The 72,089-nt window shown below is 32.6% G+C and overlaps 3 protein-coding genes and 1 long non-coding RNA gene across 4 annotated transcripts; 3 read left to right on the forward strand and 1 right to left on the reverse strand.

Moving 5' to 3' along the window:
* The first annotated feature begins 6,254 nt into the window (after positions 1 to 6,254).
* LOC120092504 (endoglucanase 8) lies at positions 6,255 to 11,521 on the forward strand. The gene is made up of 7 exons (XM_039050600.1): positions 6,255 to 6,516; positions 6,598 to 7,005; positions 7,126 to 7,218; positions 7,296 to 7,457; positions 9,688 to 9,799; positions 9,907 to 10,070; positions 11,009 to 11,521. Exons 1-7 carry the CDS (start codon positions 6,304 to 6,306, stop codon positions 11,330 to 11,332), a joined length of 1,476 nt encoding a protein of 491 aa, XP_038906528.1. The 5' UTR covers positions 6,255 to 6,303; the 3' UTR covers positions 11,333 to 11,521.
* Positions 11,522 to 17,311: 5,790 nt separating this feature from the next.
* Positions 17,312 to 20,029, forward strand: LOC120092680 (dynein light chain LC6, flagellar outer arm). Its single transcript, XM_039050831.1, has 2 exons — positions 17,312 to 17,971; positions 19,589 to 20,029. The coding sequence occupies exons 1-2, from the start codon at positions 17,741 to 17,743 to the stop codon at positions 19,760 to 19,762; spliced, it is 405 nt and encodes a 134-aa protein (XP_038906759.1). The 5' UTR covers positions 17,312 to 17,740; the 3' UTR covers positions 19,763 to 20,029.
* A 9,926-nt stretch (positions 20,030 to 29,955) lies between these two features.
* Positions 29,956 to 31,397, reverse strand: LOC120092535. Its single transcript, XR_005486071.1, has 3 exons — positions 31,024 to 31,397; positions 30,765 to 30,882; positions 29,956 to 30,132 (listed from the first exon to the last, which is right to left on the reverse strand). It is a non-coding gene; the product is annotated as an uncharacterized LOC120092535 (long non-coding RNA).
* Positions 31,398 to 35,853: 4,456 nt separating this feature from the next.
* LOC120092447 (F-box protein SKIP28) lies at positions 35,854 to 38,015 on the forward strand. Its single transcript, XM_039050535.1, has 2 exons — positions 35,854 to 36,479; positions 37,267 to 38,015. The coding sequence occupies exons 1-2, from the start codon at positions 36,027 to 36,029 to the stop codon at positions 37,855 to 37,857; spliced, it is 1,044 nt and encodes a 347-aa protein (XP_038906463.1). The 5' UTR covers positions 35,854 to 36,026; the 3' UTR covers positions 37,858 to 38,015.
* The last annotated feature ends 34,074 nt before the right edge of the window (positions 38,016 to 72,089 follow it).

A 72,089-nucleotide genomic window follows, 5' to 3' on the forward strand; every position in this document is an offset into this window, starting at 1 on the left:
ATTTCAACGAAATTTTGTCTTTTAATTTTGAGGGGATTAGAATGAAAATTTCTTAGAAAATTTGTGAGAATTGGATTCTAGACGAAGAATTATTCTCTATCTAATCTCTTTAGAAGAAAATGAATTAGATTGTGTTTTCAGAAAATTTTCAATGAAATAATGATTCTCCATTGTGAATCTCTATTTACATGGTTTATTCCGCAGGAAAACAAAAATCTTAAACATCTCAAATTAAATAAAATAAAATGTTACATGTGTGCTTGCCTTAAAAAGATAACAATAAAAATAAATGGAGCGAGGAATAAGGAACGTCTCCATCTCCCATTTCGCTTGCAGGAAATTTTTTCTCCACTCCTCTCTTATTCCTCTGTCTCAATGGAGATTTCCTTTTCCGTGAAAGAAATTAACATCTCTAAATCTAATATACTCCTCTAGAGAGAAAAAAAATTATCTTCTACCATTTATACTATAATCAACCATTTACCTTGTTCTCAACTCTGGTTTTATACCTTTTCTAATCACTCTAATTACTTAAAAAAATACATTGGACAAAAAAAAATAATAACTACCACAATTTTAAGTTCGGATGTACCTTTTCTTTTCTTTTTATTTTTTCTAGTAACATTTTTTTATTCTAATTATTTATTTCATAATAATATGTAATAACTAGTCAAAAAAAAAAAAACATCAACTAACAAATATTGATATTAATATAATTACCTTTAATAATAATGAATTCTAATTGGATAATATGTTTGATACCAGTAAATAATTACAAATTAAAATAAAACTGCATAAACTAAAACAAAAATTAAACTATATTCGTGTTAGTAAAATATAAATCAATTTTATGTGTATACACTATGCAATAAAAACATTTTCTTTCAACATATTAAATAATGAATAATTACTAACCAAACTTTAATAGCAAGTTGGATGTTTATAAAAGAAAATTACATATAACAAAAAAAAAAAAATAATTACAAAAAAAAAAAAAAAAAAAAGTCTTATAAAATAACAAGTAATGTAAATGAGTTGTAAAAGTGGTAAAATAATCAACATGTCGATTAAGGCATCATTAACAAATGACAGAGAAATGACCAAAATTTTAAAGTTACAATTAATGAGTTAAAGTGACAGAGGAGATACAACACAGGTCTGTGGTATAGATTATTGAACCGTTGAGGTATAGATTCTTAAATTAATAGTGGATTCCAATTCTACCTACTAACTTTATGCATTTATTTTTTAGTAAACAACAAGAAAAATATAAATTTGTTTTGTTTTCATTTATTGATTTTCATTCTCTTGAAATAAACGTGACCTTAATCATTTTATTTCTAACCAAAACGTAGGAAGAGTTATATTAAAAACCATAACATTAGCATGACATTAACTCCAAAGAAGAAAAAAACAGATGCTTTAAAAAAAAAAATTGATACTTATTATATGATTTTAGATATGTACAGTAGGGTAGAAGGAGCATGATTAGTACAAGAACGACAAAAATCTATGTGATGGGAAACGCTCTTTGTTCTGAAACAAACACCAATTTTTTCCACTTCTTCAAGAAAAGGAAAAAGCAAAAAGATGAATTAGAAAAAAAAAAACTAAGTTATAAAAAATAAGTCTATATATAATTAAAAAAAAAAACTTCGACTTTGTCATTTGTTTCAAAGTAATATTGCTCCTAAATTGTTATAAATATTTCAAAGATGCTTTTGGATTAGATATTATTTATCATTTTGATAAAAAAAATTGAGATGTAGTAAGTAATCTAGAACGAAAATTTGAATCACATCGTTTTAGGTTATCCATACAGTTATATGTCTTGAATTTTGTTCGAAATTCTAAAAAATTTATGTTCCAATTGTAGCTTTGAAACTCTGAAAGTTTATGTGAAATATTTGTTGGGTGAAAATTTAACTTTCAAAACAAGAAGGAACCAACCTTTTGGTTGGAGAATCTCACATTGAAAAATTTGGTATTGGAAGTTTCCCTTATGTATTCTAATCTTGAGTTTGACCAATGTGAGTTCGGTGGCCATCTGACCGATCGGTCGGGTGTGGCGAGGCACGTGTGTGTGATTATTAATTTTTAATAAAAATATTGTTCTTTTTATTTATTTATTTTATTTTTTTCTTTTAACGGAAGAAAAAAAAGGAAAAGGTCCTCCCCGTTCGCGCTTCGTCCGCACGCAAGGCCAAGTCTGGCCTTCAGCAGTTCAAAAAACGCAACTCATTTTCACTTCATTCCTTTTTTCCTCTCCTAACTCTTCCATTTTAGTTTTCCGAGCAGTAGGTTTAGAAAGGGTATGTGTTCCGATCGGTAACGGTACATTTCTGATCCGGTTTCTTTCGGTTGTTTTATCCTGGGGACGACGTGACAATTTTCAGACCTGCATGCACACTTGGGCAGAGCCGCAAAACATCTTAAAAGAGAGCGAGCTCTGTGACTCAGCCTATAACGAATTTATGTTTTACAGGTTTTACTCTTTGTTTGACCGTCATGTCTTGACCGTTTATTGTTGTCGTTCTGAGGGTCCTACCGTTTCCAACAGAAATATTAAAATTTGAAAGTATATGGGTATTCTTGAGACAAAATGAAAAAATCAAAGCTATTTACCCTAATTTAACCTAACAAATATGCTTGAACTTTATCATTGTTTTTTTATTTTTTTTAAGTACTCCTTTTTTTTTTAAATGTAACATTACCTTTAACATTTTTGTACAAATGTTTTACAACTGCGATAGTGGTCGGTGACATCAACAAAAAGTTTGTTTCCATTGACATTTTAGAATTAGGTCGTTCAACATTAACACTTAAAAAATGGATCATTCATACAAAAACTTTAAGAAGTATTCCATGCCTTAAAAAAATGGTGGGTTTTTTTTTCCTCCTTCATTTACCTTTTATTTTGAAAATAGTTACGAGATTAAAACTAGTTGACATTAATTTACCAGAATCAATATTATAATTAGTCATATAACTAGAATTTGGGATCTTTTTAAATATAAAAAATATTTAAAAATATTTACATTTTTATAGCAATGAATGTGATTATTTATCTTACTAATTTGCTGTTAATTAATAATCAATATCTTAAATATATTTAATTAGTTAGTTAATATTTTTTAAATCAAGCTAGTACAATGATTGTTTTTAATTATCACGAATAATTACTTTTGATTATTTATAATACGTTAATTATTAATTGTGATTAATTTTTATTACACAAAACGGTAGGAAATATTTTCAAATATAGCAATTACAATAGAAAGCTTTTCCAATGGGTTAAGAAAACTTTATACTATTTGCTATGTTTATAAATAAGTTGATCATTCTACTATATATAAAAATGACTCATTAACATGTCGTAATTATAAATTTTTTTAGTATTTCTTATTAATATATTTTTTATTAACATATCATAATTTTTCTTTCATTTTTCCTTTTTTATATAATATATTGTTTATTAAAATATATATTTTTAAGTTAATTAATTAAACTTAAATTAAATTTATAATTATGGATACTAAACTTAGTTAATTAAAAACAATAAAGTATTAGATTATAATTTGTTCAAGGTTGCCTTAGACAAAGCTCTAAGCCCCAAGAAAATCAGAGGCAACATGAAGAACACATGTCTCAAAGTAGAAAAATCAGAGTCTCAGGTTCTAGACTAACTAGTCGAGTCAATAAATATATACTAATTAAGAAATAATCGAGTTGCGCTCGGGCTGACGTCTTACAACCTCGAGCACCATATACTACCCCGACATAGTTAGAGTTACACGTAACAACGTGCGACTATCAGAGGAAGGAGATTATAAATAGTCTCATCCTACGATTTTGTAGGAAGAGAGTAGGTAATCTCGAAGAGTTGTAACATTACTTTTTGTGTTCTTAGTTGAACTATACACTCTATGTACTTATTTGAGAATGATCGACTCAACACCACATCAATGTGAGGATCTTTCAAGGAGGTTGAGTCGGAGTTTGATTCTCTAAATGTGTCTTTTATGTGAGTAGCACTTTATGCCATGCCAATAACTACAACGTGTCCTCCATCAATTCGTCGGTGCTTCACCTCCCTGTCAATTTACCTTTTCCCTTCACCCGTGCCTACAACACAACAACGCCCTATGTCCATTCACATTCTCCCATCTCACCGCCTCCTCACGCTTATCCTCTTTTTTTTTTTGAAACTATAAACTATTATAAAACTAATTTATAATTGCAATAACCCAACAACAATGTTTTTCTTATAATAATTTCCTTCTCCCACTTTTTATTTTCACATATTATTTACTCCCAAATGTAACAGTGGAATACAATTAAACCCTACATTTTATAACATTTGGCCATCTATCTTGCTGGCTTCGACCTTCACAAATATATACACACATATAAACTTGTAAGTTAAAGCTACAATTATATGCTTTTCATTTAAATTAATTTTATTAAGAATTTTGAAATATCTTTCATTTTGGCCGAGAAATTGAAAGATTTTTGGTTTAAGTGTTGAAATAGTTTTTAATTTACCTTCAACTATTAACTTAAATTTTTAGGTCAATCGATGATTTAAATTGATATTTAAATAGAAGATCTTCTATACTCTTGAGATGTTATTTTCTCGAAAAATTGTCATAAATAACCTCCTTAAGTTTTCATATTTTAAAACTAGTACTTTTTAAAAAAAAACTCTGTTAGTAATAGTTTTTTCGGTACATCTTGCCTGAGATCCACCACCAAGATTTATATAAAAATTTAACTTTTCTAACTTAACAATTGTTTTAGGCTTTCTAAGGTGAAATCCTTTAATGGAGAGATTCTATTGAGTTTTCTAAATATTACGCAATCTTTCTAAATTTTATATCAAATATTACCTACAAAAAACAAGTAAGGTCTGGGAGATATAAAGAATCACGGTCTATCTTGGGCAAAATTAACACATAAGTTCTATATATATGGGCTTTCTCCGTGAAATCTCAGACAAATTAATCTTGAGATTCTTTATATTTTTCCAAATCTTAATTTTTTATTTGCAAAATCTAATCTAAAAATCACAGTGCACTTGAGATCCATCTAAAAAATCATAATTGGTAAATTTATTTATAAATTTGGGAATTCATATAATGTGGAATCAAAAATTAAGGTAGAGATTTGAAAAATGATGTACAAATTTGATATAAAATTCAGTAAAAATAATCGAATTTGGAGAAAATTTGGAAAAAAAAATTGGTATAAAATTTGAAAAGATTATATAATATTTGGAAAATGAGTAATCTCGGTGTTAATACTGTCCTAGAGTTCACCCAGAAGACCCAAAACAATCTATATGTTAGAAAAAGTTTAACTTTTCTTAACTAAATCTCAGTGCTCGATCTTGTCCGAGATAGACCGAGAAAAACTAGTTTAACAAGTTTTCAAAAAATGTGCTAGTTTTGGAAAGTGAAAACTTGATAATGTTAAGTTAATCAACTTAAAATTCTGTGTCAATATGTTATTTAATAAGGTTATGTATATATAAGTGAAGACATTATGGAGATAAACAATATCATGTTATTAAAAAAATATGTGCTAGAAACTTTAAACAAAAAATATAGGAAAAATTGCAAAAACCACCACTGAAGTATGGTAATAATCACAATTACATCCCTAAACTTTTAATTATAAAAATTGAACTCTTAAACTTAAAATTGGAATCTCAAACTTATAATAATTATGGAAATTAGATTTCTAAATGATAAAAATTGAACCCTCAAATCATAAATCTAATTTTAACATTTATATAGATTTCATAGCTCAATTTTTACCCTTAAAATTTGGATGGTATAATTGTAATTATAATTGTAATTACCGCCCGTGGGGAGATTTTTCAATTTGCCCAAAAATATATAATAAACTAATATTATTATATTTTGTGTATCTTTATACTTGTGAAAGAAAATTGGTGCATTGTGAAGAGGAGGGGAGTCTGATTGGTTAGAATTTCAAGGATGGTTTTTCTTTTTTTTGCATTTTCAATACATTGAAAATAAATATGATTATACAACCGAACAGAAAAATTATATGTAGGGAAAAGGCGGGTAACCCGACCCGAATGCAGGTCAAACCCGGTCAAGAATGTCTTGCATTGGGACCCGAACATGATCCTATCATACCAACCCACGTGGCATTCTCCCTTTGGGCAATGCCTCTGGAATCCAATGACGCCTTTGTTTTTCCATATAAAAAGAAGCATCAACCAATGTGCTCTGCATGTGCTGAGGTTACTCTACTCCCAAATACACACAAAAAATGGCCTCCTCCATTTCTCCATTCTTTCCGGCCGCCATCCTCCTCCTCTTCCTCCTCCTCCTCTCCCCTCCGGCCACCGCTCAACACGACTACCACGACGCCCTTCACAAATGCATCCTCTTCTTCGAAGGCCAGCGCTCCGGCAGACTTCCCCCCGACCAACGCCTCAGATGGCGCCGCGACTCCGCCATTCACGATGGCGCCACCGTCGGAGTACGTTTTTTTTCTTTCTCTCCCTTCTCTCTCTAGTCTCCCACATTCTGGCATTCTGATTTGTTTCTGATTTTATTGCAGAGAGATTTGAGCGGCGGGTACTACGACGCCGGAGACAACATAAAGTTCGGGTTTCCGATGGCGTTCACGACGACGTTGCTTTCGTGGAGCATTATCGATTTCGGCCGGAATATGGGACCGGAGCTTGGGAATGCACTGAAAGCGGTGAAATGGGGGACGGACTATCTATTGAAAGCCACGGCGGTTCCCGGCGTGGTGTTCGTCCAAGTCGGCGATCCATACTCCGATCACAACTGCTGGGAAAGACCCGAGGATATGGACACACTTCGTACTGTTTATAAAATCGATGGGTCCCACCCAGGGTCTGACGTGGCTGGCGAAACCGCCGCTGCTTTAGCCGCTGCTTCCATTGTCTTCAGATCACGTGACCCTTCTTATTCCAGATTGCTCCTCAATCGAGCCGTTTCGGTACGTCGCTTTCACACCCAATCCCAACCCGTTCTTTCTAACCCATTTAGATTAAAATAAAAATAAAAGTAACCGTGGGCAGTAAAAAAGTGAATTAATTAAGTGTGTTTTTTGCTTTAGGTGTTTGAGTTTGCTGACAGACACAGAGGAGCATACAGTGGGAGTTTGAGAAGAGCGGTGTGTCCATTTTACTGCGATGTCAACGGTTATCAGGTAAGTTTACTTACTGTCCAATGAGGACCGTGTGATTAAAGGGAAATTGGGTGATTGAATGTGGGACGTTGGATCAGGATGAGTTGCTTTGGGGAGCGGCGTGGTTGCACAAAGCGTCGAGAAGGCGCGAGTACAGAGAATACATTTTTAGGAACGAGGTGGTTCTTCGAGCTGGGGATACTATCAACGAGTTTGGTTGGGATAACAAGCACGCGGGAATTAACGTCCTCATTTCCAAGGTTTGTTTTTACATTTTTACCCCTGTCATCATTTTCACGTAATTCCCGCCGTTTATTATTATTCTTTTTCTTTTTCTTTTTTTGAGGAAAGTGTAATTCTGCTTTTAATTTCCTGGTTTATTTTCAACTCTAATATTCTTGAGCGTTACGTAATTCCATATTCTATGTTGTCGTTTTCTCCTTTCCCTGTGTCGTATTCCTTGTTCGCTCCGTCGTTTCACCCTATTCTGTTTGGTATGATTCTTTGTGCTGACGTGGCTGATCTCAACCGCCACGTGGCTTTCAGGGGTTTGATCATTTTCCATCCTACTGCCTCAACTTTTTTGAGGGAGGAAAAATAATTCCACATCCCAATACTCCAAAACCACCAATGATATATTTAGCCACAACACCAATAATTAAAATTACAAAACACTTAACTGCTTCTTGGGCCATATTTACTTATGTGTAACCATTCAATTCTCTAATCATAATCATAGACAATGTGAGTGAGAATAGGCGCAATTCTAAACTACATCCAAATATTATCATCTAATAACTAATAAGAAACACTGTTGTTACGTAACTTTTCTAAATATACCGTTTGTTTTTCTCCTCTCTCATCAAAGTAGGTTGTGTCAACGTTTTTTTCCCATGCAAATTTTAAATGATTTCAAATTATTAAACGAATATTAGGAGGTAAAATACATGGTTTAAAGTTTCTCTACTTTGTGGATCCATATAGAAATCACAAGTGCCTTGCAAGTGATAATTTAGATTATTATCTTGGTAAACTTTTGGTTTTTTGTTTTGTTATCTACTTTTTACCGATGTTTTAAAAATCTAGCGGTTTTGAAAACTAAAGAAATGCCGTTCTTAAAAACCTATTTTTATTCTTTGAATTTTTCTAAGTATTCAATTTTCTTGCTTAATATCCAAATGGTTTTAAGAAATTTAGAGAAAATAGACTTAATTTTTTAAAATTTAAAATTAAATGGTTATCAAATAGAATTTTATTGAATTTGAATTATGGTGATGTTTGGACATAATAATGTCCATAAAGTTTGAAAATTTTATAATTTAATTTATAGTTGAGTTATTTTTGAAGATTAGAATGGATGAGTTGGTCCATATCAACATTTGCTAATTATTTATATCTACATATAATAGAGGGATGGATAATTATGGTTAGAATATGGGGATGAGGGGTGGGATGTGCATGTGGGAGCATGAAGGGAAGGGGTTGTCTGTTTGGAAGAAAAAGGAATGTTAGTTGGGTGAATAGCAAGAAGTATAATGCAATCAAAGAAGGAATTATTCCAAGTACACACAATAACAACAAAAGGAAAATAAATAATTGTAGGCTTTTATTATTGGATAAAGTTTTTTATTGTATAGTTCTTTTTCTCTTTTATTAATAATTGCATCTGATGATGATAATGATAAGGGCATGGAATTTAAGGGCTTTGAAATGTGGAGGGGAACCATTTTATCCTCTGCCCCATCCCTATTAGGGATAACCCATTAAAAAAAAGTCAGAAAGTTGGGTCTGAAAAGTCATCAATGCCATTGCTTCAATCTTGACTGTCTGAAATTTAGTCTTATAAGGGATAGGGTAAGATTGTCTTTTCACTTTCAAGTGGTGGGGTCCTTAGATCAGTGGATGACTGGTGGATTCATGTGGCTAAAGTCTGTGAAGTTATAGTTTCCTTCACATGTGGTTTCCTTAGCTTCCATTATTTATTTTTTTCACTTTTTCTCTCAGCTAAAACTCACTTTTCTTTTGATTGTGACCAGTGCTGTTAAACCCGATCAGTCCACGGTTTGGATTGTATTATCAATTCATTCAGAATGGATTGGTTTTAAATATATAAAAACTTTATTCTGAGTATATAACTAATTTTATTATTATTTGGATAATTTATTCTTCCATTGAAAATAATTTTTCAACATTTTTAAAAGAAAATTTTCATAATATAAACTGAAATTGAATTGTTGATCTTAATTCAATATATGAATACTATTAAATAAAGTTCTTATATATTGACATTTCACTTATTTTTTAGTACAAATTTAATTAATTGACTCAAGTAATCCGAACCAACTCAATTCGAACAATTGAGTTGGATCTAAAAGGTGCTTCAACCCAATCCAATTCAACTCACGAAGGCTCTAATTGTGACTTTTTCTTTGGAAAAATTAAAAAAAAAATTCTTGTTTTTATTAAAATTTATTTGGGAAATTATTGCAGGAAGTGTTGATGGGTAGAGCAGAATATTTCTCATCTTTTAGGCAAAATGCTGATGAGTTTATTTGCTCAATTTTGCCTGGAATTTCTCATCCTCAAGTTCAATATTCTCCTGGTATTTAAATTTTTCTTTCTGTTGTTGATTTCTTTTTTTAAAATTTAGTTACCATATATTTATATATACATATATATTTAATGTTGGTTTTGTATTGGATTGAAAAGGTGGGTTGATATTCAAAGCTGGAGGAAGTAACATGCAACATGTTACCTCACTGTCTTTCCTACTACTGACTTATTCCAATTACCTTAGTCACGCCAATAGGAATGTGCCATGTGGAGGTTTTTCAGCATCCCCATCCATGCTCCGACAACTCGCCAAACGTCAGGTATATCAAATTTCCAATATCATATAAGTAATATTCATGCATACTATTCAATCACTATATATATATATATATATATTAAAAATATTTATTACGTGTCAACTTGTGATTGAACATTTAGGTAGACTTTACACCTAACTATTTTTTTTTGGTAATATTTGATTCATTTCCTATCATTTACTTATATTTAGTCATAATTTTTGCAAATAGTTTTGTTTCCTTAAAATAATAAAGACAAAACGGTTCTAGGTTTTTTTTCCCCCTTTCTGTTTTAATCAAATTTATATTCCTTTTTAACTCTATCTACCAAATCTTTGATCATGAGAAGTATGATTCACTACCAAGACCATAAGCATCTTTCTTAAACATAATTCATGTTTTTTTTATTGATTACTAAATTATTCCATTTGTTTTTAGAAAAAAGTAGATGTTAAAAAAGAAGAAACTTTAGTCATGGCCCAAATAATCATAATGATCCTTCCTTTCTTGAAATAGGAACTATAGACCACACCCATTATCACTCAGACAGACAGCTCGTTATGGGGTCGGATAATTAATTTTCTAATCTCTCAAGTTCTTTAATAAGTAATTACACTTTACACTTAATTATTAAAAAAATGGCAGAATTTTTCTGACCAATAATCAACTTGTAGGGACCAAAATCTAGGTCCGATGAATTAAAAAAAGAAATCAACGGCTAGAGTTTGTCTCGTCTGAGGTTTAGCTGTGTTTGTTTTGTCTGCGAATAGCAATTGCCAAAACAGTATTTTTATACGTTAGATGCATACAAAATTAACGGCTATGATTTCGTAGGCCCCACACAAAGTTAAATCTCCCGTTACCCCACAGTTACCTTTTTTCCTCCCAGTACTTTTGACCAATCGGGAACATAAAAGTTACCTTTTCCGATTTCTGATTCTTTTTCCCCTGGGTCCCACCAGGTGGATTATATTCTGGGCGACAATCCGCTGCGGATGTCATACATGGTTGGATACGGTGCACGCTACCCGTTGAGGATCCATCACCGAGCCAGTTCATTGCCGTCGGTTCAAGCCCACCCGGCTCGGATTGGTTGCAAAGCCGGTTCGCGATACTTCCTGAGTCCGAACCCGAACCCGAATGTGTTGGTCGGAGCCGTAGTGGGTGGGCCCAATGTGACGGATGCGTTTCCGGATTCGAGGCCGTTCTTTCAAGAGTCCGAGCCCACTACGTATATTAATGCGCCTTTAGTGGGCCTGCTTGCGTACTTTTCGGCCCATCGTTGAATTTATGGAGGAGGGAAAAAAACAGGGAAAAAGAAAAAGAAAAAGAAAAAAGAAAAAAAGAAAAGTTAGTTGTACGGAAGAATTGTAGTGGTGCGCGAAGGTCACCCTGCCGTTATTATATGCCTTTTCGATTATGCGATTAAAGAAAACGCTCTGATTATTATAATATTTTATTCGGTTATATTTATATTTATAAACTCGTTATATTTTCTTATTATGATTTGTGTTCTCTTCTAATTTAGTATTAATCTCTTTTTTCACGATCTTTTAAAAGGTTTAATTTGGTTTCTATATAAGCTTCATTAAAGTATTGTAGTTCGACTTGTTATAGTATAATATCTATATTTTAAAATAGATGTTTAAATTTTTATTCCTAAATTTTGTCTGACTTGTGTTTATGATAGCTAACTTCAAGAATATCATCCTATTCCTCTTAGATATTGGATAATAGATTCAAGCATTTCAACAATTTTGTTTAAAAGTTATTATTGGTCCTGATTTAATCTTTCAAGTGTTTAATTTTGAACATAAATTATTTTGATAAAAAAAATTGAAGTATTTGACAAAAACTCAAAAATGTTTTTGAAACGTTCCCAATGTGCATTTTAAACCGTATTTACATATAAATAAAAGTTAAAATAAAAATGACTCTTAATTAAGCATTGCAAATTGTTTTCAAATCTTAATAAAGACATTATTTCACACTTGTCTCAATCAAGAAGATAAACAAGCCACTGGGAAAAGTTCCTCGTTCAGAAATAGACATTAGTCTCGTTCATAACTCATCAAGTGACAATCCGCCACTCTATTCTAGACACCTTATACTTTCAAAATAAATGCACAATTTACGATTGTCTCTGATTCTTTGTGGCATAGAGGACATAAAATGCCAGAAATTAAATAAAAACGTATCAAATTTCGAATATAATTATATTTTGTTAACATAAATTGTGAGATTAACCAAAAAAAAATTCTTGAAGCTAAAGAACTAAACTAAATTAAACAAAAATAAACTAATTATCATCTAAAAGAAATCAAATAATTAGATTGAAACTAAGTTCAAGAAGTAAAGAACTAAATTGGTAAATTTATAATTTTATTTTACTTCATTTCTTTCTTAGTTTTGTTAATCTCTCGACATTTTTATTACGATTGTCAAGCATGAATAATATTCAACAATTAAGGTATCTCTACTTTATTTGATGTTTTAAATTTAAAATTTTGTCAATATGTGATGTAATATTTAAAAAAAAATTATTGTAATTTATAATATGCTCTTATCTCTAATAACTAGTAACAAAAATCTAATATAACAATATGAAAAAGTTAGATATTAAATCTTTACACAATCATTCAGATTGTTTTTAAAAAGCTAATTTTAACATCAACTTTTTACTAAGATTAGCATCGCTCATGTGCAAGGATAACATGTACAAATTGAGATAAATATCAACCTTTTACTTTCCTCTTTAAATCTATATATAGGTCCATTCAACTTAAATAACTTACACTCTCCGTAAAGAATTCAAATAACCAAGCATGTGGCCCATGAGATCGGGACTCCAAGTGAGCTGAGAAAACTATAAGTGGGTGTTTGATCCATCAACTTAGAGTTAGGTAGAGTGAGTTTATTAGTTATATTAAATTTAATTTCATCTATTAGCTTAAGTTTTGGGTCAATTGATGGAAATACTTTTACTTCCTACCCGATCAGCATACTTCACAACATAATGGTAAATTAATCTATTCTGCTGACTTCAACTATCACAATTGAAATGTGCACATTTATTAATGAACTCACACCTCCCTCTCTTTCTTGTACAACAGAAAAAGATATTAAACCAAATCCATGACTAAAGAAAGGAAGCTCATCCATTGCCCCTTAGCTTTAAGATAACTCTCTTCAAGAACAACATCTATTCAAAATGATAGTCAAAAGCTTCCTATAACTACTAAAGTGCCTATTTACAGTCTTACAAGGAAATCAAACAATTAATTCTAAAATACTAATTAAAGAATAATTAATCTAAATTAACAACTCAACTAAATATTAACTAAAGTATATTAATTATATCATAATTCTCATCTTTCATCCCAACTTTTTATTATAACAATAAATTAGTTATTTATAGTCTTACCAGAAAATCAAACAATTAACTAATTAATTCTAAAGTACTTAGCTAACCTAAATTAACAACTAAAGTAAATATTAATTAAAATATACTAATTATGATTCTCTTCTTTACTTTCCCTCTCATCCTAATTTCATTTTTGGCTCCACTCCATGTTTCTCTTCATTCCACCCACCAAAAGTAATAAGTAGATTGATAACATAATAAAAATAATTATAAGATTTGTTTTATATATAAAAAAAAGGGTAAAATATACTTTGTGGTCCCTAAAATTTGAGATACGTATTTATTTAATCTTGAAATTTTAAAATGGACACTTTTAATCCAAAAAAATTTTAAATAGTCCTCGAGATTAGTTGACCGCTAGTTTATGAACCGAAATGTGACAAAACATTATTTGTTAATTAAATTATGATTATGTGGTATAAAAAATTTGATTCAATTTGAACATATCACATTTTCGTTAAGAATTTTTTATTTAAATTATAATCCGCATATGGATAAATTTTGAATTTGGGAATAATCATTTTTTTATATCCCAAATCAAATACAATAACATTAGAATTCTATTCCAAATCAAAACCAAAATTCAGATAGAATTTAACTTTTATTATCTTGAATTAAATTTATATTTCAAACTTAATCCCAAATATTATAGGGATAAAATTATAAAATTCAAATTTAAGCCATCTAGTTAATCCCAAATCAACCAAATTTGGTATATTCATAATTCAATCCCAAATCAAATTTGAATAAAATTACAGTTAAACATTACAGCAACAAATAAGATATGAAAATTTGAAAAAAAAAAAATTTAGGTCCTGATTATTGAGATTAAAAAAATTATGATAGGTTTGGAATATTCCAAGTGTTTAATTTAAAAGTAAGTCATTTTGAAACAAATTAGAATATTTAATTTAAAATATATTTTCAATAATTTTTATAAAAAATATTTAAATAAAAACGAGAATTTTAAAAAACATTTTTTTTCTCTAAATCAGTCCAAATAGAGCGTAAGCATTTATACTAAAAATTGAATGTTAAACAACTCTATAGTCTAAGCACATATTATTTAATTTCGCACACTAATGTATATTCTCCCAACCTAAATAACTTTTAAGTTTAATAGTTCCGCACCTGAAATGCCCTAAAGTGAGTTTGTGAAATTCGATGGTCCCATACTATTTGCCGTAATTGTCGGTTGGTTGACCAAAAGGCTTGGAGCCATTGTCTCCACTTTGACCAACAGCCTCACTTTGCTTTGAATCCAAAACAACCAAGGAAAAAGAAAACAAAAAACACTTCTCTGAAAGTGAAAATGTACTACGAGGTAAATTAAACAGTAGAAATTCAATCATATCATATCTTATTTTCTTCTTAATCGCTTTAAATATATAAGTATTAATTTAATTTTCGTGTATTTCAATAATTAGAGTAGATTATTCTCCAAAGAGATCAATTCTATAAGATATTATTGTTTTGATCAAATTTAACTCATCGCATATATTTACGCAATTGAAAGGTTAAGATATCGAAATTATCATTAAGGGGATGTTTGGCACATCGACTTCATAAGTTTGCTTTAGATATCTAAACTTCACCAACTTTAACCGTATTCACGATTGAAATTTGTATATTTATCGAGTAACTTCATATTTCCCTCTTTCTCTCTCCCTCCCTACCTCCCTCTAATGTTTCCTAACTCCCAACTAAATAACTTTGAACTTTAAATACAGATTTTCTAACTCTACACGTATTAATTATAGACTTCAAAACTCAACTCAATACTCTAAACAATTCCAACATATTAAGATAGTTACAATTTTGTATAGAGATCGAGATGACGTCTTATTTAGTTTAACCAACTATTATGCCATCAAACCAATAAATCATCAAGCTATTGTTTAGAGGGTAAATGATTAATAAATCATGAAATGAATGTTAATAAGTCGTAGAACTCACAATGAGTTTAAGAACTCTTTGAACAAATGATACTTTGCTTTACCTAACTCCTCCCAAAAACAATCGATACATGTTTTTCAGTTTTGAGTCATATTTTTCTTATGATAATAGTTCATTAAATAAACGATTAGGATCATGTTTGGTACTTGGTAAGCCATCTAAATTATATTATATATTTTTTGGATTTAGAACTAATATGCAGCGAAAATTTTGAATCCAACATTTTTATGTTTTCAATTTCACTTGATTTTAAATTTGCGAATTTAAAATGAATCATATTAAGAATTACTAAAAAAAATATATATACCATTTCATATTACAAACTCAGTTATTCATTTTTTATAAACTAAAATATGTTTAATATGATATTAAAAAATAATGATTATACAAATTTTATAGCATAAACATATCCATAAATTATTTATTTAAAAAATATATTCATAAATTAATTAAAGATCAACTTAAAAATTTAGTACTTGAACTTCACGTTTTTTTTTCTATTTAGTTTCTACAATCTTAAAAGCATCTAATTATAACTTTATGAACTTCGTGTGTACAGTAAAATTTTAAATTCTTAATTTGTATTTAATAAACCTTTAAACTTTCAAGTTTATGGGTAATAGATCCCAAATGTTTATACAAAATGTTAATGTAATTAGATTTCAATTTTCCATTTAAAATTCTACCCCTAATAATCTAATTTATGTTATACTTTTTAATTGAAATTTCAATTAATGGGTTTTCTAACAAAATCAAAGACTGAAGTAGAGTAAGTTTCTTAAAAGCCAATCTTAAACTATGAAAAGATTAGAGTTAGTTTCAAATCTACACTTCAGAGAAAATTGAAGTTCACAAAATAGGTTAAAAAACATTTTTGTCTCTAAACTTTTATAAAAGTAATAATTTAGTCTATAAATTTTGAGTTGTAACGATTTAGTTCATATATTTTAAATTTTATAATAATTAAGTCATTTGACTAAGTATGTACTAATTTAGTCGATGTACTTTTAAATTTGTAACAATTTAGTCTCTAATATAAAAAAATTATCAGAATTAGATGTCAATTTTTTTTTTTTTTAAAAATTTTATGAAGTAAACTTTGTATTGTTTAAAAATATTAAGTCTCCAAATAATTTATCAGTTTATTTAGTGTAAGAAATCTCATTAAATCTTAACTAGGGATGAAATTGTTACAAAATTGTAAGTACATTGACTAAATTGTTACAAAATAAAGTTTAGAGACTAAATTATTATTTTTATGAAACTTCAAGGACTAAAAGTATTTTTTAATTTAAAAAATTTAAAAATCAATAAATAAATGAAAAAAGAAAAAAGTTGGGTTTGGGTCGGTATCTAATAGGGGTGTTCGTGGGTTGTGTTGAAGGACTTTTTAGACTCAACCTAATTGTTTGGGTTATAAATTTCTTCGATCCAAATAATTCTCATTAAAAATGAACCAAACTCAACCCAACCATGAAACGTTTGGGTTGGATTGGTTCGAGTTACTTGGATTATTTATTTAAATTTTGTTTTAAAAGTAAGTAAAATGTTAATGCGTAAAAAATTGATTTTTATTATTTTCATATATTAAATTAAGATTGACAACTCAATTTCAATTTTATAAAGTAATTTTTTTTTTTCTAAAATGTTAAAAAAACTATTTTTAGGAATTGTTGGAGAATAGATTATCTAAAAAAACTAATAAAAATAAATAAAATTAAAAATAAATATATGTATATCTAATTTTATGATAAATAAAAAAAAAATCACAATAAGTTCATCTTGGTTTAGATTTTTTTTTTTTTAAATAATCTATAAACCAACTTAATTTATAAAATTTTTATTTATTTAAATTCAATCGGAATAATTCAAACACAAAGTCGGGTGAGTGGTTTTATAGAACAGGCTAGTCCCTAGGTATCTAAGCACAAATTGGCAATCAAGAAGTGGGAATTTCATTGGATTTCGTCTTTGACCGATGCCGTGGTTCAAAGACAGAATCCCACAAACACCAACCGAATAAAATTCAAAATTTATCACTTTTGTCTCGCAATTCCAACCCTCCCCTGCTGTTGCCTTCCTCTCCTCGCGCCATTGTTTATCTTTTGCTTCCCCTTCCCCTTGTCTTCTTCTTTCTTTTGCCAGACATTTTGTCAAAATCTTTACGGGCATCGTGTTTTATTTCTTCCGATTCTGACCCTCTGAAGAAGAAGAAGTCAAGAAGCAGAAGAAGAAGAAGAAAAAGAAGGTGGGCTTGTTCTTCTGCAGATCTTTTCCCCCAATTTGATGAGATTCTAGTGTTGGTGGGTGGGTCATGGATGGAGCGGAAATGGAGCTTGAGCGACGGAGCAAGTTTCTGAGTGGACTTATTTTGAAGAAGAAAGCGGGGGAGCAGCAAGAGCAGCGCGATCGTCTCAATGTTCGCGTCAGAGCCTCCGATATGCCGTTTCCTCTGCAGAATCGCGCTTTTAGTTGTGCTCGTGAACTGCTTGATTCGATGCCTGGGAAACTCGATAGCAAACGTCTTGCTCTTGCACTTAAAAAGGTTAGAAGAAGAAAAAAACAAATCTAAACATGAACTAACTTTTTGGTTATGAAATACATTCTCGTGGTTGCGATTTTCTGTGAACCGCTGCTTCGTTACCCAGTTTTTGTTTTGGATTTTGAGTCAGTGAAAGTTTTTTGGTATGGTTATTGGCCTGCTTTGAATATTGTCTGGAATGTGTTTGATGAAATTCCTCTTTGGTTTGAACCGAATTTGTTTTTGGGAATTTAGGTAGAAAATTTATGGGTTGTGTATTTCGCTGCCCTTGTTTCTCTTTTGGGTCTTCACAACCTTCCATTTCTGAATCAAGAAAGTATTCTGCAGTTGAAGGGGTCTCTGAATTAACTAACTAGCTCTGTAATCTGTTCATGTTTTTTCTGATTTGAGCACTTCCAAACTTTAGGCTTTTCAGTTATAATCGTCGTTAGCAAATTAAATGTTCTTTATTGCTCTAGGGTCCTCCCTAGACTTGTACTTCGGTAGAGAGGGGATGCCATGGAAAAAGTTGTGGACATGGCAATTCCATTGGGAATTTGCTGCCCACCATTAATTCCATCATAGCCGATAGCCATCCACTACTGACACTTGCCAGTTGCCTTCTCATTTTTCTATGGTTCTCCAGAAAACTTGTCGGAAAAAGGAGATTGGAGTCATTGTCAAATTTATAGTTAAACACTAGATTTAGGAGGAGGCTACTTTATTCTTCTATTATTGAGCTGAATTTTCCACAGAATTTGCCAGTTTCTACTTCATATGTATTTATGTCTCTGTGCCATGTATTTTTATTTAGTCCTTCAAAGTATCAGCTTTTACCTATAATAGTGGTCCTCCTTTCTCTATCATCTCTTCCTAGCTAGGAAAGAAGAGCCATTCGAAAATCTGTTATAATTTTTTTTGGTATGAACCTCTTTTTTTCACTTGTAATGATAGGCAAAGATTATATTTGAAATCTTTTTTTTTGTGAAATATCCAAAGCTCTCACACCATTTTTATCGAAAACATACCAAATGAAAGCATAATCATTATAGTGGTTTGGCTAGAGCCTATATTCATGACAACAAAATAATTGCATATTCTTATGCTTGGGACAAAATCTACTCATTGTCGAAGTTGAGACCTTTTTTACTTGAGCTAAGCATTTTCCTCTAAATTAGAGCATATCTGAAAGATTCATTGTTGTCTTAAATAGAAAGTAACAAACCAACCTAGCATAGTACAAAAAAGAAACTCCATGAATAACTCCAAAAATCAAGTGGTTGCTCCTAGTATGATAGGAGCCAATACAAAGTCACAGTGTTGTAATATAAAAGTTAAAGTTCTTAAAAGATAAACCAAGTAATTTGAGCAACTTGGCTCTCCCATTCTTGAGATCATTCAAGACTAAACCAACTGAATCAATTTCTAACTTCTCCCCTCCTCACCCTTTTAATTTATAACCAAAATACCCTAACAACTACTTATCTAATTACTAATATGTAGCTAATATGTAGCTAATATACTCTTAATATCATTCCTATCATAGTATTGGCGGAGATGTGTATATGTAATCACTTGAGAATGTTCTCTAATCGAATGTAGTTAAGTTTGATGGTAATGAGTTTGTAATGGTTTTTTCAGGAATTTGATTCCTCCTATGGTCCGGCTTGGCATTGCATCGTGGGAACTAGCTTTGGGTCCTATGTAACACATTCTCTGGGTGGGTTCTTGTATTTTTCAATAGATAAAGTTTACATCCTTCTCTTCAAAACGGCAGTGGAGCCTCTATCTCGTGGAACATCGTTGAAAGATTGAGTACTATTCTAAACGAGGATCGAACAGCATCAGATTTAAGTCATGAGCAAGAACAAACCAGGTTCAGCCATACTATTCTTTTTGGTTGTATCATTGACTTACCTTGTTAAAGTGATGTGAGTTGTGTATTAATTTTACTGGTTGATTATGAAATTTTTGTTGTGTGCAGTCCAACAGCAAGGATTTGTTGTGATGTTATAAGATTTTCTATTCATGCTTTATTTTGGTTTTCGGGAGTAAATAAAAAGTTGAACCGTAATGTGTCGATTTTTGTTTTTTTTAGAATCAAACATCTGACTTATTGATAGTACAAATATTATGCTAGTTGAGTTATGCTCATTTTGATAAATTCTGAAGTAATCCATCAAAGAGTTTGACTAAAAATAAATAACTCAAAGAATTTACCTAGACTACTTTGAATCAAAGTCTAAGGGGATGTTTGAGAATGATTCCAAAATGGTTAAAATTACTTTTTTTTTTTTTTTTTTTTTTTTTTTTTTTCATTTTTAAAACACTCTGAAACTACTTTTAATCATGCAAAATCAATTTTAATAAGAGGAAAATTGATTTTAAAAGTGTATATTTAAAAATCACTCTTAAAACATGTATTAAGACTACGCTTGTCACCCAATCCACATCCACGTGTTGTGTAGCCATCAAAAAATTGAAAATATTACACTTTAGTCTTTAAAGTTTGGGTTTGGTTGAATTTTGCTTTACGAGTTTTCAAACTTGACATCTAAGAACCCGTTTGATAATGTTTCCGTTTCTTTTTTTTTTTTGTTTTGTGTTTTGTGTTTCTTGTTTCTTGTTTTCTCCTTTTTGGGAACAAGAAACTTTTTGAGAACAAAAATCAGGAATATGTTTGATCACTATTTCTTTTTCTTGAAAAAAAGAAACAAGAACAAAAACTTGTTTGATAACTATTTCTTGTTTTTCGTTTATCGTATTTTTTTTTCCATATTTTATAGTTTAAATACAATCTAATTATATAACATAAAAAAATATATAACATGCATTAAAATATAAAAAATAATTATCAAATATTTAAACCATCGAATACACATAGGTCCCGATGTAAAATTAATATTGACAATACAATTGTTTCTATCATTGATATGTTGCTAAAATTTGATTTACAATATTATTTCTCACCTAAGTCATTTATTTTAAATTTTAAATGATGTAGACTAAAATCTAACTCAATTATATTATTATGTAAATGTCGTGGTTGTAAAAATATTAAAATGAATCTAAATTAATATCTCAGTAAACAAAAATTATATTATTGTAAAATTATAATTGGTTTCGTATGTAAGAAAAATAAAAAATATATAAAAATGCATATTGCAAAATTTAAAATTTAAAATTCAAAAAATATTTATATATACATATTGAAAAGGAGAATTATTTTAAACAACAAAATTTTTACAAATAATAGCAAAATATCACAGTCTATCGACAATGAAATTTTGCTATATTTGTAAATATTTTGGTTCATTTTCCTATATTTGAAAACAACCCTATTGAAAATTTGCAATTTGAAAATCAAAATAATATATAAATCTAAATATTTGAAAATTCAAAATTCAAAATTCAAAATTGAATTTGTTATATTTGTAAATATTTTGGTTCATTTTCCTATATTTGAAAACAACCTTATTGAAAATTTGAAATTTGAAACTCAAAATAATATGTAAATCTAAATATTTGAAAATTCAAAATTAAACTTGTTATCTTTGTAAATATTTTGGTTCATTTTCCTATATCCGAAAACAATCTTATTAAAAAATCAAAATAATATATAAATCTAAATATTTGAAAATTGAAAATTGAAAATTAAATTTGTTAAATTTGTATATATTTTAGTACATTTTACTATATTTGTAAATAACCCTATTGAAAATTTGAAATTTAAAAATCTAAATAATGTATAAATCTAAATATTTGAAAATATCAAAATTCAAAATTAAATTAACATATAGATATAAAAAAATAATAAAGAAAATAATTATAAATATAAATAAAAGAAAGAAATAATTATAAAGGAATATAAAAAATATCGAGAAAAAGAAAATAAAAGAAAGAAATAAGAAAATAAATATAAATAAAAGAAATATAAAAAATATAGAGAAAAAGGAAACATGTCAATTTCTTAAATATTTTAGACCAATGTTTAGGATCGTTTCTTAAATTTTAAGAATAAGAAATATGGATGGCTATCAAACAGGTAAATTTCTTAAAAAATGAGAAATAAAAACAGAAAATGAGAGCATTATCAAACGGGTCCTAAGTATTTTAGTCTTAAGAAAACGGTTTATTGATCCCTATTTTAGTTTTTCGTAATTCAAAAGGCTTTCACACTACATATTATAGCTATGTTTGTACAAGAAGAGGCAAAAAGATTTAGTCTAAATATATTAATAATGTTACAACAATAAGTCATGAAGATAATTGGAAAATTGTACAAAATGACTCAAACCAAAGACTTTTCTATGATTGACCTCTTTTTAAATACTTATTTGTTATGGACCCTTTTGGCATATAAAATCCCACTTTTACCCTCAATATTAAATGTCCTCTTCATTTGTATTACTTATGTCTCTTTTACTTTCTCTTCCAACGACAACAAAATGAAAATTCAAAGTCATTTAAAACTAAAGATGCTTTAACATTTTGCTTACTTTATAAGCATGGTTAAAAATCGTATGAAAATGAGTGGTCATATTTAAAATAGAGTTGTATTGACAAAGATATGACAAAAAATAAATTATTGTTTTCGTAGAAAAAAGTGTGTGATCACTGACATTAGCATACACGATCACTTACATTATGCAAGCGATCTCTGACATCAGCGTACGCGATCGCTTACATCAACCTACATGATCTCTCAATTTTTGTTTTCCAATTTTGTTTGTCATATTTTTGTCGATACAACTCCGTTTTTGCTAAATGATCACTCGTTTTCATATGTTTTTTTCATGTTCTTTCGAACCATGCATGCAAACTGCATAAAAACTTAAAAAATCTTTGACTTTATTACTCCAAAAGTAAATTTTATCTAAGTTTGGATGTTATAGTATCATTTATATTCATTATTATTTAGTATTTTACTCAATTTACAAGTATAATCAGAAAGAACAGGAAAAAACATATGAAAACAAGTGGTTGTTTAGCTAAAACGGAGTTGTATCGACAAATATATAACAAAAACAAAATTATCGTGCATGCAGAAAAGGTGGGCGATCACTAATGTCATGGTTGGCGATCGCATACATCATGGTGCGCGATCACTGATTTCATGGTGGGCGATCGCTTACTTCATGGATCACGATCGCTTTGCAATTTTGTTTGTGTTATATCTTCGTCGATACAATTCCGCTTTAGCTAAATGATCAATTGTTTTCATATGTTTTTTCGTGTTCTTTTTTATTATGTTTGGAAATTGAGCAAAATGCTAAATAATAATGAATATAATGACGCTTTTAACATTTAAACTTAGAGATAAAATTTACTTTTGGAGTAATAAAGTCAAAGATTTTAAGTTTTCATTCACTTTACATACTCGGAGTGGGAGTGGGAGTGAGAGTGGTAATACTGCTACTAATACACCATTTGTCCCAGCCTCGGAGACCATGATTGATTGTGATCAAACTGAAAAGGTGGGTGAAGACTTTGTCTATGATACAATTGATCTTGATTTTGAAGGCGATGAGACTGCACATTTCGAACAGGGGTCAGAGATTGATATTTATTTGTTAGAAGTAAATGTTAAGAATGAAGGTGATTTTGACATACTTCAATGGTGGAAGAGGAACAGTCATCAGTTTGATGTTCTTAATCGCATGGCTAGAGATATTTTGACAATTCTAGTATCTATTGTAGCGTCTGAGTCGGCTTTTAGTACAGGAAGACGTGTTGTTGATTCATCAGGTTGTTCATTGGCTCCAAAAACAGTGGAGGCTCTCATTTGTACTCAAAATTGGCTAAATTCTGGTCCCATAGATCTTGAAGTTCAGCATGACATGGAAGAAGCTTCATTATTTGAAGAAGGTATTTATTCATCATTTGTATTTTGTAGTTGTAACTTATTAGATTAAAATCTTAATGAGGTTGTCTTTCTCTTCTTAATCTTAATTCTATAGGATTCAGAGCGGTTATGGACAATGAAAAAGACATTCAAGACCTTCCAGATTTTGCAAGGTTGTCCGTTAACGATTAAGCATTTATCATTTGATTTTATTGTAATTGAGTTGTATTTAACAATTGACTTTATGTTTTATTGTAATTGGGTTGTATTTGACAATTAACTTTATGTTTTATTGTAATTGGGTTGTATTTGACAATTGACTTTATGTTGTAATTTCTAGTTTGATTGTATTGTATGTGAGTGTGATTATGTGTCATGTGACATTTCTATTTGTGACGTACACTCTCGACTCTCATATTAGTTTTGTTTTCAATTATATATGTAATATGTATTAAAGGTTCTTTAAGCAATTAAGCGAAGCGAGCAGTAACACAATCCCAAACAATGTACATGTTAATCAAATCATATCAACAATATCTTATTTTTAATACCTCTAGGCTAGTTCTATTCCATAAGTATTAAAATAATAAAATGTGAAATAGTATCTTGAATTTTGACTCACAATCACAAATTAAAAGAGAAAACTAAACATGATTGATAAGGAAGTTAATAAATAGTTGGTTTTTTTAATTATTAAAAATTTCTATTTATAACAACTTCTACCTAATAGCCAAACAAATTTATAATGATTTATAATTTATAATTGCAATTTTTCTTAGAATTTTAATAAATAAATATAATTTCTTTTAAAGGAAGAAAAAAGGTAAAAACAAAAAACAAAAAAATAAAAAAACAAAAAAGCATACCTCTAACCCAACAAAACCAATCGACCGACCGGTCAGCTAGTCGTGTTTTCGTTCATTTGTCGGGCGGGACTGGTTTGAAAACATATGAAAACGAGTGGCCATTTAGCAAAAATAAAGTTGTATCAACGAAGATATGACCAATCAAAATTGCAAAACAAAAACTGAGCGATCACGTATACTGATGTAAGGAATCGCATACGTTGATGCCAGCTATCACTTATGCTGATGTAACTGATCGTATATGCTGATGTCAGCGATCACATATATTGATGTCAACGATCGTGTATGCTAATGTCAGCAATCACATATTTTTTCTGCGTAAACGATAATTTTGTTTTTGTCGATACAACTCCATTTTAATTAAATGACCACTCGTTTTCATATGATTTTTCATGTTTTTTCCAACCATACTTATAAAGTAAGAAAAATGTGAAAGCATCTTTAGTTTAAAGTGACTTTGAATTTTCATTTTATTGTCGTTGGAAGAGAAAGCAAAAGAGACGTAGATAACACAAGTGAAGAAGACATTTAATATTGAGGATAAAAGTGCTATTTCACATGCTAAAAGGGTCAATAACAAACAAGTTTTTAGAAATAGGTCAATCATAAAAAAGTTTTTGCTTTTTGGGTTATTTTGTTTAATTTTCCAAGATAATTGAGTAAATATGATATGAAAGAGGTCGAGTAGTTTGAAATATGGCACATAATTGTGATAGGTACTTTGTTCAAATTGCACCTCTTGGTAGTTTGTGATGTCAAAACTTGTCAAATGTGCTCATCAAGGGAATGTCTCTTACGGTAGATATTTTTGGAAATTTAAAATGTTGCCATTTTTTTTGTAGCGTTGTGCAGAAATTGGACAAAATTAGCGACCTGGACCGAACTGGCTGACTCAGTCCAGTTTTCTTAAAAATTCTATACCCACAGTTCAATAGTGAAGAGAACCGACTAGTCCAGTTCGGTCATTAGTTTACAAGTCTAAAAAACCCCTAAAACCGACCCGAACCGACCTTATATATATATATATATATATAGATACATACATACATATAACCTTTCTAATTTAATAAGCCTAGCGCACCCTTTAATTTTCTTTCAATTTAACAATAATAAAAAATTGTGGAATTCTAAATCTAAAGTTAAGTTAGGGTCTATTTGATAGGCAATCTGAAAACAAAAATTTGAAACAAGAGATTCAATGAAAACAAAGTTATATTTCATATTTTCAAATATGTGTTTGGTAGAGATTCAAAAATTAAATTCTAATTTAAATAATTTTTCAAAATGTGATTGAAAATATATTCAATAATTCATTAAATACTAGGTTGAATATAAACCATTACTAATTAATTTCTAAACTTGATTTATGTTAAAAATTTTGTATAATTATTATTTTGTAAAATCACATAATATATATAATATATTACATATTTTATATTTAACAAAACTAATTGAGTTTATAACATGAAATAGTATAATTGTCATTATTTATCATTTTTAATATAATTCTGCATTTTAAAATTTTGAATTCAAAATCTCGATACATTGAAAACATTAAAAAAATTGTTTTCGGAATTTGTACATTTGGATCACATAATCCAAAAAAAGTTTTCAGAAATGAAATCTAGACTGCCAACCAAACACGTATTTGAATCTGAGTTGCCTAATAGACGCATAGAGATCCAAACCCTTAGCCGCACGAATCATGCCTTCAACATTCATCTTCTTCACGAATAATGCATTGAACCTTAATCTTCTTCATGAATCACGGTTTCAACCCTCAGCACGCACGCCGTCTGTTGGCTTCACCTTCAACCCTCATTCGTGAAGATTACAGAGATTTCACCTCCTCTGACTCAACGAGTTTTACACGAGAGCATACCAGATCAACGACTGCCATTTCACACTTCACCTTCTCCGACTCCACTGCACCACACCAGACCAAATCGCCACCGGCCACCATACTTTGAGTTTTTCACCAACCATCCACCTCGTGAAGGTAGTTTGACTGTTTTATCATTTTTGAAAATCGACAAGTATTTTATTTTTTTTTTAAAAAAAAAAATTATCATAAAATTCGGTTTTAACCGAATCGAACCTACAAGAACCAAAATATACTGGTCTGATTTGAAAACCGAAACCGAGCGTAACCAGTTTTCAATTATTTATATTTCTTGTAAACTGACCCATTTGGTTCAATCCTTAATTTTATCCAAAATCAGACCGAATCGAACCTATAGATCATGCACACCCCTACTTTTTTGTTATCCATTTAGACTTTCTCAGTTGTTGTGGATAATGTAATTAAAGAGTTACCAACTTCTCTAAAGATTTTTGGCCCCTGATTCTTTGAACGTCCTTTTGGCCGATTTAAAGTAAGATTATAAAAACATGTGTTTCTTATAATGACGCATTTTAAACTTATGATATACAATAAAATATTTATTAATTTTCTACTTGCAACTTGTTTTAAGTTAGTAAATTCAAAATTTTAACTTATTGGTATCATGTATTTTAACTAGCCAAGTTAGATTCAATTGACTTCCTATTATCTATTTCTTTTCATTGAATTAATATTTGATAAGAATGTATGTCTTACTCAAACTTGGCACTTGAAAATTAAATTATAAATATTATATCACTTGAGTTTTTGGAAAAAGAATCACATTTCATGAATTAGAAATTAAAATGATCATTTTTGATAAAAGAGTAACCAAAGTAGAGACAATGGTAGGATTTAAATCAAAATTTTAAGTTCAAAATATTAAAAAGAAATATGTGCAACTTAAATTTAGGGAAAAATTTCACAAAATAATCCATATCTCAAAAACTTTTTTATGAATGACTTATTCCTAAAAATCTATCTATGACTGATCTTTTACTCATGTGAAAATGCCAAATGAGAAAGAAGGTAACATTTTCCCAAGATGATTTTAATTTGATAACCGAGTTGTGGCCGACCAAGAGAATAGTAGAAAGAGAAACAAGCGGTGAAAGACTGCAACAACTCATTCTTGGACCGAAGAACCTAAATGATAAGGATAGTTCTTACAAAGATGTGGAGAATGCGCTCGAGAAGTTCACTTTTACAAATGATGAAGATGCTGTCAAGGTTGCATTGGCATTATTCATCGAAACGGTGATGATTGGAAAAGACAAGAAATCCCAATTTGATGTGAGAACATTTGGGATTGTCGATGTCCTTGAAGTCTTTAGACATTATGATTGGTCATCCGTCTTTTTCAAACGTACATCGAATAACATAAATGAAGAAACTCGTTTTACAAAAATCCTTGAGCGGAAGTAGATCGTCCAAATTTTATTTTAATTGAAAAATTAAAGTTACAGTAGACATACAAGATATGCATTAACAATAAATTATAGCATGCTTTTTATAAAGAAAAAAAGGGTTCAAGAGATACTACCTTTGAAGAACTTTTCTTCTTGTATATCCCTCGAATAGTCATGAACCTCGAACTCAGTAAAAACTTGAAGACCTTCTTCAAGAACTTCTCGAACCAAAAAGGAGACATTACCATAGGGAGCCTTTGGTATTCTCAGGGTGATAACCTAGGAGTTGTGAGCTCTGACTACTTTAGTTAGGAGGGTTTGTTTGAGTTTGGAGGAGGAAGAAGATTGAAGCACACACAGAACACTTTTGCAAAATCTCAATCTTACAACCAATGCCTTCAATAGTTCAAGTGGTTGTGAAGAAAAAAAAAACTAATTTTCTTTTATTCAACTTGCCACAAAATCAATAACCACCCATTATGGTAGTTAGAGAGAAAATAGGAATTTATTATTCAGAATAATAAATCAAATAAATAAATATGATTACTAACTTATCATACCATATTTATATTAAACTATATGTTATATCAAATATAACACATAACCTATAGTTAATATTGTATCATATACAATATAAACTATAGTTTTTTTTCTCTATTTTATGACATTTAATATAAATCATATTTATATTAAATTTAATAACCATGAATCACATTCAAAGAAAATATATTTGAATCTCAGTTAAATATTTATTTTCTCCAATTAAACTATAACGTATCAAATACATTATAACAATTATATCATATATAGTTGAATTAATTTAATTATATCATATATAGTTGAATGAATTTAATTATATCCCTCTTATTAATTTGAACAATTAAATATACCCAAAAACTTATTCTCGACTAAATCCTTTTGAGCTACCAAAGAGACCTTATGGACTTGTAGCTTGAAGCTCCAACGGTACATGAATAATTAATTAAACTCTTTAATTACATTATCCACCATCCGTTAACTGTCAGACACTTCACTAAAGACCGACAACGGCACTCTTCGCACTACAGATATATTTCTGTGTCCATTGGATATAATCAATCAATAGCACAATGACCCTGCAAAAATTGCTCGTAAGTACAACTAGGCCAAATTACCGTTTTGCCTCTGTAGTTACATCTAAGTCCTTAAGTACCATTGATCCCTCTAATGAACAATGGATCATAATCCTATTATGACTAAACCCCTATCGGGCCAAGAGAGGGTGTGGTGCCACATTGTTCAAGACCCGGAATCAGCTCTTAAGGGAGCAATTCATCTACTTATCCCTGCATCGGGGAAGGAGTGAATTCCATTTGTGTAGCTAAGTTCTCAATTCCCCAATTAGACGAATCTCCAAAATGGTAGGCTTGTTAAGTCAGCAATCTGGCCACTCTCATTCATACAAATTAAAGGACCACTCTTATCGATAGGAGTTTATAACTCATTCAGGATTAAGATCATGTTACCTATGGTCATTCTAGTGAAATGAAAGTCTCTACTATGAATGGTGTTATATAATGAGACTAAACATTTCGTAGTCCGGTCTTATACAAACTCCTTTGTATAGAATATCCGCGCTCGCATGTCTAATACATGAATGATTAGGATCAGATCATTTGTAGCACTTTACAACAATTCTAATACCTACAAAGCGGGCCATACTCGTAGTGTCACAAGGATAAGGTACCCAACCTTATCTATAAACTACAAACCATTTAGGTTATCATTTAAATATGATACACATGTATGTCTCCACTACATGTTTAAGTTACAGCGATAACCTTGGATGTTAGTTTATTGGTGTAACATCCCGACCCCCTAGGACTCAAGCTAGGCCGTTACATATGCATATATGAAACTTAAAAAAAAATCTTTTTATGGTAAAATAAATGCTAAATAAATAAGTTGAACTCAAAAGACCTTCATTAAATTCAGATATTAAAAACAGACGATAAGGTACCCAAAATCATAAATGATAATAAATAGGTCTAAAAACATATCTTAATAGTAAGTTTTAAACATCAAATTGAAAGTTGAAAAGCATGGAAAGAAATCTAAATATCATGTGCAAAAGCATAAAACTGGTCCTGAGTGGCTCGTTTAAGGATTTCTCTTGTCATTCGCCAGTGCGTCCTTGCCTTTACCTGAAACATAAACATGAGAAATGGTGAGTATAAAATACTCAGTAAGTAACCCCACTTCTGGAGTCCAGCTAGACATCTATGTCCTCTAGATTCCTATCTCTGGTAGAACATAAAAATTGATCTAGTCCTCATGGGACACATACATACATGCAAAACTGGTTTCTTTCCTACTGTAGTTAAGTATGCCCACTACCTCTGGTGAATCCCGAAGAAAATACAATATCTGGTGAATCCCGAAGGAAACACAATATCTGGTGAATCCCGAAGGAAACACAATGCCTAGTGGGCATCTAACTAATCAATAAAAACACTATCACAGTCTCAATATCACAATTATTATAATATGGTTTTATAACATACATATACACCTCAATATCATGGCTATACAACATGCATATATTCCTCTATATCCTCATATCAAATACACCCTCAGTGAATCAAGTACCACCTCTTACTAGCATGCAAGTCTCTACGTGCACAAATAAATCTTTCAAATTCTCATACAAGAACATATATCGATCATACTATACTATCTATCTATCATATTATCGTTCTGTCATAATATTCATCTATCATGCTGGCATATATCTAGTGTCTGGCCTGTGGGCAGTTTCAGTAGTAAGATTACTTACTTTGATATTATGTTGAACAAAAAAGCAATTGAATCTTTGTGAAATTCTTGAATCCTTAATCGAGCCAAATATTTGAGCAACTAACCCCTTCTAATCTCCACAATCTTTGAATTAAATCCTAGTACATAAACCAAAATAAAATTTAACCTTTAAGTTCACACCTAAATGTTTAACCACGCCAAAATCAGCAACAAAACTTATAACTTAATTCATATAAATTACATTCGAACTGAACAAGTCACAAAGCTTTAAATCTTACCAAAATTCTTGCCGAAATCACCTTAACTCTGCTTGACAACACGCTAACGACCTTTTAAACTCCTTCAAACTTTCAAATTCAACCTCCAAAATCACGATTGAAATGATAATTAAACACGTTATTTATTGGGTATTTAAGATCCTCAACAAAACCATGAAAATCATTTAGATCTTATCCCAAAACTACGTATCTCACGATGACGTTCGACAGAGGACAACGACTGGAACAGAGGAGGACCAACGACGAGCAGATCCGATGACGTGAAGGCTGGAGCGGCGCGGTTGCAACTTGACGGAGCAAGGATGTGGACATCGGCGATGCAGCAACCGAAGTTCGTCTAAACTAGAGAGAAAGTGAGAAAGTGGGGGTTTGAAAATTCCATATTTCTTTTCTTTTTAATTCTCCACCACACAAAATAATATATATATATTATTTCCTTTCCTTTTCTTAAATTTCAAAACCCATATATATTCTTTCCTTTTCTTTTCTTGAATTTCAAAAATCTTATTTATATATATATATATATATACTTTCCTTTTCTTAATAAATATATCATATCAAACTCAAATCTTTCCCCCCTTCTCCAATTAATTAAATAAACCTAAAAATAAATTCATCAACTTTAAATCACTTCTTTCCAAAAATTCTAAATCCCAAAATTAAATCACTTCTTTTCAAAAATTCTAAATTCCAAAATTAAATTCTAGCTTTCCAAATTAACTTAAATCCAAATTTACAAATCTTTTTAAGTACTTGATTTAATTACTTCCAAATAAACCAATTATTTTTTCCTAATTCTTTATTTAAATTTTGGATCCAAGTTCCAAAATTAAAGAGGGTAAAATCTTAAAACCACAATTTTCTCCTTTCCCTATCAAATTTCACAAAAACTCAAAATTTCTTATACAAATAATTCAATTATCCCTTCCAATTAATTTAAAACTCATACTCAAAGAATCCACATTAACCAATAAAACTTCTTCAACTATAACAATTTGTTTCCAAATTCTAAAGATTAGGAAACTAAAACTCAACAATTTGAGATAATTAACTTAAATTTTCCTTAAAAAATCGGGATGTTACAATTGGTTTGTGGTTAATGCAACTAAAATATCACATATTTTATAGACAAAGTGAATAAAAATATCATATATTATTAATCACATAAAAGTTTGTTCATACAATGTTTATAAACTATAGAACCCTATGAGATTTAGAGCATCAACCCCAACAATAAAGATTATCATGCGTGGGAAGAAAGAGGCACATGGGACAAAGAAAGTAGAAAATGCTTATCATGCCTCATATTACTATATAAAGAGATTTGCACTTGCATTCTAGGTATGTACTTCCATTTCCATTTCACTTTAATCTGTGTGCTATGTATGTGTAACAAAGCTCCCATATTATAGGTTCGAGCTTACGAAATTTTATCCATGTTAAGTAAGTTCATAGCCATCAAAGTCAGTAAGGCTGCAATTCCTAGAATTCTTAGATGGACTTGTTCTCGTGCTCCATCTTAGAGAAATTTCTCTAAGAATTCAGGAATTTTTAGAGAAATTTCGTCCTAGAAATTTGCCTTAAACTTGATCATGCGAGCATGTGTGAATATTTATTTTCATTTGCTCCTCAGCTTCTTATGTGGCTTCCTTTATTTCATGGTATTCCGTGCTATACTTGATGGTTATCTTCAACTGGTGGCCAGATCAATACCTTTGATGTTGATTTTCATCGGATATGAAAAATGACATAGAAAATTCAAGAACGTGCCATGGAAAGTGAAGAGATCGAAGATAACTCTCCAACAGGGCAAGTCTCTTAACTGTGACATTTGTTTGTGTTAAGTTTGTAGAATACATTGTAATGGGTACAGATAGGGGTAGCTTAGATCAGAACAATATAGAATTGTTTAGGAAACAATACGTTGCCCAGTTGTGGGCTAATCAACATATATGGTATCTATACTTGGATTTCTTGTATTGAATTTGCACTACATATATATGTTTAACTGAATAATATTAAAAAAATACAATGAAGAAAAAAAAATACACGATTGCATAGAAATAACTAAACGATTGTTCATATAATACTAAAAGATTGGTTATAAATAACTAAATGATCACATATATATAATTAAATGATTGTCGACATGTAACTAAATGATTGTTCATAAAAGAGTATATGATCGCACAGAAATAAGTACGCCATCGCATACGATCGCCCATAAATTACATATCATTGAGCCTAGATGGGTCAGTGCCAGACAACTTTTTCACTATTTTCTGTTGAGGGAGGTAACATATGGGAACCCAGATGTTATATCATTCAACATACTGGAAAATAAGGTAACATTCTCCCAAGACGATTTTAATTTGATAATTGAGTTGTGGCCAACCAAGAAAATAGTAGAAAGAGAAACAAGCACTGAGAGACTGTGACAACTCATTCTTAGACCGAAGAACCCAAATGATAAGGAGTAATTCTTGCAAGGGCGTGGAGAATGTGTTCGAGAAGTTCACTTTTACAAAAGGTGAAGATGTCATCAAGGTTGCATTGACATTATTTATCGAAACGGTGATGATTGGAAAAGACAAGAAAACCTAGTTTGATGTGAGGACATTTGGGATTGTTGATGACCCTGAAGTCTTTAGACATTATGACTGGTCATCCGCCTTTTTCAAACGTACATTGAATAGAAAAAAATACTATTAGCGTGGGAAGAAGGAGGCACATGAGACAAAGAAAGCAAAAAATGTGCACCATGCTTCACATTACTGTATAAAGGGATTTGCACTTGCATTTCAGGTATGTACTTTCGTTTCTATTTCACTTTAATCTGTGTGTTATGTATGTGTAACAAAGCTCCTATATTATAGGTTTGGGCTTACGAAAATTTATCCACGTCAAGTAAGTTCATAGCCACCAAAGTCAGCAAGGCTGTACTTCCTAGAATTCTTAGATGGACTTGTTCTCGTGTTCCATCTTAGAGAAATTTGCCTTAAGCTTGATCATGCGAGCATGTGTGAATATTTGTTTTTCATCTGCTCCTTAGCTTTCCATGTGGCTTCCTTTATTCCATGATATACTTGATGGTTATCTCCAGTTGGTGGCCAGATTAATACCTTCGATGTTGATTTCCGTCAGATGTGACAAGTGACATAGAAAATTCAAGTACGGGCCATGGGAAGTAAAGAGATCGAAGACAACTCTCTCCAACAGGGAAAGTCTCTTGACTGTGGCATTTTTTGTGCTAAGTTTGTAGAATACATTATAATGTGTTCGGATAGGGGTAGCTTGGATCAGAACAATATGGAATTGTTTAAGAAAAAATACTTTGCCCTATGGGCTAATCAGTATCTGGTAATCTATACTTAAATTTCTTGAATTAAATTTGGATTGTATATATATGTTGAACTGAATAATATTAAAAAAGTACAATGAAGAAAAAAAAATAAATGATCGCACAAAAATAACTAAACAATCGTTCAGATAATACTAAACGATCAGTTATAAATAACTAAATGATTGCTTATATATAAATAAACGATCATCAACATGTAACTAAACGATCATTCATAGAAAAGTAAACGATCACACAGAAATAAGAACACAATCACATATACACAAGTAAACGATCGCCTATAAATTACATATCATCGAGCCTAGATGGGCCAGTGTTAGATGTTATTAATGTTTGTCTGCATGTTTTCTTGTGATGCCCTCTCTGACCATATCGTATACTCCTATGGATTTGTCGTGGTTCCTCTCCAATAGAAGGTATCCTAATGGTTTGACGTCGACTCACACTTGGTACCTTTTGTGATGGTATAAGTTCGAAGTCTTTAAAATCGGATCTTCGACTCCATTCTTGTTTATGTCCAACAGGGAAGATCGGTTCTGCAATCAGATTAGCAAATTTTAAGCAATACCCCATTAAATTTTAAGAAATCACCTAGTAATTGATAAGTGATCATCTAACTATTTATAAGTTTTCGATTAGAATTGTATACGTGATCGCGTATATACTACTAAACGATTGTTCAATATTATATACACAATCGTATATACTACTACACGATGTTCAATATTATATACACAATCGTATATACTACTACACGATCGTGAAGTAGTATATAAAAGGTCGTTTATATAATACTAAACAATCATTTAAATATTATATAAACAATCGTTCATATAATACTAAACGATCGTTTATATAATACTAAAAGAGCGTTTATATTGTAATGAACAATCGCCTATATATTGTTATTCGACTGTTCATTCAATACTAAATGATCTAGGGGACAAGAAATACTGTAGAATATCACTTACGTTCTTTCCATTTTTGGATCTGACGAACGAATCTTGCTCTATACCCAAAGACACAATGAAATGAACAAAGATGAAAGCGATTGACAATGAGGATGTTGCACTGAAACTCTAAGTGAACAATGAGAGAACTTCGTGGTGAGTTCCACTGAAAATGAATAATTGAGAGTGACATTCCATTCTTGATATCAATGTTATTGGTAGAATATTAGTTGGAAATAAATGCATTGATAGAATGTTAGTGTTGCATCGAATACATATTGAATGAAAAGCTGAGCTGAAGAAATCGTTAAAGGAAGAAGAAATGTGGTGTGATTTGAAGAGTTTTTTAAATTGGGATAAAATTGGTATTTCACATGGACAAAAGGACAATCACAGATAAGTTTTTAAGTTGTCATTCATAGAAAAGTACAATCACACATAAGTTTTTAAGATGTGTTCATAGAAAAGTTTTTGAGATTTGAGTTATTTTGTAAAATTTTTCTAAAAGCCCATAAGTTTTTAGGTAGAGGTTATTCATACAAAAGTTTTTGAGATTTCGGTTATTTTGTGAAATTTTCCATAATTCAAACAAAAATCCACAGTTGATAATACTCTTAGAAAGAAATCCACCGTTGATAATTGATTCTCTCTCAACTCTCATTTTCATTACCGCAACTCATCGACGTTCTCAGATGACCGGACCAGAATCATCCGAAGCTAAGGAATTGGGTATTTCCCTCACATCGGCGGCAGAGAAGGAAGACGAAGACATTACTGCCATGTCTGAGAATCAGGAACCACAAAATCCGGCGGCTGCGGCCGGCAGTTCGTTTCCCGGCGTGCGAATCGAAGCAGGGCCACCGCACGAGGCGTTATTTCTTGTACTGAGTTATCTTCCTCTATTTGAGCTTCTTTCCATGAGCTCAGTCTGTGTATCGCTGAGAGACGCAGTGGAACATGATGTGTTGCCGTGGCTTCACATCGTCGTTGATCGGCGCTTGAGCTCCCGGCTATCCGATTACCGTCTGGGGAGAATCGCCCGGAAGGCCGGTGGTCGCCTTAGAACTTTGGCTTTGATCAATTGTTTTAAGATTTCAGATTCTGGATTTCACGAAGTTGTTGAGAAGAATCCTCTTCTCACCAAGGTATTCACATCTTCGTATAAATGCTTGTGTTGGTGATTGGTTTAATCTTATCAACAATTTCTTCATTTTTAGTCATAATATTCATTTGAACTGTCTAAATTATCTGTTGAGAATGTCGTCATCTTGGCTTGTTTTTTATTTTTTGAAATGTATACTTCATTTTAGAAAAACGATCGGTAATGGTTGGAATTTAATAAAGGACTTTGAGCAAATGAGTTGGATCATGTTGGTCTAGTAGTGGATAGGAGTCATGGGTTGTAGGGTAAGTTGAGATGTCTCAGTAGCCAAACACACAAAAATTGAAAATTATAGATAAATAGAAAATCAGTTATCCAACCATCTTAGTTTTAAAATTATCCCATCAAATGTGTTAAGAAATCGAAAATCATAGATAAATAGAGAAAACGTAAACAAGAGAGAATCAACATAGAATTTACGTAGTTCACTAACAATATCTTATTATGTCCACGAACAGAGGAATAAAACAGTTTATTATTAAAAAGTAAATATCAGATTATAGGATTTTATCTAAATTCTAAGGTCGAAAATCGTAAATAACCTAAATATGAATATAACTTAGATGGAGTGTTGCCCTCGAACCCTGCCAATTAGGATGCATTGTCCCTGAATTTTAACTTGCTGACTGGTAAACGAGACCCTTGTATTTAGTCGTTTAGAGTATCATATAACAGTTTCAAGTCATTCTAACTAGATGATTGTCTGCTTTAAAAAAAACAATCCTTTTACTTTCAAAACCGAACATGTCAGTTTTTCCTTCTTGATTCAGCTTTATGTACCTGGATGCACGAGTTTGACTCCAGGGGGAGTGGTTAGAGCAGTGAAGACTCTATCTCAACATTCCCACAATTTGAAGAGCCTAATGATTGGTGGCATTTACAACATAGAGAATGAACACCTTGAAGTCCTCAAATGCCATCTTCTTGAAAATCGATCGCTGCAGCAGCAGGAGGAGCGACAACAACATCACCTGTATCGTGAGCACATTGACAGGTCGAAGTTATTGAGCAACGAATTCCAGCCAGTGATTGATGTACAAATCTGCCCAAAATGCTCTGAGATAAGGAGTGTTTACGATTGCTCGAGGGAGAGATGCAAGATAAAGCAAGAGAAGCAATTGCTGGCAGATTGCCGGGGTTGCATTTCTTGCATTCCAAGGTGTGAAGAATGCGGTGGATGCGTCGATGATGATGAAATAGAAGAGGCTGTATGTGCAGGTATCTTGTGTTCAAGTTGCTGGCTTCAACTTCCCAAATGCAACCATTGTAATAGGCCATATTGCACACGACACTGTCAAAATGTAAGTAGCTCTACTACTGGATTTGTTTGTGAAATTTGTCTTGAAACTCAATATGGTTGAGTTGACATCTGAACTTGGATTGAAACTAGAAGCCCTTGTTTGCACTTTTGTATCTTGCAAACCAACGTTGCAAGGCAGGGATGCAACAAGATATGCTTTGTTTGAATAGAGAAAATGTACATCTTGCTGAATGAAAGGAAAATTGTTAACATATCAAAGTTTTTAAGTTTTGCCTCTTACATTATTTTGCAACAACAGTCTGATGGTGAATGAATTGATTGTTTCAAGCTGTGTACAAACTTCTTCATAAACTTGACCAAGATGCTCAGATCATCTGCAGAATCATTATCTCAGATTAACCATGACTATGATATGATAGATTCAATTCTGGAACTTGGGCTACTACATGGACTTTTTTTCTATATATGCAAAAGATGGTGTAAAAATGGCATTATGGCATGCCCTGTGTTTGGTTTTGTTTGAGAGTTGAGTTTAGGAAGTTTGTATTAAACTAACCTAAGTTTATGCAATGTGTAGTAGTTTAATCTTTACTATTTAGAGTAAATGTTAAAAACCACTCTTGAATCATAGTCGTTGTTTGTAATTATAATCTCAGACTTTTAGTTGTAAATATTGAACTCTCAAATTTTTAACAAATCAGTAAACTTTTAAAGGTAAAAATTTAAATCCTTAACTTGCGTATAATCATGAAAAGTGGTCCTCAAGCTTTTAATTTGAAAAACCAAGTCCTTAGCTTACATAATTTTAAAAATCTAACCTCCTTTCTGGATAAAAGTTGAAGGGAGAAGAAAGGAAAGTGGAAGTCAGTGTGAAGCTTAAAACAAAGAAGAAATGAGTGAATAATTCATTACTAAACTAAACTACAAAGAAGAAAAAAGAGTTAACTTAGTTTTAAAGGAAGAAGATGATAATGGAGAAGATTTCATACTAACTACCATAGAAAACGAAATCGAGTATTAGAGTTTCCAATAAAAGCAATAATTAGGTGCAACTTCATGCTCTTTCTCCTTTACACATAAAGAATTTTTTTTTAAAAAAATCATTAAAAAAAGTGTCACATGACACATTTCTATTGAGTGCTAGCTGAGTTGCATGAAAGATGGGTGTAGTCCGACTCCATTAAGTTTTTTCCTTCCAATAATGGTGAACCCAATAAGAAACATATTGAGAATCCTAAATTGACAAAAATTTGAGACCTTGCACTCTACAATACCTTGTTTGCTTGAGAAAACTTTGTTTCATATTTTTCTCCCTTTCTTGCTCATTTTCCCCCTATCTAAATTCAAGCTTATTCCTAGGAATTAGTACTTATGCAAAATGCTTTTCATGTTAAATATAACTAAATTATATCCAATCGAGTAAGTGAAAGGGGAACAAAGTTATTTGGTACTTGGGCCACATCAATAGAAATAAGAAAACGTGGCATCATTATGTATCGTGTTTGTCACATTTTGCAATAAGAATATGTGGGTTCCACTGAAAAATTGTAATCATATCATGAAATCCTATTACACTAAGGCATTGTTTTTAGAAAAATCATAACTTCGTTAATATAAAGTATTTGTGTGCATTTTTTTTTTTTTTTGCTCATTCCTTTTCTAGAACAATATATTTATGCCACTGATCTTAGGGAGATCTCATTTATAATAAATTCTTGATTACTAATGTTCAATTTTGCTGGAAATCAAAACTTTTTTTAGTTTCCATCAAATAATGCTTGATTATGGTTTTGTTTAAAGATTTTGTAGCTTTGTTTCTTAATATTATTTTAGATAATTGAGAGTTTTTTATCCATAAAAAAATTCGGATCTTTAAGGATATAGGCTTGAATTTTGAATCCATTGATATACTATATTATCTTTTAAAACAACCTTTTAAGTTTGAGATTTTTAGACGAAAAATCCTTTTTACATCATAAATTTCATAAATAACCTAAAATTTGAATTATTTCATCCGGAGTTATTATTAGCTATAATTTTGGACCAAATTAATCTTTTCATTTTAATTTTAGAAATTTTGTAATTTTGATTTGTTTTCTTATTCACATAATTTTGATTTTTGACTTTATAGAACAATATTTATGAACTTTTGTTTGCATTCATTTAAACCAAATTTTTTCATGATAACATTTTAGAAGATTTTATTTTATTTCTCAATTTATCTTACAAATTTTCATTCTTTTTTACAGATTTTAGATTTTGTCTTCATATTTTGAACTCCCAATTTTGGTGGATTGAATGGAAGATATATTTACAAATTTTCATATCCATCTTTTTTTATTTTTAAAGGGTTTATTTCAAATATATACTATTTCACTCCAAATATATATGAAATTTATTTTAAACGTATTTAATAAGATCATCATATAAAATGAGCAATCTCATTTCTATTAAGATATAGATATTTTTACGTAAATTATTCGAAATTAAGAGGATGAACGAGTAGGCGATGAGCTTGAGGGCGGATTGGAAGGAGGCGGCAAGCTTTTCCGATCGGCGATGGGAGAGCTTGGTGAGATTAAGGAGAAAATGCTTGATTATTGTTATTATTTATTTATTTATTTATTTTTCATTTTTTTTAAAATTGAAATATGATTTTTTTTTCTTGCCAAAATATACGCATGTTGAAAAAAAAGTGTTCATATTTAGTATATTTTTGTATTTAATTGGGTTGGAAGGTCAATGTGCTACGATGTTTGTGAAAATAAATAGAGAATGGATAAAACAACAAGATTTGATGTTTCATTTGTATTTGGTGAAAGGTCTGCCACACACGTGATATCCTTTTTCAAAGAATATTAATTACAATGTAATTCTTGTATCGGGAATATATCTAGATCACCAAAAATATTGTAAATGGACAAGTATCGATTATCAAATTTGCAGTTAAACAAATTCGTTAGAAAAAAAGTGGTGATTTTTACACTCCATTTGTATTTTGAATTGACAGTTCTTTTTATCATATTAGATTTGTTTAGCCACTTTTCAAACTAATTCAAAATTAATCAAATAGTTGATTTTCTCTCTCAATTTAAATTTTAATTTATCATAGATTTTTAGATTTTAACTGATTTTATTAACTTTATTTATTTAAAATTGCAATCGCATTTTATAACGTGACATTATTATTATATTAGTATATCAATAAGACAATATATTATTATTATTTTGGATTCTATAGAATGTTTTATATACATTTTGTTTTATGAGTATCTCAATAGAAGTCTATGAAATTGACACACGAGTAATTAGTCATTTTGCTATCTTGTTGTTCAATTTTGCTATTAGTAATGACTCTACAACGAGTTAGACTTCTTTTCAGTGGTAGATAGAATGAAGATTCACACTATCAAGATTTTCGAGTTCTTGAAGTTTTTGTTTCATCAAACTCGTCCTTCTAACAATTTTTTGAATACATTCTAAGTGAGCTTTTTCTTTCTGGTAATCTGTCTATTTCTCGATTGACAGTATATGAAGATAATTTCAATAATTCAAATCTTACTCGTGTTGTTGAGTATAAGAATGTTTTATGGCAAATGTTAGTTTTATCGGATCCCCCCCGTGTGTTTTATGCTTAGTGATTCACCACGTATCTTTTAGTGCTTGTGGAAATACAATCTATTTGGATAATGAGTTATCGACAACAAATCATTCTCCTCAACAGTCTTTTTTACAATATTGAAATAATTGATTTTCAAGATTTTAAAGAAAGATCACTTTCTTCAAATTCTAGTATTTCCATTAAATAGGTTCACTTTTTAGGTTCACTTTTTAGGAGCAAGTCTGTATTAAAAAAAGAAATTTATTTGCTTGCTCTTAGTAACATTTTTTAACTTACTACAACTAGATCAAACCATATGTCATTTGATATTCTTTGTAAGGATTCGTCTTGTAGTTGGTATCTATATGCATCCGTTGTAGGAAAAGTGGGGTCTGGATGGTTTGGAAGTTCACAAATATCCATCATTATGTTGTTGATATTGTTAAAGATGATCATAGATAAGCAACATCCTTGATTATTATTGAATGTACGAAGTCCTTTTTAGGATGAATGACAAGGTGCCATGTCGTCCTTGTGATGTTGTAGCTTACGAAAAGGCATCATGGTATAAATGTAAGTTATGACAAGACTTGGAGTAGCCCTGAGATCGCTCTCAATTCTATTACGAGTATTTCCAAATCCTCATATGCTCTGTTGTCATCATCTCAACTGCACTGATTGAAAAAAATTATGGTGCTTGTTTTCTCCAATGTTTTAGTTTAATTGATTAGAATACAGTATATTTTCCAGAATATTCACCTTGAATGTTTATTCCTTGCAGGAACAAATATAGCACAAGAATCTGACAATGAAGGTAGATTGAAGTATTATTTCATGGTGCTTGTTGCTTTTATAGATGCATGGAATTATTATTTTCTATTATGTCAGTTGATGGTGTCACTATGAAGAACAAATTTATGGGAACATTATTATCTGCTTGCACTCTTAATGGAAATCCTCAAATTGTACTTCTTGCATTTGCAATTGTTGATTCAAAGAACGATGGATCATGATTTTGGTTTTTCCGTAATCTTAAAGCTGCTTTTGGAGAGCCTAATAATCTTGCGATTGTGTCTGGTATTCATAAGAGTATAAGGAAGGTATTGGTTTTGTCTAGGGTTCAACTGAACATAGGTTATGTGCATTTCATTTGTATAAGAACCTTAAAAAGAACCATAAATCAAGTCCAGTTGATAATGCTTTCCATATGTGTGCAAGAGCATGTACAACTTTAGAGTTTGAGTATTTCATGAGACAGTTGGATGATCTTGCTCCATCCATTAGATATGAGTTAGAAGATGTTGGCAAATCGAAATGGGCTAAGACATTATATGGAAGGAAAAGATATCCATTGATGACAAAAAAACATATATGAAAGTATGAATTCATTGTTGAAAGAAGCACGAGAATTACCCGTTATTAGTATCCTTGAATCGATTCGTAGTTCGGTTCAAAAATTGTTTTATGAATGTTGCAGTCCTTGGAGTTTCAAGCGTTCAGAACTTTCCACATATGCAGAGAACATGATCCGATTAACCTTAAGGGAGAGTCTGTCAATAAATGCAAGTTATTTTTTGTTTAATTAATATATGTCTCATTAGTAATAGACAAATTTTAAAGGTATAAACATTGTTATCTTTTTGCAAGTATACCCTATTAACCAACATGAATTTTAATTTCATGATGGCACCAACCAATTTTCGGTCAACATTTTGAATCGTACTTGCGCATGTCGACGGTGGGACCTAGACATGATCTCGTGCTCTCATGCATGCATTGCGTTGTCTACAAGGCATACACACATGTTTTCTACTGTAGTTCAAATTTAGTCATGTTATATAGGAAGGAAACACGTCTTATTGGTAATGTATATAGTTTATAAATGTGCATGGAGTTGGTGATGATCCCGCTCTTCCTCCTAATGTCAAACGTCCTGCTAGTAGGCATAAGAAAAAAGGATTACGTCTTGTTTAGAAAATAAAGTTATAGTTCATTGTAGTAGGTGTGGTGGGATGAGTCATAATTGTAGGTCTTGTAAGGAACCCATACGACATTGAGTCCCCATATTAGTTGTTTTTTGGAACGGTTAATATTGTCGTCGTCCTATATTTTCATATTTTGTTTTCATTTAAACTATTATAGTTTATTTTTTCAATGAAAGATTTCTTCAATTTTCTTATTGTTTGTTTTTAATCAAAGGATACATTATTAAAATCCTGCATTTTGTCATCTAGCATACCATTGCTTGTAATTTGACTCAATGTATATATCTTCAATTAACAATAGTGTCCCTAAAATTTAAATTTTAAGATGAGTATCGTGGTTTGCTAGTTCAATTGTGACTATCATTTGATAATTATAGTTTGCTTGTGGTTATTAAACTGTATGTATAATTAATTAGTTAGAAAAATGGAAGACTTGCTAAAATTCAAACTCATTGTATATTTAATATTCAGTTGCTACACATTAGAAGTACGATGTGTTTGTTGTTAATATACCTTATATGTAGATATGTTATTGGAAGAATGAGTTATATGTTAAATTAGAAATATAGTGTATTTTAAATGCTTAGATATAGTTTTGTCATTTGTTCATTGGTTAAACCATTTAATAATCTGTCATTGTACTAGGTGTTGGCATTGGTGCCCTTCATCTTGTAGGTCTCGTTATTTGTAATTATTTATACACGAATTATTTATGTAATAAAATAAGATGTTATTTTATTCGACATTTAGTTTGCATTAACTCAATCCAATAAACTAATATACATGGTTATTTTATGTAACTTAAACATGAATATGATTGGACATACTAGTGGATCATGTTTAAGTAATGATCTAAATGATCAGTAGTATATGGATAAGGTTGGATATTTTTTCCTTGTAACACTACGGATACGAACCACTTTGTAATTGTTACAATAGTTGTAAAGTGTTATAAACTATTTGATCTTAATTGTTCATGTGAAGACATATGAGTAAGGGTATCCTATACAAAGAGCTGTTTGGGTCGTTGAGTTGAGATAGGATGTCTGGAGTTCATGTTTATGGAGTTCATATATTTGTGTTTAGGGTGTAGAGTTATTTGGTCTGAGTTCATATGTCTATATTTGAGGTGCAAAGTTGAGTTCATATGTCTTGGGTATTTGATGCAATTTTTTTAACTCTAAATAATCCGCTTTTACAATTATCATTTTTGTTTTGAAACATTTTTATTTGATAATTCTACTCATCTTTATATGAATAAAATTTGGATTGCAATTTTTTTCTTTTAATTTTTAAAGCTTTTCGTTCTTTTTCTTTTGTAATGAACGACATTAACCTACAACATTTCTTGTAGAATATGGTTAAATAAAATGAAAAACCAAAGAGAAATCAAAACTTTCGGTTCCTAATTTTCTCCATGAATTTTATCATCATCTTCTTCTTTTTCTTCTTCTTCCTTTGTTGCTCTGTATTTTTACTCTATCAGGATTTTTTTTAATTGATTCTCCTTATCATCTTAGTAGTCAATGGAATGTCACCATATTTCTTTAATCATTTCACTTTAAGTTCCTCCAAATTTAGAGGATCATAAAGAACAAACTTTCATTTTTCACTAATTCTTGCTAGAAAATGTTCAAAGCAAAAAATCTCAATTTTATGGTTCTTTTTGTTATATGTTACATACTTTTCAACTACACACATACTTTTCCAAATATTTTTAGCACTCATTTAATATATGAATTCAATTAAATAAAAATACATTTTATAAATTTCTACATATGTAGACAAAATACTATTAATATATAATCAATAATCCTACAATATACTTCAACAGTCACTAGTCTTCTAATAGTCGGAAGTGGTTGTTGAAGTTTATTATAGAAGATGATTTTCATTGGAGTTTGTAGTCGTAGGTGGTTTTCGGAACTTGAAGTTGATCACATGAATGTGGTATTGGAGTTGGTCGTCAGATATGGTTTTCGGAGCCCACATTTGGTTGCGTGAAGGTGCGTCAAAGTGGAGAATCAAAGATGATTTTTGTCGTAGTTTATAGATGAATGTAGTTGTTAGAGCTTGCAGTTGGTTGCATGAAAGTGCTATTGGAGTTAATTGCCAGAGTTTGTCATCAGAGGTGGTTGTTGAAGCCTGGAGTTGGTTGTCGGAGCTGCTTGCTCGAAAGTGGTCATCAAAATTGATCATCAAAGGTAATTTTCGTTGGAGTTTGTAGTCGAAGGTGGTTGTCAAAGCCTACGAAGGTGGTTGTCGGAGTTGATCATCAAAGTTGTTGGCGAAGGTGGTTGCTGGAGCCTAAAATTGGTCATCATAGTTGGGTCACCGGAGTTCGTCATTGAGGTGGTTGTTGGAGCCAAAATTGGTTGTTGGAGTAGGCATGCGAAGGTGGTCATTAAAGTCAATCATCGAAGGTGGTCAAAGTTCGAAGTTGGTCGCTGGAGTTGTCATCGGAGGTGGTTGTCGAAGCTTGGAGTTGGTTCTCAAAGTTTGACAATGATACTCGGCGACAGTGGTCAATGAATGAAGTCATCGAAAATATTGGAAGAAGGGAGAGTTGGGATGAGTTAGAGTGAGTTTTAAAATATACTAACTCAACTCCACCAATATTTAAAGTTGGTAGGTCAAACATTGAGTTAGTATATTATACCAACTCAACTCAACTCAACTTATATTGATGAACCAAACACCCGTAAAGAGTTAGTATAAGACCAGATCACAAAATGATTATTCTCTCTTTATAAGTCATTACTTGAAGAGATTAACATTCCAATAGGATGACCATAGGTGACTCAACCTTAATCCTGGGTGAGTTGTGAACTTCTATCTATGAGGGTGATCCTTTGATTTGTATGAGTGAGAGTAGCCAAATATACCAACTCAATAAGCCTACCATTTTGGAGATTTGTCTGAGTAAAGAGCTAGGAACACAACTACACAAGATGAAATTCACTCATTCCCATCTAGAGGGTAAGTAGATGAATTGCTCCCTTAATAGTTGATTCAGAATTTTGAACAATGAGGCCTCACCCTCTCACTGGGCGCGAGAGGGATAGTTTATAGTTAAACTATAAACTGTTTGTTCATTAGATGGATTGGTGGTACTTAAGAAGTTAGATGTAACTACATGGTTAAAACAGTAATTTTGACTCAGCTGTAGTTACAAGCAATTCTTAAAGGGTCGACTTACTCTTGATTGGTTATATCTATAGACACAAAAATACATCTACAGTTAATAAATGTTGATTAATTTAATTGATTAGTCTTGGATTATTAGAGCTTCTAATCTATAGATCCATAAGGTCCTCTTGCTAGCTCAATAAGGATTAAACAGGAATAAATGGTTTTTGAATAATTTTTATTATTCAAATTATTTAAGGAAAATAAAGGTATTGACTATATTAATATGATTAATATAACGTATAATGTATATTGATACATGATAATATATAGTTAATTATAAATATGATTTATAATTAAGAATATATGAGTGTAATATATTGCAATGAGATTCGAATATTATTTATATGAATGAAATACATATAAATACTATAGGTTAAAATTTAATGTGAATGAAATTCATATTAAAGCTATAGGCTATAAAAGAGATTTGCATTTGAATATGATTAGAATGCATAATATATGGTTAATTAATCATTTATATTATATTTAATATAATAATAATTATTATTATTATTAACTCCCCATTATAGGGGAGTTATTGATTTCACGTGGGTAGAGAGTTATGGTAACTCCCCTCCCTCATCTTTATCTTTGTTATTCAAAACACATAGAGGAGTTGGTACATACGTAAAAACATACAGAGAAAAGGAATTACTCTCTCAACAATTACTCTCGCTCAAAATCTCTCTGCAAGAAAGCCTTTCCTCCCCCAAAAACCAAAAAGAGATCCCATCATCTCATTCCTTACCTGAGAATAGTAAGAGTTCCTGTCACACCCCCTCCCAGATTACCCTTTAAACCTGCAAGGAGGTGTGACAGCAACAGTCATGTGCCTTATTTGCTTGGGACCTATGAACTTATCAACAATTATCCATGAATGACATAGTTCCACCCTCCTCATAGTCCTTGTTAACACGGCGCCAGCTCAACCATAACATTCTTCATTAATAAGTTTTACTGAAACTTGACTTCATCTCTTGGGATGTAGATCCTCCATCCATCACCTTCCTAGTCATACTGACCCTATGTGTACGTGGTTAGGATTCTATCATCAATAGTCTCTAAGCTCGATTACCACTTCGAGGTATTGAGCTAAACATACTTTACTATGAGTCCTTCACCTAGACCCCTCACTTAGCTTGTCTTATAGACCAAACTTTCCCTTAGTAGCCTACGCTAACCATTCAGATTCTGCTTAGGGCACATACCTCATAAACATTAGACACTAATTACTTAGAACATCGTGCCCGAACCATAACTATCCACACTCTATAAGTTATTAATCTATCAAGCATTCGTAAACAACAGCAAGGTATAGCTAGGTAAACGTTTGAGGCCGGCTACCAATAAGTGACTTTTCATAAAGCATGACTTGTTAAATCATTCATAACGTTTGTAAGCATTAGAGTCACTCACCAATCCTTGGGTTTGGTTCTTCCTAAGCTTTATAGGCCTCTCCAATGGACGTATTTCCTACACATAAAAAAAATAAGAGTTTAGTTGTTGCATGACCTCCCTTTTGAGACTACTCTTTAACTAAGCTCATACTTCGCAATGGATTGCCCAATCGTCCACATTTTCCAGATTCAACTTCTAACGTAAATAACTTGAAAACTAGAATCCATTTCATGAAAGTTCCTTCTCTAAACATGTTCGTAATTTTGTTACCAACATTATTTCAAAGTTTCAGTATGAAACTCCTTGTGATTTAACCTAAACCTCGAATCTTTCCCGATGAACCTAACTCCAACTTCCTGCTTGAGTAAAGATTCTAGGGTTACTTCCCAATATATATATATATAACTCAAAACCTAGACCTTTTCTTGTCAAGATTCCTTCTACAAACTTACTTGGAAGGGTGTCCAGGAGAATAATTTAAAGTTTTAGCTCGAAAATCTAAGTGGTTCAGTCTAGATCTATGTTTCTTAGTCGAGTGCCCGAAAAAGCTCGAAAAAGAACCTCTGACTCTTTGTTCCTTCTCTGGCCTTTTTTCTGGTGATATCTCCCTTCTAAAGGCTCGATCTCAACAATTAGACTTGACGAGCTTTTCAATGGTACCCAATTCGTCCGATTTTCTCGAGCAAATCATCCCAAAGCAAGCGCTAGAAGTTCTCCTCCTTTTTATACTATTGTCCAGCCCTTCACCTGAAATCTCCTTAAGCCACCTTACCCATTAATGGAGATCAAGGGTCGAGATTAAGCCATTTGTCCAACTAAATTAAAGAGAGGTCTAAAACTGAGCGTTTAAATCTAAGTATTTCGAGCAACTCGTTACTCGCTGGGGAAACTCGATGGGAAGATGTCTTTACTCGACAGACAATTCCAGGGCTCTCTATCAAATACTCGATGGGAGGACTCGCTACTCGATGGAGAACTCGACATTGGGAGCTCGCTCGACACACGCCCTTACTCGATGCTCGAACTTAACACACGAGCCTTCCTCACTCATCCTCGACACTCACCTCCTTTCTCGCTCACATATACTCGACACTCAACAGCATCAACTCGATGCTCGACCCTTCCCGATTACTTATACTCGACGCTCGACAACGTCTACTCGATGCTCGCCTGGCGCTTACTCAATGTTCAAGCATCCTTCAATTCTTTCAACACTTAGCCAAAAATTTCCCTTGTAAAGCCCGTATGATATGTAATGAGAGTTATGCTCCCTTACTTAACCATTTTCTCTTATTTTTCAAAATTCATCTTTTACTTCGGGATGAACAAATCCAATCTAACTTAACGATAAACATAGTGTCCAGAGAAGCCATTATTTTCTTGTGTTCATGTTCTTGGAGGAATATTTAGAGAAGTGTTTGTGACAGTCATGGAGAGGAGTTCATGAAAAAGAAGAATCTACAAATGTCAGTTTCTTTTCTCCTTCTTCATTTCCAAAAAGCATGCTTTAGATAAAAATTTATTTATCCTATAGTTTATATCTATATTATTTCTCTATATTTTGGAATTTTTCAAAATTGACTGTCAATGACATGTGATAACGGGCAGAAATGCACGTTATTACAGCAAAGATATAAAACAATGTAGGATTGCGGTGGTAAAAATATATAATATTGCATCCAAAAGCATTAAGTTTACAATATTGTGATCGCATGCATCCATCACATTAAAACAACTAACTTATGTATTTTATACAGTAGAATGCGTTGACGTAAGGCGAAATTGTGATCCAAGGAAATTACCATCCGAGCGTATACAAGATTGCAACCACAAGGCTATGCGATCGTTTGCGTTCGTGAAAATCTGCTCAAGAAGGTGGCCGCATAGAGCCGACGCATCAAGATGGGCGCATCTGGGTGAAAGCTTAATAAATCACTGTTGCGAAATCAACAATTAAAGAATACAAAAAAGGAACGTAGAGTAGGGAAGATCGACACACAAATATACGTGGTTCACTAAGAGTGTGTTAGCTACGTCCATGGGCAGAGGGAGAACAATATTATTTGAGAGAATATCTTCAAAATTACATCAAAAGCGGTGCCTCTAGGGTTAGAGAGTATATATAGCGCACTACTCTAAACCCTAAGGTCAAAATCCTAAATAACTGCAAATAAATAAATATTTTGAATACAAAATCTGAATAGGTTTCGGGGACGTTGCCCCCGAACCCTCATACTAGGTTGTTCAAAGCGCCAGTAAACAAATTCAAGGCATTTCAACAAATCTCCTCCTTAAATTGAATTCTCTCCCAGATAACAGATGTACCAAATGCAACATAAATCAATATCACCAGACGTACCCAGACTTCTCCCTCATGCCTCAAAGTGTCCCACAAGGGGACCACTAACAATTCAAAACATTCAGCAAGTCCAAACAATATTGGAACTTGCCTCTTGGAACCGGTTTGGTGAACATATCAGCAGAATTATCAGCATTACCAATTTTCATCACTTTAACTCTCTGCTCACCTCTTAAAAAGTGATATCTTACATCTATGTACTTAGTTCTCTCAAGATGAACTTGATCCTTGGCTAGGCATATTGCACTCAAACTATCACAATATATAATAGCTTGGTCATGATGCAAACCAAGATCACCAACTAACCCCCTCAGCCATATTCCTTCTTTAGCAGCTTCTGTCAATGCATGTACTCTACTTCAGTAGTAAACAAAGTAACTATAAGCTGTAAGGTTGCCTTCCAACTAACAACAAAACCACTAGAGTGAACACATAGACAGTCATAGACCTCCTACTGTCAACATCTCTAACATAGTCAGAATCATAATAACCAGCCACCAAACACTCTATGCAATTCCCATAAACAAGACTAACATCAGTTGTACCTCTAAGGTAACGAAAAATTCTTTTTAATGGCTTGCCAATGCTTCTTCCTAGGTTAACTCATGAACCTACTGACAACACTAACAGCATGGGCAAGATCAGGCCTAGTACAGATCATAACATACATCAAACTTCCCACTGCACTAGCATAAGAAACTCGAGACATGTACTCATTCTCAGGTTCAGACTGTGGTGAAAACTCAGATGACAAACGAGCATTTACAGCACTAGGAGTACCTATAGGCTTAGCTGATGACATACCAAACCTGGACAATATTTTCTGAATATATTCTTTCTGTGACAATTAGCTTATTCTTACCTCTATCCCTATAAATCTCCATACCCAGAATTTTCTGAGTAGCACCCAAATCCTTCATATCAAACTCAGCACTGAGAAGATTTTTCAATTTCAGAATATCAGACTTGGACTTTGCAGCTATGAGCATATCATCTATATATAAAAGTAGATAAATCATCGAACCTTCATCAGCTTTGTTGTGATATACACAACAATCATATGGACTCCTGTTATAGCCAAGTCCAATCATATAGTGGTCAAAACGTTTTTACTATTGTCTTGGAGACTGCTTTAACCCATACAAAGATTTCTTCAACTTGCAAACATAATCTTCTTTACCTGGACACTGGAACCCATCTGGTTGGATCATATAAATCTCTTCCTCTAACTCTCCATGTAAGAAAGTTTTCTTCACATCTAGTTGTTCAAGTTCCAAATTCTGATGTGCTACTATAGCAAGTAACACCCTGATAGAAGTATATCTGACTACTGGTGAGAAGTTCTCATTATAATCAACCCCTTCCCTTTATGTGAACCCTCTAGCAACAACTCGAGCTTTATATTTAATGCCATCTGAAGGTGATATTCCCTCCATTTTCTTGAAGACCCATTTACAAGTGACAATTTTTCTCTCCTTAGGTCGTTTAACTAATTCCAAAGTCTGATTTTTGTTAAGAGATTCCATCTCATCCTCCATAGCAGCAAACCATTTAGCAGACTCACCACATGACACAGCTTCTCTATAGGTGGATGCCTCACGAGGATCCACCTCTTCAACAACCTGCAATGCAAAAGTAACCATATCTTTAAAACCATACCTCACAAGAGGTTCAACACCAACTCTTCTAGCTCTATCACGAGCTACGCTCGGTTGATCTACTCGTGATCTAGAATTCTCAGAAAAATCAACTTCTGACGTTCTAGGCACGTTAATTTCTGGTTGCATATCAGTTTATTTAGTAACGTATTGATCTTCTCTATCTTGATGTTGTAATTCATTCATAGCTGAAGTAAATTGCATCTCCACCTGTTTATCAATACTATTACTTTCTCTCACATCAGTAGACGTCACAAAAGGCTTTATAGTTGAGTTAAGCATGGAATTTTCATCAAATATCACAGTCCTACTAAGTATGACTTTATTCTCAGAAGGTGACCAGACTCTATATCCCTTGTCTCCATCCCCAAAACCCACAAATATACCCTTTTTAGCTCTCGGTTCTAATTTACCCTCATTAACATGATAGTAGACAGTACAACAAAAAACTTTTAATGAAGAATAATCTGCAGGCTTACCAGACCACACCTCATAAGGTGTTTTACAATCAATAGCTGTGTGAGGTCCACGATTGATCAGATAACATGACGTATTCATTGCTTCTGCCCAAAACTTTCTAGCCAACTCTGCATTAGAAAGCATGCATCTTGCTCTCTCCAACAACGTTTAATTCATACGTTCTGTAATCCCATTTTGTTGTAGAGTATTCCTAACAGTATGATGGCGAACAATCCCCTCAGCTTTACATAACTCATTAAATTTAGATCTACAGAATTCCAGATCATTATCATTTTTCAGCCTTTTGATCTTCTTCCCAGTTTGATTTTCAATCAATATCTTCCACTGCTACAAATTCTTGAAGGCTTCACTTTTATGTTTCATCATAAAAACCCAAGTCATTATTGAGTAATCATCAATTATAGACAAAAAAAATGCCTATTGCCTCCAATAGATTCAACTTTGGAAGGTCCCCAACAGTCTGAATGAATATAATCAAATGTCCATTTTGTACGATGAACACCTCTTGGAAACTTGCTGCGATGAAGCTTCCCAAATACACAAATGTTCACAAAATTCAAAATCCTGCACCTTATGCCCACAAAGAAGATCTTTTTTTTTATAGAATTGCATCCCTTTTTCACTCATACAACAACCCTCAAACTATCTCCACAATGGTATGATATTGTCCACTTTGGACATAAACTCTCATGGCTTTGCTTTTGGTTTCACCCTAAAAGACCTCATACCAATGGAGATAGTCATCCTCACTTATATACCCATGATCCTCCTCTTATCTAACCAATGTGAGACTTTGGTCGCATTTCCAAAAATACTCCCCTCGAATAAAGGACCACCGAGCCTCCCCTCAAACAGTCCTCCATCTGTCTAACTCATATCTAGGCTAACTTCTTTTCACCCGAGCATACCACTTATCCAGTAGAGTTCAACCACGGATCACACCATGACTACTTCCACCAAGGCTCCATTTTGGTCGCATTCCCAACAATCCTCCCCTCGAACAAAGGACCACCGAGTCTCCCCTCAAACAGTCATCCATCCGTTTAACTCATATCTAGGCTAACTCTTTTTCTCCGAGCATACCATCTATCTAATAGAGTTCAACCACGGATTACACCATGACTACTTCCAAGGCTCCACTATACATCTTTTGTTCGACACTAAGGATTCTACCGAGCATGGTTAATTCAGGAGCATGGCTCTAATACCATGCTTCAATAGATTCAACTTTATATTTTTTATATAGACAAAAATTAACTACTGCCTCCAATAGATTCGACTTTGGAAGGTCCCCAACAGTCTGAATGAATATAATCAAGTGTCCCTTTTGTACGATGAACACCTCTTGAAAACTTACTGCGATGAAGCTTCCCAAATACACAATGTTCACAAAATTCAAAATCCTGCACCTTATGCCCACAAAGAAGATCTTTTTTTGACAGAATTTGCATCTCTTTTTTCACTCATATGACCAAGTCTCATATGCCATAACTTAGTCATATCATCCTTGTGAACGACCGACGATGCAACAATAGCATAACCTGTTATCGTGGAACCTAATAGAAAGTACAGTGTCCCACGCTTTATGCCTTTCAGAACTACCTCAGAACCCTTATAGACATACATTGCTCCACCTTTACCTTCAAAATTGTAACCCTTGCTATCGAGTACACTAAAGGATATCAAACTCTTCTTCATTAGTGGAACATGCCTAACCTCTTTTAAAGTGTAGAAGGTACCATTATGTGTTCGTATCTTGATTGAGCCAATTCCAACTATCTTGCACACAACACCATTAGCCATGCTAACATTCCCTTCATCTATTTGCTGATAGGTTAAGAACCACTATCTATTTGGGCACATATGATAAGATGCCCCAGAATCAAGAATCTACACATCATCAGAATGTGACTGTTCATTCACAACTAAAGCTAGATCTCCTTCAGAATCGATCTCGACTTCTTCAGAATCAGCTCAACTTGTGCAACAGAGGCGAATGCTTCCTTTTTGTTACTCTTTTCCTTTTTTTCCTGATTCCTTTTTATCTTAGGACATTCAGTTTTTCAATGTCCCTTTCTTTACAGTAGTTACAAATATCATCTGATCTAGAACCCTTTGACTTCGAAGACCTTTTATTCTGGTTCGACTTTTGCTTACCAGAATTCCTATGTCTCTTGCTTCCTGTAGCAACTAACCTAGATGTCTGACTTTCTGTAACTGAACTTCCTGCATTCTGATGGTCTTCTCTCATAAGCAACATGAACTTTGTATCTTCTAAGGTCAGAGTTTCTTTCCCTCCAATATACGAGTCAACGAAAGTCTCATAAGATGGCGGCAAAGATGTCAACAGAATTAGGGCAGCATCCTCATCATCAACCTTAACTTCTACATTACGTAGATCTAATAAAATTTTATTTAATTGATCAAGATGGTCTCTAGAGATATACCTTCCTACATACATAGATGATACAAACGTTTCTTCATAAACAACTTTTTGGTTAAAGATTTCATCATGTAAAGACTCTCCAACTTCAACCAAAGACTAGCAGCCATTTCTTCATCTGCGACCTCGATGATGATGTCATCAGCCAAACATAGCATGATCGTCGAATGAGCCTTCTCCTCAAGAGTATGCCACTGTTCATCATCCACGACAGCCTTCTTTGACTTACCCGTTAGCGGTGCCCACAGCCCCTGCTGCTTTAGCAGTGATCGCATCTTGATCTGCCATAAACCAAAAATGTTCCTCCCGGTAAATTTGTTGATCTTTACGTTCACGCCAGACATCTTCAATTGTCGAACAAATGTGGAATTTCGAAAAAAAAAACCCTTACAAGGCTCTGATACCAGTTTGTTGCAAAATCGACAATTAAAGAACACAAAAAAGGAACGTAGAGTAGAGAAGATCGACACACAGGTATATGTGGTTCACTAACAGTGTGTTAGCTATATCCACAGACAGAGGGAGAATAATATTATTTGAGAGAATGTTTTCAAAATTACATCAAAGTGGTGCCTCTAGGGTTAGAGAGTTTATATAGCGCACGACTCTAAACCCTAGGGTCAAAATCGTAAATAACTGCAAATAAATAAATATGCTGAATACAAAATCTGAATAGGTTTCGGGGGCGTTGCCCCCAAACCCCCACCAAGGCCAACGAGACCCCCGTACTAGGTTTTTTGAAGCGCCATCAAACAGATTCAAGGCATTTCAACAATCATGATAGGACAGAAAGCTGACAACGGTTGATTCCGAATTAAGTTGACAAACCGTTAACAACATACTGTAGCAAGTAGACTCAACTTTTCGGTGACAAATATTCGGCGCATCAGATAGAGAATTAATGACATCCCATCGGTGCAATCTTCGAGAGAAAAAGTTTTTCACCCCGAAGCTCTAAAAATACCAAAGGTCACCTTTTTCTCTAGGTCCATCCACTTCGGTTGGCTATCCACAACCCAATTTACTATTCGTTGTACCTTGTCTGAGATCCTTCTTATAAAGAAATTTTGGGGAGAGCTCAATGTTGGTATTACTTTATGCCCATGCCAATATTGGGAATATAAACCCTCCTATTGATATTCCTGTTTGGCCTTTGCTTTTTACTACTCTATTTTTTAAATTCAACCAGCAAATCAAAAGCAATCCTCCCCCATGGATAATTGTCAAACAACTCATCATCATCCACCATAGTGTATACTCCAATTCCAAATTCATATTATCTTGTTTTGGGATAAAGAAACTCTCCAGAAAATACAAGTTAGCCATTTTTATTATGTCACTATTGGAGTCTACTTTGCTAATATTGAAGATTATGTTAAAGAACATCCTGGTCACAGATTTCTGATTATCAAAATACATTTTCTTTATATTTTCAAGTACATTTTTCTTTATATTTCCATCTCTTTTTATCATAGTATTGAAGGAAGTGTGTAAACACCTTACTTTTGGTTTTTGTTTTAAAACTATAAAATATAGAACAAAGAAACATTGATAATGCATAATTAATAAGCTAAGCAAGCTTTAAAATTAAATTACAGAGGAAAAGAAATTCATACCTTTGAAGAACAATTCTTCAAATCTTCTTCAGGTCTTCAGCAATCGATCTCTCGCGAATAGTATGAAGACACCACCAAAAAGTCTTCCCTGCTATTATGTTGACAAGGACCGATTTATGGGAACCGGCTTTTGAAAGAGGTAGGGAATCTTATTGTAGAGGAGAGTTTTTCAATAGAGAACTCCTTTTCGGACAAAAAAAATCGACAAAGATGACGAGGAGATTCATAGAGATGGGAGGAGGTGATAAATTGATATAGGAGGAGGTAGTTTTCTCTACAAAAACCAACTCTATAAGAAAAAAAAACTTTCCCTCCCAAAAAACCACCCACTTCCCATTTATTTAATAAAATGAAATGAAATTCATTTAATTAAAATATATAATTAATTAATCAAATTAATTGGTTGATTTTAAATTAACTAAATATCTCATATTTAATTAAATGTAAATTTAAATTACACATCCCTCTCATAACCTATGACTTTAATATAAATCTCATTCATATTTATTAACCTATAGTTTTAGTATGAATCTCATTCATATTAAAATTAATTTTTAAGCTATAGTTTTAATATGAATCCTATTCACACTAATTATCTAAATCATATTCAAATAATAAATATCCTTTTATTATAAACTTTAATTTCTAATCTCATTCAAAATCAACTTTATATTATAATGCATCTATATACATTATATTAATTGTATCATATACAATTAACATGATCCCTTATTTAATTTGAACAATTCAAACTCTTTCAAAACTCTTGGTTCTTGTTTACCCATTGTAAGCTAACAGGGGGGGGAGGGGGTGCTAATGAACCTACAGATTAGAAACTCCAATGATTCGACATTAACTAATTAAACTCTTTAATTATGTTAATAAACATTCATTAATTGTGGATCACTCCATTAAAGACCCACAACTACATTCTTCGCACTGCAGAAAACTTTTGCATCCATGGATTTAACCATTACAATAAGTCGATTCTTCACGACCAGTTCGTAATTACAGTTGGATCAAATTATCATTTTACCCCTATAATTACATCTTACTCCTCAGTATCATTGATCTCTCTAATGAACAATCTGTTTATGATCCTGCCATAAACTAAGTCCTTCTCGGGCTAGTGAGAGGGTAGGTACCCTTTGTTCAAGACTCGAAATCGGCACTTAAGGAACTACTTATCTACTTATCTTAAAGGCGTGAAAGCACGAATTCCATCTTGTGTAGTTATATTCCTAACTCGCTACTTAGACATGTCCCCAAAATGGCAGGCTTATTGAGTTGGCGACTCGAGCCACTCTCATCCATACAAATCAAAAGACTACTCTCATAGCCAGGAGTCCATAACTGACTTAAGATTAAGATCAAGTTAAATGGTTATCCTATGAAATATTAATCTCTTCCAACGATGTTACAAAAAGCGATTAAATATTTTGTGTCCAGTTATACAAACATTTTGTATAGGATACCCCCACTCGCATGTCTCCACATGTACGATTTGAATCACATCGTTTGTAACACTTTACAACAATTATAACATTTACAAAGTGAGTTGTATTCATAGTGTTACCAGGATAAGGCACCCAATCTTATCCATATACTATAGACCCTTTAGGTTATCATTTGAACATAATCCACATGTATGTCCACTACATACTGTTCAAGTCTCATGAAATAACTTTGCATTTTTCCTTAATGAATAATTGCATATATAAAATAATCAACCATTATTTCAAATAAATTATTAACTACGAGGCTTTAAGGCATACATCCCAACAATCTCTCACTTGTACCAAAGTTGGTGAGACATAAGTGGTCGGAAGGGATTTCGGTCACCCAAATCGAGACTAAATAACAACTAGTCTTAGTGGCAAGACCGGATCTGGGGAGCTCTAGAGTTTCTCAATTAAACAATTTAAAGCCTGAAGGTAACCCAAAGGGGAGTTTTTTTTTTTTTAATTGTTTTGTAGCAAAAGAAATTTAAATGTATAAAATAAAAGTAAAGTAGTTGTGATAACAATAAGAAAACTACCTAGCTTGGGCTATTACAAAATTTTCCTATTCAATATACTTGCTCATCAAATTCTCATAGTAGTATTTGTTGTACTTAACCGAATTAATTAGAAACGTCAATTAATCGTCCCAATTATCTTTTAGCCCGAATTAGATGAAAAGCATACAAATCCAATTCGTCTAATAATGTTAAGTTTAAATGCAAAGTTAAGTTGAATATCTAACAGGAAAAGGCTTAATTAAACATTTGTTCGACTTAATCGTAGGTTTATTAGAACAATGCTAATCATCATAGAATCACAAGCTAAACTAACCTATTACTTCTTGTAGATTAACGTATAATTAAATGTCACGTATTATATATTATAAAAATAGAAAATCATAAAATCCCCAAGAATTCGATAATATGATAAAATTCTATTAAAGGAGAATTGAGTCTAAGAAATACAAATAAATTCAAGTTCAAATGCTCACAAAGCACATGAGTAGGTAGAAAAATCCTAAAACCCGAGCTAGATTAGGTACCTTAGCTATTATTGACATGTCGATCAATGGGGTAGAGTTTAGATACATCTGTTGACCAAAAAGTGAAGAAAGATAAGAGAAATCGTGTGCGAGTCGGTTGGTTCATCGAAAAACTGATCTAATTCGGCAAAAATCCTATTTATAAAAGTGGAATAGTGTTGCAATGTTGGACACAATGTTGCGAAGCTTTTGTCATAGCGTAACGCCTCAATGTTGCGACGCTGAGCATTATGCTTAAACAATCCACGTGCACCTCTCATTCGTCAATGTCCAAAGCGTTAAAATACTCCAATGTAGTGTTGCAACGTTCCCTGATGTATGCACTACTGTATTCCAGCATAAAGATCAGCGTAAGGGAAGGGTTCCAACACTGAGTTGATGAGAATTTTCATAATTTTGGCCTTCTTTTCTCAGTTGATGCAATTAAAATCTGTTTTGGCTCATTTTAACTTCATTTTATCACTAATACCCCGTTCTACCCTTAATGTGCTAAAACCTACAAATTAGCCCATTAAATACATAAAATACAAGAGCAATCCTGAAATAAGCAAAGCAAGATAACACATTTTCGATGCTATCAAACACCCTAGCTTAATTTTTTTATTGTCCTTAAGTAAGGTAGAAATAAGCACACGGCCACACAATAGATATGCTCATTTAAATTGCAAGTTCGTTACTGAAGCTTCAACAGTCTCCTAGGATTTAATTTGAAATCAACAATGAAATCAATTCATAACCAGCCAATAAAGCACAATTTAAAACTGATTCTAGACTTATTCATAAAAGAGTGAGTTCAAAGCCCTTTTAATTAATTCCTAACAGCTCGGAGTTGTTTTAAATGACCCTTAATTTATTTTTCCCTACTCTGACTTATGCACCAACTATCAAGCACCAAAACAATCAAGACGGTAATGTTTCAACTAAGGTGCTTGAAATTTAACTCTAGGGATCCTAAACTTGCATTTATTTTACCTAGGGGCATTAGCTTTCACACAAAGTTGCAGGGAACAATACTCACTCTTTTCTCGCGATTATACTAACTAATCATAGCAAGGTAGCTCTTCCTACTTCTAGTCATGCATAACATTACAGGTATTTATATATATATATATATATANTATATATATATATATATATATATATATATATATATATATATATATATATATATTTCTTTTCAATGCAAACATATATCAGTTGATTTTTTTTAATAAAGCAAGCATATAAATAATTTTGGTTTTCCCTCAGTATTACATTACAACCCATCATGAAAGATACTCTCTAATTAGTGGGACTTATCGGAGTGACAAAAGAAAATACAAGCTAAGTAATACGATTCTAAGCATGCAAGACCTTATGTAGGTAGGTAGACAAGGAACTTAAGCGTGCATTGAGAAGCAAGATTTTTTTCTTTTTAAAAAAAAGTTAAAAATCATGATTGTTCATATCAAACATCACGTCATACAAATTCAAATCACAAGAGAGTGTGTCATATACTAGTCATCATAACGAACCACTTAACATGAGCAAACATGCATATAAGCACACAAATAAAATAGCCCGAGATTATATGCTCAAGGGCTCCAGGCAGAATAAAGACATACTCCACCCCTAAATTAAAATCTAACATAATCCCCGATGTCATAAAGAATAGAAAAAGGGAAACAGAGAACTTCCTTGAAATTTGGCACACGAGATGAAGGTGATATTTGGCTCATCAAAAATATAATTCTCTCATCTCTTTAAGAAAAACTAAAACCTAAAGGTCAAGAAAAATTGAAAGAATTAAGTTCAACAAAAATTAAAATAATCAAAAAAGAAACATAGACTAAGAATGCAATAAAAGTGTAAATCCTAGTTGCCTCCAGGTAGCACAATTGTGAAGGTCGTTATGCTCGACTCCACTCGACTTCCTCATCCAAATCCATAAAAAAAACTATCGAGTCACCATCTCCCACTCCCCACTTAGGGGGTTGGCCATTATCCTAAAAAATAATTTAATTGAAAAATGTAGGATAAGTAGTAGAAGAAGAATCGATCACCAAAAAATTTTCAATTTTATCTTCATGCCTAAAGGTTAAGGACCCTGTATCAAGATCAATATTAGCCTTAGCAATCTTTAAGAATGGTCGACCTAACAACACAGATAACTCAAAAGAAACAAAATCGACACTCATGTTTATGACATAAGAATCATAAGGGAAGGTAAGAACATTGACTCTAACAAGCATATCTTTTACCATGTCACTGGCCTAACAAGGAAATGGTCAGCTAACTACATCAAAATATCAGCAGGCTACGGGATGTGGGACTAAAAATCAACATACATAGAGTAGGCATAATATTAATTATAGATTTTAGATCTAATATGGCCTATTCAAACTTCCTAGTACCTATCGATAAAGCACAATAAACATACTTGGTTCTTCCTGCTTAATAGGTAGATTACCTAGAAGGACTACCTCCTGCTTGAGCTCTTCCTTTTGTTTCTTTTCTTTTGAAGGAACCTCAACCCAGGTCTTCTTGCCCTTTTTGGTAGGGCTCTTGTTACCTGAAAACTCAATAGAATGCACCTTTTCCTTGTGTACACCTTAGCAACATAAAACCTACTAGGGAAAGGAGCGACAGGTATGTAAGAATTAAAATTAAGAGGTGGATCACAACATATCCCACGTCTTCTGGGCGGGCTAGCAATCTGCCTCTCAATATTCTCAACGTTCTCTTCACTTATAACCTCAACTGGCTCGTCAACAGGCACCTTAGAGCTCTCCATGCAGCTTATAGCATAAATGACATTAACATTACACACATTGGACATAGGTTAGGAAGGAAGATTCCCAGACTGAGTGTCCAATCGATTGATTACAACTACCAGTTGGGATATTTGAGTAGTCATACTCTAGATGTGACTGAAAGTGTCTGCTGGAACTGCTCCTGGCTTTTTTGGTTTTGCATGATGGATTCTGCTAGGCTCTTCACCATGTTCATTAAGTGCTTGTGTGGGTCATCTTTTGCCAAACCATAAAAAATAGGTTGTAAGTGAACTAATTCAGACTTAAGGTCAAAGTTACCTATAGTCTCAGGATACGTGATGCATAAGGGCTGTTAAGTCAGGTCTGAGGTCGAGAGGTCCTTAAGTGTGTGCTCAACAGGCCGTGCCAATATCTCTTGTTGATCAACTTCCTCTTGTGAATGCTCTTCTTCTTCATGCCTTCTGCACGGATTTAACTTTCAATAGCTTTTCATCATCTAACTTCTCTCCTTCGTCTCATTTCCTCCCTGCCAAGCTTTGAAAAATATAACAAAAAAAATTCGATCCTAGGAGGATCAAGTCATACAAAGAAAGAGAAATAATCAAGAACTAACAAGAACCGTAAACCCTTTAAAAGAGAAATATCTTGGCATCCCTAGCAATGACGCCAATTTGATCAAAATGGATTTCACCGCTCAAATTCGAACCAAATAATTTCACCATATGCATCACAACAAACAACTAATCTTAGTGGCAAGACCAAGTCGAACACAGGGAGCTCTAAAATTTCTCAATTAAACGATTTAAAGCCCGAAGGCAACCGAAAGGGAATTTTTTTTTAAATTGTTTTGTAGCAAAAGAAATTTAAATGCATAAAATAAAAGTAGTGTAGTTGTGATAACAATGAGAAAAATGTCTGGTTTGGGTTCTTACGGAATTTCCCTAATCAATATACTTGCTCATCGAATTTCTCATACATGAATTTTAGTATTTTTTGTACTTAACCGAATTAATTTTGGAAAAGCCAATTAATCATCCCAATTATCTTATTAGCCCAAGTTGAATTAGATGAAAAGCTTATAAATACAATTGGTCTAATAGCATTGAGTTCAAAGGCAAACTTAAGTCAAATATCTAATAGGAAAAACCTTAATTAAACATTTGTTCGACTCAATCGTAGGTTGATTAGAATAATACTAGTCATTATCGACTCACAAGCTAAATTAACCTATTGTTTCTTGCAAGTTAACGTATAATTAAATGTCATGTATCATACATTAATCAAAAAGCAAAAATCATACAATCCCCAAGCGTCCGATGATATGATAAAATTCTATTAAAGCATAATTGAGTCCAAGAACTATAAATAAATTCAAGTTCAAATGCTCACAAAGCACATGAATAGGTAGAAAAATCCTAAAACCCAAGCTAGATTAAGTACCTTAGCCCATTATTGACATGTCGATTAATGGGGCAGAGTTTGGATACATCTATTGACCAAAAAGAGAAGAAAAGATGAGAGGAATTGTGTGAGATTCGACTGGTTCACAGAAAAATTGATCTAATTCGGCAAAAATCCTATTTATAAAAGTGGCAAAGTGTCGCAACGCTGTTGTCGTATCATAACGCCTCAACATTGCGACACTAAACATTATGCTCAAGCAATCCGCGTACGCCTCTCGTCTGTAAGTGTTCGGAGCGTTGTGATGCTCCAATGCGGCATTGCAACGCACCCTAATGTATGTGCTACTACCTTCCAGTGTAAAAGGCAGCATAAAGAAAGGGTTGCACACTGAATTCAGGGGCATTTTCGTAATTTTGGCATTCTTTTCTTAGTTGATGCAATTAAACTCTGTTTTTGCCCTTTTAGCTCCATTTTATCACTAATGCTCCATTCTACCTTTAATATACTCGAAACCTACAGAATAGCCAATTAAACATGTAAAATATAAGAGAAATCCTGAATTAAGCGGAGTAGGATAATTCATTTTTGGTGCTATCAATAAGCCGGTGAGACATGTATCCTAGGGCATACCCTGTACCCCAATGATGTGTGAATCGTGTGCACGTAAGTGTACATGGTCAAGTTATAGTAATTAACATGACTTAAAAGGCCCAGTATTGTCCTTGGGGATCAATCTAACAGTTATTGTTTAGCTATCTCAGAATTGTGTTAATATTAGCTAAGGTATCGAAATCGAGTTTGAGTTTGTGACTAAAACAATAAAGGAAAGCAATAAAAGCATTTTAAAAATTCAAGAGCAAAAGTGTTCTAAGGTATTGAATCCATTAACTTCATTAGGTCTACTCTAGTCAATTCATGTAATCATATATAAACATTATGCCTAAGTCTAGAAACTTAATTCAAGATTACTTTCTCTGGAAAATAACGTATTCTTATGCAACTTAAATGATAAATAATTTCTTAAAATCAAATTAAGATGTAAGGCATTAAGAGTTGCCAACCTAACATTCAATCTTCCAATTAAACATTCAACCTAACATTCATTAAAGGACAATCAACAAGAATGAAGCACAATATCATTGAAAAGCATAGCATTCAACAAACATTCATGAAAAGATTAAACTTAAACTAAATTCACAATAACTTCAACAATTCCCTAAAGCTAGCAAATTTAGCCACTCATAGCTTGTATAGACATATTTTCAAATGTAAAGCCAAGGATAAAATATTATAGAATGAAAGGGAACTAAAGAAAAACTCTTTTGAAGACTTCCTTGATCTCTTGAATCCTTTAAGTTCCCTCGATCGTCACCTCGAGAACTCGAACGACCTCCAAAATAAATCCTCAAGTTCTTTAATTTTGTAGCATAAACCCCTTTTTAGATCTAAATTCTCTTGTATTTCATGCTTTGAGTGCTGAAGAGCATAAAATATCTAGTAGAAGAAAACTTAGACCCTAAGAACTTGCAAAAAATTTAACATTTTTTTTTTGGGAAAGACAACACAGTGGTGCTCTCCTGCTTTTGGCCCTCCCCAGTAGATTTCTGCCATAGTGCAACGCTACGCTACGGCACAGTGCAACGACATTGGCATAGTGCTGCAATGCTCTACTGAATGTCAAAATATATTGCTCTCGGTTTATAGCGTCGCTACATTAGCTGCAGTATCTTGCCCTTTGATATTCTGGCCTTTTTCCTCTATTTTTTTTCACTCTCTTTGATCCATTGCTTGGTTTTTTTACCTCTTTAGGCACATAGGTTCTTTTTGGCTCATTTTGTCTATGAATTCGATTCTCGAACATAAACCCTGAAAATCACTAGCAAACACATCAAATCTCATAAAATCACATTAAAAACCATCCTAAATATAAGGTAAATAATGCATATTTAAAGTGCATTTCACCACCCCAAATTTAGAAATTTGCTAGTCCCTAACAAAGATAAGATAAGATCATAAAGAAGTTCTAAATAAGCATGCTAATGATTCAATTCTCGAAGAATAGCAAGTTAAAAACTTAAATAGAAACATTCAAGCAGGTCTATTATTATGATAATTCAATGTCAAATCTAATCATATCCCATGTGTGTGTATGCAAGCCACATTCAATTCTAAACACAAGAATAAAGTTAAATTTAAGAAAGCTTCTCTGGTTTTCCCCTACTCCGGCTCAAACACCAATCATCAAGCATGCACACATTTCAAGAGAGTTAAGATGCCTTAATTTTAATCACAATGGGCCTTAAACTTGCATCATTTTACCTAGGAGAAATAGTTTTTGCACATTCAATGTAGGAAACTGTAGCTAGTTTATTCCTAGGTATCCTAACTGATCATAACAAAGGTAGCTCTTTTTACCCCATCCATACATACACATTAAGGGTGTGAAAAAATTGGACAAAATCGACGAACTGAACCGACTGGTTTGGTTCAGTTTCTTTTTTAAAAATTAGAACCCCGATTCAATAATGTATTGAACTGGTCACCTCGGTTCGGTCCTCAGTTCACAAGATTAAAAAACCATTAGAAGCCGAACCGAACTCAACCGAAAATCTAATTAAATATTTCTTTTTATGTGTTTAGCCCAGCCCACCACTCTGTTTCTTCTAATACAATAAGCCTGGCCCACTAGTCCAACCACTTAGCCCAACTTGAAACTCTATATTCAAAATAAAAACAATTAGAAAATTTTAAAAATGAGAAAGCCCTAAACACAAAAAGCACCCAAGCCATCAGCGTCCCACCCATGATCTTGCATCTTCAACCTTCTCTTCATCTTTTAGCTTCTTGTCCTTCTCTCGCAGCACATATGTCGGTCGTCGCACAGACCTCCACTCCCCACAACTAGTTCACACTCCATATGCATTGTCACCATCTCCTTTCTCCATTCTCCTCCACATCCCTGGCTCCCATCTATGATTTTCCATTCTTTTTCCTCCATATCTCCCACCACTCCACTATACGAGATTTTCCTAAAGCTCCATTAACAGTCGTCAAAGCCAATAGGTCCAACCACTACCCACCGCTTCGAGTTCACAAGTCCAACAATACAAAAGTTTTCAATATATATATAGTGTAGATATATATTTTAAAAAACGATTTTGACTGAACCAATCTAACCTGAACTGAATCAGGTTGGTTCAGTTCAAAAACCAAAGACGAGACAAATCAGTTTTCAACGATTCATACATATTAAAAATCAATCACTTCGGTTCAGTCCTTGGTTTTTCCCAAAGCCGGACCGAACCAAATCATGCACACCTCTAATACACATTGCAAGTTTACATTATTCATGGAAATCATATTTCCTTTGAAGCACTTTTTCACGAATGTACATTTTTTTCCAAAGGAAAAAATATTATTATTTTCTTTCTTCTTAGTTTAATATTACAAACTATCATGCATATCAACTCTTCAAACGGTGGGATCTTTTAAGGTGACAACCAAATACACTCAAAAGTTTCTAAATTAAAGTGACTTTGTACTCATGATATGGGAGACTTAAAGAGGGACATAAATAGATCACAACTCATGATATTGCTATCCTATTTCCACTATAAGTCATCCAACATGCATATTCAAGCTTCATCCTTGACAATCAACATCAAAAGCACACGATAAAGAATTCTCATCATCTGTTCAAATCTCAATAAAAAGTTTTCAAAACTTTGTTTTTTCAATCAATAACTTAACATGCATATCATGATTTAAACCAACTTAGCATGCATATCAGGATAAGAAAACACACAAAAGTACGAAGGACACTGTTGGGAATTATGCCCTAAATCTCGTAGGGTTCTATAGTTTATAAACCTTGTATAACATACATTTCTGATTAATAATATTTGATATTTTATTCACTCTGTCTATGAAATATATGATATTTTAGTTGCATTAACTACAAACCAATAAACTAACATCCATGGTTATCTTTGTAACTTAAACATGTATGTGGAGACATATAGGTGGATCATGTTTAAGTGATAACCTAAATGGGTAAAATGCTACAAATGATATGATCCTGATCATTCATATATTAGATATGCGAGCGAGGATATTCTATACAAAGGAGTTTGTATAAGATCGGACCATGAAATGTTTAGTCTTGTTACATAACGCAGTTCATAATAGAGACTTTCATTTCACTAGGATGACCATAGGTAAAATGACCTTAATCCTGAGTGAGTTGTGAACTCATGCCTATGAGGGTGGTCCTTTGATTTGTATGGGTGAGAGTGGCCAGTTCACTAACTCAACAAGCCTACCATTTTGAGGATTCGTCTGATTGAGGAGTTGGGAACTCAACTACAAAAGATGGAATTCACTCCTTCGAAGCAAGGGTAAGTAGATAAATTGCTCCCTTAAGCGCTGATTCCAAGTCTTGAACAATGTGGCGCCACACCCTCTCTTGGCCAGAGAGGGGTTTAGTCATAGTGGTAAAGGAAATCAGACAAGAGAATTTCCATGTGCAACAGAATAATCGTTCCAAATTCCATTCGAAATTAAACATAGACAATTACAATACAAGAAACGAAAACTAACAGATCATGCACAATACGAAATTACAGCATGCTTTAGATAATCAAGGGATAACAAATACATACCTTTGAAGACTCATGCTTCAAAATCCCTCGATCACGAATGCTCGTTTAGTCTCCGAGATAGCAACACACAAACGCTTGAACACAACAACCGCAACACAATACGATCAACAACAACCACCACACGAACACTGCGAACACACAACAAACGGCCTCCAAAACCTCAAACTCAGTCGAGTTGAGTGAGGACACCACCACAATGGCTACCTTGGTATTCTCAGTGTGAGAATCCAAAAGTATGGGCTCTGTTTGGACTTGGTTAGAGGAAGAGACTGGAGGAATAACAATCATGTAGACGATTGAGCAAGTGAGAGATGAAAAGAGTCTATTGTATAGACGAATGCTCAATCGTTTAGACAAAGGCAACCTATCACATAGGAAATGCCCTACGATCGTTTAGCTACAACCAACTGAGTGAACTATCGTATAGCAACACTTTTTCGATCGTTTAGTCTCTCTTTCAGCTATCGTTTAGTGAAAGCAATTCACTTGACAGCAATTGCGTGAGTTCTTTCCGAGAATAGAAACTCTATTAAAATTAGGAAAACATTTTTCCTTTTATCTCACGTTTACCATGAAACCACCAATAACATCCCACTCAATTGGTTATTAGAGAAAAAAAGATAATTATCCAATAATTAATATTATTATAAATATATATGATAACCAACTTACTATATTATATTTATAACCTATAATTTTAATATTTCATCTCGTGAAACATATAAACCATAGTTCTTTTTCTATTTTGTGGTACTTCATGTAAATCATATTTACATTAATCCTCCACTTGATGTATCTCATACATCACACCCGATTATATCATATATAATCAAATTTCCTCTTGTCAATTTTAATATTTCAAATCAACAAAAGGAATTGATTCTCTATTTGAATCCATTGAGCTACCAAAGGAACTTTATGGACAAGTAGCTTGAAGCTCCAACGGTACGCGAATAACTGACTGAACTCTTTAGTCATGGGATCCACCATCTGTTAACTGTCGAACACTCCACTAAAGACCGACAGTTGCAGTTGCACTCTCCTTACTACATATATATTTTGTGTCCATATCAACCAATCAACAGTGTGATAACCCTTCACAGATCACTCGTAAGTACAACTGAGCCAATAACGGTTATGCCCCTGTAGTTACATCTAACTTCTTAAGTACCACTGATCCCTCTAATGAACGTAAGTCATAGTCCTACTATGATCGAATTCTCTCTTTCAAAGAGAAGTTGTGGCCACTATGTTCAAGACCCAGAATCAATGCTTAAGGGAGCAATCTATCTATTTACCCCTGCTTCGGGGAAAGAGTGAATTCCATCTTGTGTAACTGAGTTCCCAACTCCCAAATCAGACAAATCCCGAAAAAGGTAGGGTTGTTGAGTTGGCAATCTGGCCACTCTCACCCATACTAATCAAAGGACCGCCCTCAAAGGCAGGAGTTCCCAAAATACTCAGGATTGAGGTCATGTCACCTATGGTCGTTTAGGTGAGATGTAAGTCTCAAGTATCAACAGCGTTATATAAAGAGATTAGTCATCTCGTGGTCCGATCATATACAAACTCTTTGTATAAGACACTCCCACTCGCATGTCTCCACATGAATGGTCAGAATCTACCACATGTAGTAGTTCACAACACTTGTAAACCTCTACAAAGTGGACCGTATTCATAGTGTCACCAGGATCAGGTATCCCTCCTTAGTCCTTCTACTACAGACCTTTTTTAGGTTATCCTTTAAGGCATGATCTACTTGTATATCTCGTATATATGCTTAAGTTTACATATAATAACCATGGAGTTTTGTTTATTGGATATGAGTAAATGCCAAATAAAATAACTCTTATTTTATTCATAACAATGTGTACAGTTTATAAACTACAAGACTTTAGGAGAATTAGGAAACCAATCCCAACAAGTGGGACTATGATCTATTGTTCATTAGAGGGATCAATAGTTCTTAAGGAGTTAGATGTAACTATAGGGCAAAGCGGTAATTTGGCCCAGCTATACTTACAAGCGATTTGTGAAGGGTCATCGTACTGCTGATTGGTTATATCCAATGGATACTAAAATATATCTGTAGTATGAAGAGTGCAGTTGTCGGTCTTTAGTGGAGTGTTCGACAGTTAACGAATGGTGGATAAAATAATTAAAGAGTTTAATTATTTATTTACGTACCGTTAGAGCTCCAAGCTATAGGTCCATAAGGTCCATTTTTTGTATTGAATTCGTTTACAGTTTGGTGGTTTTTAAGCTTCTACATTGCGTTTAAATGTTAATTGTATGTGGATGTTGTTGATGGATACTTTTGGGATAGTTGTCTTTTTTTGGCTTTCCTTTTAAGTTACAAAAGTTAATTGTAAGGGCCCCTGTGCTTTTTTGGCATAATTTCTTGCAATCGAGTATGTATTCATTTAGAGTTTTGAGTGTTCTTGAAGCAGCAGACACAAATTAGCAGTTCGCTTCGATGGAGAAGACAAAACGGTGGTCGCATCGTTTAGCTCTAGCTAGATGATCATTTAGATTTGGCTATGCGTTCGTATAGAATTTTCTATACGATCATGTAGCATCTGTTAAACGATCCCATAGCTAATGCTACATGATCATGTAAAGTGTTTACTCGATCATGTTACGTTGGCTGTATGATCGCGTAAGTGCTTGAGGCGTAAACGATCGCACAGTATTTAATACTTGACGCAAGACATGCATGTTGAACGATCGTGTAGACTATCATGCTCATCGCAATGTCAGTAGCTACTCGATCGCATAGTATACAATACTCGGCACTTGCTACTCGATGTGTATACTATCATGCTCATTGCATAATCTTTAGCTACACGCTCGCATGGCATGCGTTACTCAAAGCGTGTTGCACGATCGCGTGGACTTTCATGCTCATCACATAGTCCAAAGCTACGCAATCGTTGCTACATGATCGTTTATACTCGACGCTCGTTGCTTGACTATCAGAAGGTTTGCCACATGATCTAGCTACGAGGCTTCCAGGTGAGCGGTTCAAGACCCCGTTCACTTATTTCGAACCGGTTGACTCAAACTTTTGTAATAGATTAGCCTATTTTTTCGGTTTTTTGAGATATACCATTCTGGTCCATCAAATTTATTAAATATGCATATGGTGTATGTTTATTTTTATATGCCATAATGTATGTCATATAGTTTTAAAACCCATCATAGATTATGCATATTTTTTTTATGCATCATCTTATATTATAAATGTTATAATATATTAGTATGCATGACTAAATTACATTAAAGCATGCTCATGCGTCATATAATATAAGAGTTATAATATATGCATGCATTATAGCATATCCATGCATCACTTATATTATAAATGTTATAATATAAGGTTGAATGTATGTATGGAGTGTATGCTTTAGTTCATTACTTGTTTATATAAAAGTTATATATTAGTAATGAATGAACATTGCATGAAGCATGACACTACCTCAGGTTTATTTATAAGTGTTATAAATACCTTAGTATGTCTAGCTAACAATGTGGAATGGTTTTAATTGTTTCATTTTTTATAAGTGTTATAGTTAATGAAATTAGAATTAAAATCAATAACAAAAAGCTGCATGAAAACCCTAGGCTTTAATCATTTTTTAAAAATGTTTTAAAATTTGATTGAGATAGACCTAAGATCACGTTTTTAATAAGATTAGAAATCTAAGTTTAATCTTTTAATTCTGTTTAATAGGATTAAATTGATTCTAATAAAAGATTAAATATGTAACAAATGCATCTATAAGGGACCTTTTAGCTAAGGCTGGTTCTGGCTAGGTTGGGGTACTTAAGTCAATGGAAACATCGCACCTCTACTTGGGAACCTACCTGGAAAGGTGAATTAGATAGATTTTTTGTATGCATATAAATTTGATGAAAGTCTGTTAAAGAGTTTAATAAGACTTGAATCAAAGTTGTTTAATCGTCAAAAGAAAATGTTGTTTTTTAGTAAATTAAACAAACCACTTAGTTAAATTCAGTAGTAGGATTTTCTAAGTTAATGAACTCTGGGTAGAACATTTAGTGGGAGGTAAATGGGATATATGATACTTCACTTTACTTCTACACGTTTCTCCCTAAAAGTTCACACCATGAGATCTATCCCTCGCCTCAAGGCACCTCTAGAGTGTCCCTCTATGGGTGGCATTTGGGTAGGTCAATACCAAGCTGAATGGAGAGAATGTCTATAGTAAATGGGA

Source organism: Benincasa hispida, chromosome 12 (genome assembly GCF_009727055.1).
Source record: "Benincasa hispida cultivar B227 chromosome 12, ASM972705v1, whole genome shotgun sequence".
Taxonomy (NCBI): domain Eukaryota; kingdom Viridiplantae; phylum Streptophyta; class Magnoliopsida; order Cucurbitales; family Cucurbitaceae; genus Benincasa; species Benincasa hispida.

What these genes read in the sequence shown, in the direction of transcription:
- LOC120092504 (XM_039050600.1), top strand. Translation starts at nt 6,304, where the DNA reads ATGGCCTCCTCCATTTCTCCATTCTTTCCGGCCGCCATCCTCCTCCTC. An exon ending in ACGATGGCGCCACCGTCGGA is followed by an intron (nt 6,517 to 6,597) that starts GTACGTTTTTTT and finishes ATTTTATTGCAG; the next exon opens with AGAGATTTGAGCGGCGGGTA. An exon ending in TCCTCAATCGAGCCGTTTCG is followed by an intron (nt 7,006 to 7,125) that starts GTACGTCGCTTT and finishes TTTTTGCTTTAG; the next exon opens with GTGTTTGAGTTTGCTGACAG.
- LOC120092680 (XM_039050831.1), top strand. Translation starts at nt 17,741, where the DNA reads ATGGATGGAGCGGAAATGGAGCTTGAGCGACGGAGCAAGTTTCTGAGT. An exon ending in TTGCTCTTGCACTTAAAAAG is followed by an intron (nt 17,972 to 19,588) that starts GTTAGAAGAAGA and finishes TGGTTTTTTCAG; the next exon opens with GAATTTGATTCCTCCTATGG.
- LOC120092447 (XM_039050535.1), top strand. Translation starts at nt 36,027, where the DNA reads ATGACCGGACCAGAATCATCCGAAGCTAAGGAATTGGGTATTTCCCTC. An exon ending in AGAATCCTCTTCTCACCAAG is followed by an intron (nt 36,480 to 37,266) that starts GTATTCACATCT and finishes TTCTTGATTCAG; the next exon opens with CTTTATGTACCTGGATGCAC.